Below are 72,089 nucleotides of genomic sequence, written 5' to 3'. Positions count from 1 at the left end.
ACCTATAAAACGATATCCATGACGACTTTTATGACAGAGTGCACGGCCGCCATCTTGGTTTCCAAAATGGTCATCATTTTCGAAATCTGCACTCCCTAAAACCTATAAAACGATATCCATGACGACTTTTATGACAGAATGCACGGCCGCCATCTTGGATTCCAAAATGGTCATCAATATCGAAATCTGCACTCCCTAAAACCTATAAAACGATATCCATGACGACTTTTATGACAGAGTGCACGGCCGCCATCTTGGATTCCAAAAATGGTCATCATTTTCGAAATCTGCACTCCCTAAAACCTATAAAACGATATCCATGACGACTTTTATGACAGAATGCACGGCCGCCATCTTGGATTCCAAAATGGCCGCCATCTTGGATTCCAAAATGGTCACCATTTTCGAAATCTGCACTCCCTAAAACCTATAAATTGATATCCATGACGACTTTTATGACAGAGTGCACGGCCGCCATCTTGGATTACAAAATGGTCATCAATATCGAAATCTGCACTCCCTAAAACCTATAAAACGATATCCATGACGACTTTTATGACAGAGTGCACGGCCGCCATCTTGGATTCCAAAATGGTCATCATTTTCGAAATCTGCACTCCCTAAAACCTATAAAACGATATCCATGACGACTTTTATGACAGAGTGCACGGACGCCATGTTTTATTCCAAAATGGTCACCATTTTCGAAATCTGCACTCCCTAAAACTTACAAAACGATATCCATGACGACTTTTATGACAGAGTGCACGGCCGCCATGTTTGATTCCAAAATGGTCACCATTTTCGAAATCTGCACTCCCTAAAACCTATAAAACGATATCCATGACGACTTTTATGACAGAGTGCACGGCCGCCATCTTGGATTCCAAAATGGTCATCAATATCGAAAACTGCACCCCCTAAAACCTATAAAACGATATCCATGACGACTTTTATGACAGAGTGCACGGCCGCCATCTTGGATTCCAAAATGGTCATCATTTTCGAAATCTGCACTCCCTAAAACCTATAAAACGATATCCATGACGACTTTTATGACAGAGTGCACGGCCGCCATGTTTTATTCCAAAATGGTCACCATTTCCGAAATCTGCACTCCCTAAAACTTACAAAACGATATCCATGACGACTTTTATGACAGAGTGCACGGCCGCCATCTTGGATTCCAAAATGGTCATCATTTTCGAAATCTGCACTCCCTAACACCTATAAAACGATATCCATGACGACTTTTATGACAGAATGCACGGCCGCCATCTTGGATTCCAAAATGGTCATCAATATCGAAATCTGCACTCTCTAAAACCTATAAAACGATATCCATGACGACTTTTATGACAGAGTGCACGGCCGCCATCTTGGATTCCAAAATGGTCATCATTTTCGAAATCTGCACTCCCTAAAACCTATAAAACGATATCCATGACGACTTTTATGACAGAATGCACGGCCGCCATCTTGGATTCCAAAATGGTCATCATTTTCGAAATCTGCACTCCCTAAAACCTATAAAACGATATCCATGACGACTTTTATGACAGAATGCACGGCCGCCATCTTGGATTCCAAAATGGTCATCAATATCGAAATCTGCACTCCCTAAAACCTATAAAACGATATCCAAGACGACTTTTATGACAGAGTGCACGGCCGCCATCTTGGATTCCAAAATGGTCATCAATATCGAAAACTGCACCCCCTAAAACCTATAAAACGATATCCATGACGACTTTTATGACAGAGTGCACGGCCGCCATCTTGGATTCCAAAATGGTCATCATTTTCGAAATCTGCACTCCCTAAAACCTATAAAACGATATCCATGACGACTTTTATGACAGAGTGCACGGCCGCCATGTTTTATTCCAAAATGGTCACCATTTCCGAAATCTGCACTCCCTAAAACTTACAAAACGATATCCATGACGACTTTTATGACAGAGTGCACGGCCGCCATCTTGGATTCCAAAATGGTCATCATTTTCGAAATCTGCACTCCCTAACACCTATAAAACGATATCCATGACGACTTTTATGACAGAATGCACGGCCGCCATCTTGGATTCCAAAATGGTCATCAATATCGAAATCTGCACTCCCTAAAACCTATAAAACGATATCCATGACGACTTTTATGACAGAGTGCACGGCCGCCATCTTGGATTCCAAAATGGTCATCATTTTCGAAATCTGCACTCCCTAACACCTATAAAACGATATCCATGACGACTTTTATGACAGAATGCACGGCCGCCATCTTGGATTCCAAAATGGTCATCAATATCGAAATCTGCACTCCCTAAAACCTATAAAACGATATCCATGACGACTTTTATGACAGAATGCACGGCCGCCATCTTGGATTCCAAAATGGTCATCAATATCGAAATCTGCACTCCCTAAAACCTATAAAACGATATCCATGACGACTTTTATGACAGAGTGCACGGCCGCCATCTTGGATTCCAAAATGGTCATCATTTTCGAAATCTGCACTCCCTAAAACCTATAAAACGATATCCATGACGACTTTTATGACAGAATGCACGGCCGCCATCTTGGATTCCAAAATGGTCATCAATATCGAAATCTGCACTCCCTAAAACCTATAAAACGATATCCATGACGACTTTTATGACAGAGTGCACGGCCGCCATCTTGGATTCCAAAATGGTCATCATTTTCGAAATCTGCACTCCCTAAAACCTATAAAACGATATCCATGACGACTTTTATGACGAGTGCACAGCCGCCATCTTGGATTCCAAAGTAGAAGTCTACTTGAAACGGTACCGTACGGTACCCTTTCAACTGTAGCGGTACCGTTTGAAAAATGTACCTATTACATTTTATTTATTCGGGTACCGTTATAGTTATATAGTTTTTCAATTGATACCCTTAGTTTAGGTATCGGTCTTGTGCGATTTTATTCGGGTACCGTTAGCTTTGGATACCTATTCAATGGATACCCTTTGTGTAGGTATCGGTCGTTTGCGATTTTATTCGGGTACCGTTACAGTTGTATAGCTTTTCAATTGATACCCTTAGTTTAGATATCGGTCTTGTGCGATTTTATTCGGGTACCGTTAGCTTTGGATACCTATTCAATTGATACCCTTATCTTAGGTATCGGTCTTTTGCGATTTTATTCGGGTACCCTTAGCTTTGGATACCTATTCAATTGATACCTTTATTTTAGGTTACCGGTCTTTTGCGGTTTTTCAGTCCCTGGTTCGAATAAGTACAGAAAAATCTTCGTTGTTCAAATTAACCTATATTTCCATGAAATAAAGTGCCCATGTCGGTGACTAGTGCAGCGTCGAGCACTAGTACTTCTACCTTATATCAAACATTCACAAAATCTACAGATGTTTTTTCTCCGTGGATTCCAAAATATGTAGAAAATTAACACTGCTATAATTATTTGACATAATATATTCTGTAGCTAGCATATATACAACAAGCCATTAAAGAAATCATATCTCACTAATTAAATGTATACAACTCAATAACAAAATTAATTAAACTTACTAAAAACAACTTCAATTAAAAATGTTACCAATGAAATTCCACAACCACAAAGATATATGTAATAAATTCCTGCCATGTCATTGCATGACACTGTTTTCAATGGATTACGTTTATTTTTGTAATACTTTAGTTTGTTTAAATGAATATACGTTAACATAGACCTATGCTGAAATCCAAAAGCAATGACGTGACGTTCAAGAAAGCGTATTCGCTTTAAATTAGGATTACCTTTCCTTAAATAACCTGTTTTGAAGAGACGGCAATATGGAACTACCACCTGGTGTAACATTGCTTCACCTATATCATTATAAAACTCTGCTTTAGAATATAGGTAATTCAATATAGAGACTACAGTATACCGTTTTCTTTCATAAGCAACTGCTTTTAGAGCGTCGAGGTCGGTTTTACATATTATGCTCTTCTGTACTAACCCTCCCATATCTAGCTCCGCGCTTCCCTTCATATAATTATAATTAGCTCTACTTAAGTACAATTTATAGTTATGGCTCAGTATTTCGGGCAAGGAATTAACTTGGTTATAATACATCGGTCTTGTAAATATACTTGTTAAGTCGCTTTGGTAGAAACTCATAATTAGCCAAGCAAATAAAGCCCACGATAACACAAAACATGTTATCTTCTTTTTAGGCGGATTATTAATTAAGTAACTGAACATATCTAATGTCGTTAAAACTAAGTGGTACAAGTCTCGGTTCCAACTAAATTGTAACAAATATGCTACTAGAGTCACACATACAAACACGAGTGAAATAAGTCCCCATACCAATGGCTTAAACACTTTGTAAAGTACTTCCCACTTGTCAATTTGCCTTGCTTTTGGTACTATTAGCACGAAATCATCAAAAAAATGAGGGTAAGTAAAGTCAAAAACTTGCAATCTGTAATGTGATAGAATTGGTCCTCCCAAAAGATAGTCTATAGCACCTTGTTGAAGCAATCCAAGAATACCTGAAACTGTGTGATTTTCACAAACCAAGCCATTTCTGGTCAAGTTTGTATTATATGAAATAAAAATATTAGTGAAATTCATTCTTTTTAAAATTCTTATGAATTCTTCTTCATATCCAAATGGCTGGTCATGGGTATCCAATGGCATAAATACCAGTGGAACTGAAACACTCACTATCACAGATATATTGCATTCCGAGTACGGTGTTTTATGTCGTTCTTCCAAAGAGGCTTTAATATCTGCCCAAATAGGTGAAGGTAGGTTGTCTGACGAGAGACTATCACATTTGTACTCCCTAATAGCACTTACAGTAAAATTGCAATGTTCACCAAGTCGAAAATCATAAAAATATATATAATCATGAATCACAAGTACGGTTTTGAAAACGTATAGATAATGTAATTTTCTGAAAAAATCTTCTTGGCGATAGCTGAAATGTTTGACCGTTACGAAAAATATTGAATTAGGATTCCAATATACATCCTTTACCAAATCGTCGAATCCGTATTCGCACTCTTCGAGGTTATCGCAATGAACTACATAAGCTTCGTTGTGCTGTTTAAGTCCTTTAGACAAAAATGTCCTCGTCTGGGTTTTAATATTCAACGAATAAATATAATCAAGGAATTTGTTGTTCTTAACATTTACCATAGTTACATCTTTTAACGCTGCTGTGTTTTGAATAATTTTCAAAGAACAATGGTTATTGCTATGTTCCTCAATAAACTGTGTTAACATGGCTGGTTTCATAGCGCTTGATGACGACTGTATGAAACAAATGGTAGTCATAGGCAATATAATGCCTGTAATGAAAATGAAGTAACTTAAATTAGCCATATATCTACTCTTAAAGTCACTTCTTTACCAATGTGTTATAGTGCATTGCGAGCGATGAGAGCTTACTTGAAACATGTACATTAATAAATACACGCCTACACCTAATAAATCAGGCTCTTATCTTACAAATTACAGTACATACACCTACATTTTAGGGATCCGTGACGTAATAGGTTAGATTAGGTCTATTTATTTGTTAAAGAAAAATACAGTATTTTACACAAAAGGATAAAACAAAGGCTTTCACTAAAAAGAGAAAGAATAGGGGGTGGCTTTTATAAACCTACAAGTTAGCTGTTTTCATCTCTTTGTATAGTATAAATTTTATGAAATGATTTTTTCCGCTCGGACCCTAATCTGTTAAAACCTTTTCCTACTCCTCTACTGTTATCTGTAATTTATGCATTCATTAACAAAAAGTCTATATTGTCTATTCCTCATAACAGCACTTGTGCTTTTAATCGCTATAACGTTACTGCGATTAATGCTGGCTACCAATCTAACAAAATCAAAACGAGTACAGTTTTAAACTAAGTGCATTGCTGCCAACTTACAAAATATTCATTTGGTTGCATAGTAAAAACAATTAAGTACTTCATACGTCAGAAACACGCATGTGACACCCGTAATATAGCAACACCCATAGACTACGAAGACCGCTTAGCGTTGCTTGTTAGTCTCCCTAGGCTACGGTGGCCAAAATCGAGAAAAAAATGTCAAAAAAATTAATTTAGCAAGTAGCAAGTACCAGGGCCTCATGAGTTACGAGGTGTCGCTGACCGGCCGGCCCGGCTATATAGTATACAGGGTGATTCATGAGACGTGAGCTGGACTAAGCCTACACAATCAGTAAATGTTAATGAATCGTTCACCATCATATTTAAGTAAAACAATCACGCTTTTTATCTGTTATTTAACTTTTTCTTAAGGACAAATTTGATTATCTACAATCATGGACACCCTACAACACTTAATTAACAAAGATAAAACCTCTTTAACCGTTATGACAGCACTTTGATTATGAAGAAAATAAAATGTCACACTTGAGTGAGATACGATTTTATAAAAGTAACCAGACTCCCATGACATTCAATTTGTCACTTATTATGGATAAAACAAAGAGGGTGACCATAAATATCGTAAATAAAATAAAACTCTTTTTTTTGAACAGTAAAAATTAAATTAACGTTAATCTCACAAATACTGGTACGAAACAGTTGCTGATAATTTACCGAATATGCAGGCTTGATCCTGCTCACGTCTCCTGAATCATCCTGTATACTTTTGCTTTGTTTACCTAAATTAAGATTTACTTTTGTTGACTCGTAGGAAAAGTATTGTATGCAACGTTGTATAAGTAGGTCAAAAAATGCTCGTGGCGTATTCCTTTACAATGTTCGCCTACTCCGGCTCACATTATAGCTCACACCACTGTAGGGTTGAAGCAGAAAAAAAGTTTCACCCCCACTTTACCTGTAGGGGAGGTACCCTCAAAAATTTTTAATTTTTAGGTTTTATTGTACGACTTTGTCGGCTTTATTGATTTATATAATATATCCATGCCGAATTTCAGCTTTCTAGCACTAACGACCACGGAGCAAAGCCTCGGACAGACAGACAGACAGACAGACAGACGGACATGGCGAAACTATAAGGGTTCCTAGTTGACTACGGAACCCTAAAAAGCGTAATGATATGTGGGTCGTAGCGCCAAAATAATCAAATTTTTGTTCTCCTTTAATACCCCAGGCACTGAATAACCTATCAAATTAGGGCATTAAACTATCATCATCATATCATCCTTTTTTTATTATTACTTCATTGCAAGTTTGAGGAAAGCACTATACAAATCTCGGCGAGAAACACCGCCGCGTATCCCTATCCGACCTCGCTACGCTCGGCCGTCCATATCTACTTGGCCTGCAAACCTTCGCTCCGTTTCCCAGCCTCTATAGTAATGTACCTACTATTGTTTAACAGATTAGGGCCCGAGCCGAAAATAGCATTTCATAAAATTCATACTATAAATGAATAAATAAATATTTGGGGACAATCTTACACAGATCGATCTAGCCTGGATTAGTTTGTGTTTACTGTTTATTTGCAATTATTTTTACAGACGTTTAAGATTCCGTCCGTAGATAACTTCTGCATCGCTTTTGATTCTACTCGTGTGTCACATTAAAAAAAAACTGCTAAGCCTGTTGCGCGAGGCCCCGGGCGGTTACCCCATTCGCCACCCCCAAAGGCCGCCTCTGGTACTCGGACAACGATATATACAGTCACGTCTGAAAATATCGATACAGACAAAGTGCCAAAATTATGTATACACGACCTTATTGCCCATATATTAAGGTAGCGTATACATATCTTATTTGGCACTTGGGCCGTGTCCATATTTTCAGACGTGACTGTACAATATATAAATACTGAAATACGTAGAAAACATCCATGACTCGGGAACAAAATAAATATCTATGTTCATCACACAAATAAATGCCCATACCGGGATTCGAACCCAGGACCATCGGCTTCATGGGTATGATGATAATGGTGCCACTGCCACGCCTCGCCGCGCCATACAATTAAATGCCTAATAGTTTTGAAGCTATGAAATAAATTACTGTAGTTTCTAATATAGAAATAAAATACTGCGGAATCCTTCAAACCTTTTTTATAAATACGCGTTGTTTGTTTAAAGCTTCAATTATGGCCAAAGTTAATCAATTTTACTGTGTCTACAATTTGTCCATCCGACGTATTTCACCCTAAGTATTATACTTTACTGTTAAGAAATATAAGATCGTTAGACACGCAACGCTGATAGGAAAAAAACAAATGCATATTACGAGTAATTATAATTAGTGATTATTAAGGGGTGTACCGAAAAAAAAAACTGTAAACTGCAAATGAAAAAAATCTGATGCGATTGAGAAATAACTAAAGTTTTTAGGATAACTACGATAAAAGCGACTTTTAAATTACATAATTGACAGTTTTTAAATTATATTATTTTCTGTAGGAGTGATATCAAAATATCAAAATCAAACATTTATTCAGCAAATAGGCCACAGGGGCACTTTTACATGTCCATTTTTACAAACAATAAATTAAAAAAAAAACAATTACAAATATCGAATCTATGAAATAATAAATACTTTATTAGAGATGTATACTGTCTCTAAATGTCAAATTACACAAAAAAAACTATGATAAAAAAATAAAACCATAAAATACTAAAATTCTTTAGAGATGTATAAGTCTCTACGTGTCAGAGATAAAATATAAAAATATATATTAAATTATCCTTAGAGATGTAGAGGGTCGCCAAGGCTTGAATTCTTATATAAATAATTAAAAGACAAAAAAATTAAAACAGACAAGAACCGAATGAAGTGTCTCACGTTAATGTCACTCAAAAGTAAAGTTACATACTTTAACATAACCTGTACCCCGTGTAAGCTTAAACAGACCGGTCTCCACAAACAGCACCCGTTCACGAGTATGACGTGTATCTCAGCCATCGCCTCCCTCAACCTTCATTCGGGAAAGTGGCGACCCGATCAACGACGCCACCGTAAGTAAAGACTTTTAAGCGAGCATGACATGTTCAAGCTGCCGGGTTGTATTAATATAAATATAATAAAAAAAAATGTGAGATACAACATTTGTGCTTGTAAGTTACATTAAAGACGGCATAGCGCCACATAAACGCGACTACATATTATTCATAAGGAGTGCCTACCTATAAAACTAAATTATAAATTTAAATTGACTTAGAGATGTACAGGTCTCTAAGTGTCCAAATCATTAAAATAGGTATTAAAATAAAATGAAATTTAAAATAAAATAAAATCTTAGAGGTGTATAAGGTCTCTAAGTGTCCAAAACTAAAATAATACAATCAAACGAGAACATGATGTTCTCTTGTGTCAGTTCTACTGGACGCTAGTATGGTTATTTCACAGGAAGAAAACGAAAACACTATTACTGACATTTTTATCATACTATCAAGATCAAGCTACTGGCTTAAAGGCATCCTTATCATCTATGAAATCATTCACAGCATAATACGCCTTACTTAACAAAGAGCTCTTAACGTGTGACTTAAATTTGTTAAGAGGCAAATTCACTATATCAGTGGGAACTTTGTTATAAAAACGTGTACAGTTCCCGACGAAAGACGTACTAACCTTACGGAGGCGGTGGGCGGGCACAGCAAGTTTATGCTTGTTTCTAGTGTTATAGTTATGGATATCACTGTTAAGCTTGAATTCGTTAATGTTTTTCCGAACATACATAATATTCTCAAGTATGTATTGAGATGCAACGGTAAGAATGCTTGCATCTTTAAATTTCTCTCTTAGGGATACTCGAGCGCCCAGTCCATAGATGGAACGTACAGCTCGCTTTTGCAGTACAAATATTGTCTGAATGTCTGCCGCTTTTCCCCACAACAGAATTCCATACGACATAACACTATGGAAGTAACTAAAGTATACCAGCCTGGCCGTCTCTACGTTTGTTAGCTGTCCGATTCTCCTCACTGCATAGGCTGCTGAACTAAGTTTGCCGGCTAAAGTGGCTATATGTGCATGCCATTGCAGTTTTGAGTCTAAAGTGACTCCCAGGAAAACAGTTCGATCTTCAAATTCCAGCGTATCACCTTTTATTTTAATCTTGCTGTTATTTACCTGCTTGACGTTAGGTAGCGTAAATTTGATGCATTTGGTTTTCTTTGCGTTCAAAAGCAAATTGTTTGCCGTAAACCAGTTTAATACGGTAGATAGCGTGTCATTAATGCTCTCGAATCTATTTTCCTTTCTGTTCACTTTAAATATAAGGGAAGTGTCATCTGCAAACAACACTATATCATGTCTTTCTTGCACAACTTTTGGTAGGTCATTGATGTATACCAAAAACAGGAAGGGACCAAGAATTGAACCTTGCGGCACTCCGAGGGCTACCGGGGACCCAGCCGATTGAGTTCCATTAATAACTACTCGCTGAGTTCTATTCGAAAGGTACGATGAGACAAGGTCAAGGGCACTAGCTTTTATCCCATAGTGGCTTAATTTTCTCTTTAAATTTTCGTGATCAACGCAATCAAATGCCTTCGACAGATCACAGAAAATTCCAATAGCATCTTGAGCTTTTTCCCAAGCGTCAAAGATGTGTTTTAGAAGTACCACACCGGTGTCAGTAGTTGATCGACCTCTGGTAAAACCAAATTGATTGCTATCAAGCAGTTTATTTCTGTTGAAATGTGACGATAGTTGATTTAGAATAAGTTTCTCGAACACTTTGCTTAATGCCGGTAGTATTGAAATAGGTCTAAAGTTTGTGGAGTCGGTTCTTGTTCCTGATTTAAACAACGGGATAATTTTGCTATGTTTCATAATATCTGGAAAAATTCCAGCATCAATGCATCTGTTGAAAATCTCATATAGGCAGCTTCTTCCTAGCACAATCAGTGGCAGCTTTTTACGGACCCGTTTTTCATTTTTGCTTACATCAGCCCATCCACCTGCTGGAATTGTTAATGGTTTTTGGCTGTTTTATTCTTCTCTTTTAATAAACTCTTGATTTGAGCCCAATAATAGTTTGGAGTTCTTACTCTGCTCTTCGTCAATAACCAAATGCGATTTTTGTACCAAGGAAATTGTATGATTTTCGACTTTACCTAGAATTAAATAACGCAAATTTTCGGTTTGACTGAACTGACTTTCGTCGTAGTTTGTTCCACGTAAGCCGCATATGTACCCCAGTTTTTACGATGAATATGACAGGCATATTTCGTTTTCGCAAATTCTTTTAGCAATCTTTCAGACGGGCCAAGGGTCACTTGTTAATTCCCAGAGGTCTTCCGCTTCGAGATCTCGGTTCAAGAGACAACATACTAAATTTGTTATTTATTATCAAAAGCACGAAACTTCGAGGTAATTTTCAGTGTTTCGAAATCAAGCATGTAGAATGTTACAAATTTTCTTGCTAATTGGAAAATACCAATTTTCAGTGATCTCTTCTGACTCTTCTATTTACCGGTGTAACGTCGCCCAACGTAAAACCAGAATTATTTATATTGAAATATATAAATATATCGGCGTCCGGGTCTGTGCTCCACATAGGTGCCCCTGCGGCACTGATGTCGACGCCCTCGGACACCACGAGCTCTCCTGCCAAAGGAGCGCCGGCCGCTTTAAATCTCTAGACACGCCGCGCTTAACGATATTCTCCGCCGGTCTCTTGCCAGCGTGAACGTGCCAGCTCTTCTCGAGCCTGCTGGCATTGTAAGAGACGATGGTAAAGACCGGACGGAATGTCACTAATTCCGTGGAAGATGGGACGGGTGCTGGTGTGGGACGCCACATGTGTAGACACCCTAGCCCCGTCTCATCTCCACGGCACAACTGCAAAAGCCGGCGCGGCGGCAGAAGCGGCCGAAAAATTAAAAAAGATCAAATATAGGGGTCTCGGCCCCGAATACGATTTCGTACCTATTGGCGTCGAGACCCTTAGCCCGTGGGGTCCGAATGCGTCTACACTATTCAAGGATTTAGCCAAAAATAGCAGACGCTACCGGTGATCGTAGAGCTGGCAGCTTCCTCGCACAGAGAATAAGTATTGCGATACAACGAGGAAATGCTGCCAGCATCTACGGCACCATGCCGCAGGGGGATAGTTTTTAATTATTTATTTTAAGATTAGTTTTATTTATTTTTAGATTTAGATTTTAAGTTTTATATGTATTAAGTTGTTGTGTTTGTTAGAACAAATTAAATTATTCTTCCTTAAAAATATAATATTAGTCCTTTTCATATAATAATAAGACTTATTATCACGGTAAGAAAGTCGTGGTCATCTTAGAAAAACAAAACTACATACCGTTTGAAATTTACAGCTTTTTTTTCGATACAGGCCTTAGACGTGAAAGTAGTGACTATTCTGTGACTATTTCAAGGTTTAACTGACTTTAATTTAATTTAACTGACGTTCAAGAACTTTGAACAAAAATGTGTTAAACTATAAAAATTTAAAAATTCGTGCGCTCGATTTCGTCACGCGAAATTCTGTTAAAAATGATGAAATGCTATTTTTACAACGGGGGGCTTTGGTGTTACGTGTGTATGTACCTATACCGGGTGTGGCCTGTAACATGAGCAAAAAATTAAACCGTAGGCTGTACTCCTCAAACTGACCAACATTTGTTCAGTGACTTTTGAAAATAACTTGTATTTCGATTTATACCATACTTTAAAGTTTATTCTAAGACGCAATGTATTGCGAATTTTATTAAGTTAAAAGTGTGACAAGCAACGTCAATAACACAGATGACAACGTACATTGAAGATAATATTTAATTTGTATGAAAAATAGGAAGTCTAAAATCTTCATAGTTTTTAAAAATCGCTGAACAAATGTTGGTCAGTTTGAGAAGTACAGCCTACAGTTTAATTTTTTGCTCGTGTTACAGGCCACACCCGATATACTTAGTTTACTCTTTGGTTTGTACAGTTATGTGTCAAACCGTAAACTTTGATGTCATACAATTTTCAAAGAGCGTTTTGGGCGCGAAAGCATGGGTCAAAATTTTGTTAATTTAACATATTTAAAGCCGTTTTTAGGGTAAAATTTAAATTTTAGGACAACGTTTGTTTAATATAGAAAGTATTACAAGCGTTTCAAAAAATTGGAAACAACCCTTCTGCACAATTGCCCACCACGAAAATGGCTACGGCTTGAGTATTAAATTATGTACTGAGAACAGACAACGAGTGCCTACCGCGAAAATCGAAAATCGCATATTGTGGGGATCTTTCTCTTTTACTAAGACGTAATTAGAGTGACAGAGAAAAATGGTGAGAGTCAGAATGGCGGGTGTACCTAAATAAAATCAAATGAAAAGCATACCATATTTTTGTACCTAATTTGTACCTACTATTTAGTACCTCCTTTAAAAAAAATTGTACCTCACGGTACATAAAGTTATCATCAAAAAACAGGTCACCCGCCATCCTGACAGTCAGAATGGCGGGTGTACTTTATTACGCTATGTTCCCGTGGTTATTGATAAAATCTATAAATGCCAAATTTTTGTACCTTTTTTGTACCTTCACATTCAATTATAATGTGAGCCATTTTATTTGCGGTTTCCAAGTTATACTCATTTTATATTTTGCTTGCTATTACAATTTTGCAGGCGTTATAATTTTTCACGTTATTGATCTCATTTTTAAGAAAAAACGCTAAGGTACAATTATTTTAATTACGCCAGGATTTAGTACCTTTAATATTAATATGTTAAGTTCAAATAACTCAGAAAATCATGTCTTAGAAAAGAGCAGGCGCAATTTCAAAGAAATCTTCCTAAGAAAAATCATGCACTTAAATGTTCGTTTTTCACTCTCTAAGGAATAAGGGCTCTTAATCAAATAAAAGCCGCAAATTATGCGTGTTTGTCGGAATATTATTGTGATGAGTTTTATACTTCTTTGGGGGATATCGATGATGTCCTTACTTTGCATTGTTCAAATGCTAAGTGCCATATATATTTCTTCTATGACTACGACTAGTGGCTCTGTGAGATGTATTCCTCGCGATAAGATTGATATGCTTAAGCATGTAAAAACAAAAAGATACTTCGTTGAGTCATTTTCACAGCGTACTCACAATGGTCTTAAGAGCCATAAACTGTAGTGGCACTTAAGTCCGTTACGCTAATTTCCACCATATCGAACATTTTTCAAAAACCAAAATAAAATGGCTCATATTATAATTGAATGTGAAGGTACAAAAAAGGTACAAAAATTTGGCATTTATCAATAACCACGGGAACATAGCGTAATAAAGTACACCCGCCATTCTGACTGTCAGGATGGCGGGTGACCTGTTTTTGATAATAACTTTATGTACCGTGAGGTACAATTTTTTTTAAAGGAGGTACTAAATAGTACTAATTAGGTACAAAAATATGGTATGCTTTTCATTTGATTTTATTTAGGTACACCCGCCATTCTGACTCTCACGAAAAATGCCCGCAATTGACGAACTTCGATTTTCGCGGTTATACCCCAGTGTCAAACCGAGAGTCGTGACGTCATCAGAATCTTCAAAGCCGTTTCGACTTGGGTCACGTGACGTGTGTTAATAGTACATTACGATACAAGTGCGAAAAATAGGAAATTCAAAAGGAGTGGCGATAAATTAAAACACGACCGAAGGGAGTGTTTTAAATCGACACGAGTTGAGATATTACCTATTCGCACATGTATCGTACAACGTTTTACAGTACATATGGCCTTTTAAATGTACGACACAGTAACGTAATAAGCTAATTTTCGCACTAGTGCTATAAAGTAGCACCATATGTACTGTAAAAGATATTTTAATATCAATATTTACAAAAATATGCTCATTAGAGGTCCACTAAAGGTAGTTTAACATAATTCTTATAATCCATAAGAATTTATTGGGATACAATTCTGCTCTAAGATTTGTAGGTGGAAACAACCCTATTAGAGTGACAGAGAAAAATGCCCGTAAAATTGATGAACTTCGATTTTCGCGGTTATAGCCCAAGGACGCAGTTATGCGTTAGAGGGAGCAAGCGATAATGGTATCTCATTTCACTGCGTAGCTGCGTCTCTCAGGCTTTACCGGTGTAACCGCCATTTGTTCGATCGATTGAACTCGATTCAAGCTCTCATGCTTATGGGGCCTTATTTTAGTATAGCAACATTATAGGATTGTGTCATTTCATTTTTCGTGACAAATAAATCTTATTTGGAAATCTGAATTTCTGTTTTCTTATAAATTTACGCATTAATTGATTTGCTGTATTGTTTTTAAAGTGTTTGGGAAAAACTTAATCTATTTGTTAATGGTACGTATTGTAAAATAATGTAAATTTACAATTATAGCTTACCCTACAATCTTCTCATTACTTGTTCTCCTTGACGGTTCTTTAATCAGGAGGATAAATGCTTTTAGTCCCAAGTTCATCAGTTAAACACTACAAACCTGAACTACTAAGCAAACATCCTACTTATATCGAGTGTGTCATGAACAGAGTACAGGTGCTTGAGGAGCTGTTCTGTTGTAAAAGTAGATTTTCTTAATCTTATTTCTTAATAGGTGACTCATGGGTCATTAAGTATACTAGCTCATCAGTATTGTGGAGAGGAATTGGTAGTGTTTTGCTTATGTTTATTATTTTTAAAGAACAAATTGCCGATTATTATTACCCCAGGGTCTACTATTACTGTTACTACCCATACCTTGAACACAATTAGCTTAATTTGTTATTGCATTAATACAATTTTATATGTTATAGACTTTATTGATGTCTATAAAACAGAATTTGGAACCTTTTATTTATTCTATAGCACCATCATGATATTGCCCAATATAAAGATGATTTATTTATTATTATTATTTATTATTATTTTATTTGATATACTAGCAGCTCTTGGAGCTGATGCGTGTATATCGCAGCACTTGTGTTTATTTAGCACTTTTTAATGTTCTAAAATGTGTATCTAGTCTATTTTTGAAAGAGTTCGCTGACGGTGCACTAACAACAGTTTCTGGTAGAGAGTTCCACACATTTACTACACAATTTGGCAAGAAGTGTTTCCTAGGGTTGCTAGCACATGGAGGTTTGACAAGTTTTTTAGAGTGTCCTCTTAACCTTACCTTCTGGCTTGATATGTATAGGTCTTTAATATTTGGAACATTGTAGTGTCCAGACAAGACTTTGTATGTCTCAATAAGATCGCCTCGCTTCCTTCTGTCCTCCAATGTTGCAAGACCTAATTCCTGAAGCCGTTCTTCATATGGCTTGTCTTTCAGTGAAGCGACCATTTTAGTTGCTCTTCGCTGTACTTTTTCCAGCAATTACTAGCAAATATGGGCAAATTTTTGTATTGACCTCTGTTAAAGTTGCAACCCCGCCTATGTATGTTGCCTATGTCACCCACATAAAAATACACCAATTGACATCTCTTAGGCTGAAATATGTTGTTACAGTGAAACACAACGCAAACATACTAACATCTATACTTCATAATGTTCTTCTTCTTTCTCATTCCATCATTGTTGAGGGTTGCGACCACATATGATTTGTCTCAGTCAGTTTCAGGGGCCCATCTAATGGGCGGTAAGTCACCGCTTGTCTCGATAACTAGTGAAAACATTGTTATGGCAGGTGCCCGTACGTCTTTTGCAATAACCCAGTCCCTTTGTCCACCCAAACTTAATCCACAATACACTTACACACACAACACACGCAATACACTTTTTCTACAATAGTCGCAATGCCTGTTGTGACCGTTCACTTTTTCTACAATAGTCCCAATGCCTGTTGCGACCGGTTCATGGGTGTCTAATTGTCTATTGTTGCGCCTGTGAACGGATTCCAGCAGGCGTTCTACATGACATTAAAGCTCTCCAATGGGACTCTACGTGTTGAATCTATCCCCACGCAAGCCTATCAAAAGACCGGGATTTATAGGCCCGTGAAATCCAAGGAGATGATAATAATAATAAAATACTTGCTCAAAAAGTGCAATATTTTAATACAGTTGCTTAAAAAGTGCTACTTTACGTAGCTGTTTAGTGTTCGAAAAGTTGGTTTTTGCGGACTAGTGCTATTTACTTTTCCAACATTTTTAAATTTATTTCCGACCGTAATCTATACGTCCACACCAAAGAGTTTGGATGTCCAAAAACTTTATAGTCATAGTCATAGTTTTTTATTTGCTAGAATTATGGTACATTGTAGATGGTGGGCATAATAAAATAAAATAAAAATAAAAAGCCCATTTATTCCAAAACCAACTTACGCTATAGCCGCTATAGGTAAACGAAAAATAAATACAGTAATTTTTTATTTTATTTTATTAACTAACACAAAATAATTCATTTACTCTATTTATAACTAAGTAGGTTTGGACCCCTCTCGGGTGAAGTCCTCCTCCAAATCATGCCATAGCGCTTTCTTGAGCTACTTCCTGCCAGTTCCTTACTTTTCGTTGTAAGTCGTCTGCCCAACGAGCGTTTGGTTTGCCCTGCCTTCTCGTTCCTTTTGGATTAGTCTACAGCGTTGACGATCTTAGTCCATTTCTCTTCGTGCATTCTTGCCACGTGACCGGCCCACTTCCATTTTGATCTTAATGCGTATTCTAGAGCATCAATGCATTTTGTTTTTGTCTTATATGGTCATGTCTAATTTTCTCAATTAATTTTATATTTCATATATTTCTTTCTATGGCTCTCTGACATTTAACATTTTTTTCTTTAGCCTTGTATGTAAAATTCCACGTGCGACTGCCGTATGTAAGTGTAGGGAGTAAACACGAATCTATTACTCTTTTTTTTAGCTTCAGTGGTATATCGTTTTTTAAGATTTCTTTCATACTCCAGAACTTGGTCCAAGTCTTTTTAACTTTCCGCTCTATTTCGTCAAAATTATTTGTTTGATTGAATGAAAGCTGTTTGCCGAGATAAACGAATGATGGGACTATTTCGATTGTTTCATTGTCCAAATAGATAGTTCATTTTTAACATTTGTTATGATTTTTGTTTTTCGCAAGTTAATGGCTAAACCAATTTTTTTACTAGCGCTACTTAAAGAGTTCAACATAAATTGTAAGTTTGTAGAGTCGTCTGAAATAAGGACTAGTCAGCGAAGTAGATATGTGTCAAATTTTTGTTCTTTATGTTTATTCCACTTCCTGACCAGTTAAGATTTTTCAGTACGTATTGTAAGACAGTTATAAATAAAGTTGGAGAGAGTGGGTCTCCTTGTCTCACCCCTCGTTTTATGTTAATTTCTCTACCGGTACTCTCGAGCTTCACTCTGCTCCTACAGTTTCTATAGATGTTCTTAATGTGGGCATAATACCTTTATTTATTTCGCCATTACACGTTTATTACGTCCAATAAATATTATTACACTGTATAAACTAAATATTTAGTCGTTGTTATCTAAATAAAATCTTATATAATACGATATTTCATTAAAACATTTTTTTATTATTGGCTGAATGAAACTATCATACCCACATTGGCTGTCGTTAACAGAAAAAATTAAAAATTAAAAAGTTAAACCGGCGCCCGGTATTTGCAGAATTTTCACTTAAAATTTAGTTATATCAAAATAATTCAACTTAAATTGCAACTGTTACAGTGTTTTTGTATGAAATGAGTTCTTGTGATTAATTTTTGCAATGTATATCATCGCTGAACGTAGTGTACCTTTAGTACTGAATTAACAATAACATTCAAGTTTAGGGGAAAATTCGTAACTGTAAGGTTTGTATTAAAAAAATTTAACCGCCAAAATGATAAAATATATGCACACAGTTCCCAAGAAGCTTCTGAAAAAGTTCCAAGGGTAGAAATAGGCCACCATCCTGCATATGTCATGGTTTGGTGGGGAGTATCCTATGAAGGCGTCACAGAGCTTCATTTTTGTGAACAAGGGGTAAAAATACGTGCTACGAACTATCAGAACGACATTTTGAAGAGACATTTTTAAGCCGCTAAATGATACTTTATTTGCCGGTAAGCACTGGATATTTCAACAAGACTGCTCCTGCACATAAAAATATTTTGAAGGACAAAGCCTGCTCTAAACCTCATCGTAATGTAGAGTCTCTTAAGTTAGATTTAGTGCGGGCAGCGGCTTCCATACCCATCGATACCGTCCGTGCCGTCATAGACGAGTGGCCGGGCCGTTTAAAGAAGTGCGTTAAAGTAAAATGAGGACATTTTTAATAAATATATTATTTTATAGAATCTGCATGATATATATTAATAAAAATAACCCTGATTTATTTATAAGCCTTCTTTTATTTTCAAAATAAATGTAGGACAGAATTTATGGCAAGACTACGTATTAAAAAACGTCGTTCAAAGTACGTGTGCAAGTGTAATTATTTACCTGTCTCGTGCCTTTTATTCGTCTACGGCTCACAAATGACATCTCGGGACTACGAGTCAGGATAATGACATACTTTGTACAATTGCATTGAAATGTACTAAGTATTATTATGAACTTTTGACGGCCACCAACTTAAACATTACAGTGACTAGTTAAAATTCACTTTTATCCATTGCAATAAGGGTTTTACAAAAATTTTTCATTTGCATGTTTAATAAAATTTTCATAAGACTTTGGTGGGTCAGAAGATTGTTACATTATTTATGTTACAGAAGAGAACTGCTCTTCAAAAACTGCTGTTATTAGGGTAGGGTAGGGCATGTCTGCACACTGTAGATAGTATGACTGTAATGAGGCCTGAATGGTTTCTAGTAACTCGTTTATTTGTATGAATTGTTGGTTATTTACATACTTAACTTACATATTTAACTTCTGGTTTTGAATAATCATCTTATAGACTAGAATTCAATATTATTATACCTTTTGCATAGCACACTGCGTCCGATTCGCACGTCGGAGCAAGCGGGACGTCGCTATGATACGCGCATAAGAGTCAAACCACGATAAGTTGGCAGCGATTTTGATAGCCCAGACGATGCACGGGTTATTTTAAACGTCAAACTTTTATCAAATTATGACGTTTACTCGATACTTGCAGCGTCTGGGCTATCAAAATCGCTGCCAACTTATCTTGATCTTACTCTAGCGTTGTCTCGCTAACTTTAGAGCGACGTGCGAATCTCCCCCAAGTCTTGCCCCATAGAGACCATCATTTTGACGCAAGAGGTACATAACAAGCCTAGAACCAAGACCACACAGCATCAATCATGATCTTGTTAAAAAACGGTAAAAAATCATTAAAATTATGCCTATATCACCATATATCACCCAGAGAACCTAAATTAATATACCTCTGTAATGAATAAGAATGAAAAATCGAATTTAATTTGTTTGTTTCCAGGTGAAACCTTATAATGGCTTCCTCTAACACTCTACAAAAAGCAATCGACCTTGTCACTAAAGCCACAGAAGAAGATAAAAACAAAAACTATGAGGAGGCCTTACGTCTCTACGAACATGGAGTTGAATACTTCTTGCATGCTGTTAAATATGAGGCCCAAGGTGAACGGGCTAAGGAAAGTATTAGAGCCAAATGTCTTCAGTATTTGGATAGAGCTGAAAAACTAAAAGAGTACCTAAAGAAGGACAAAAAGAAAAAGCCTGTGAAGGATGGTGAATCCAAGAGTGAAGACAAAAAGAGTGACAGTGACAGTGATTCAGATGATCCTGAGAAAAAGAAATTACAGGGGAAGCTTGAGGGTGCTATAGTTGTTGAGAAACCACATGTTAAATGGAGTGATGTTGCTGGCCTTGAAGCAGCTAAGGAAGCTCTGAAGGAAGCTGTTATCCTGCCCATTAAGTTCCCTCACTTGTTTACAGGCAAAAGAATACCTTGGAAAGGCATTCTTCTTTTTGGGCCTCCTGGTACAGGTAAATCTTATCTAGCTAAGGCAGTTGCTACAGAAGCGAATAATTCTACATTCTTTTCAGTTTCTTCATCAGATCTTGTCTCTAAATGGCTTGGTGAATCAGAGAAGTTGGTAAAGAACCTATTTGAGCTTGCTCGTCAACACAAGCCGAGTATCATTTTCATCGATGAAATAGATTCTCTATGTTCATCACGTTCTGACAACGAATCTGAGTCTGCCAGGAGGATTAAAACTGAATTCCTTGTACAAATGCAGGGTGTAGGAAATGATATGGACGGTATCTTAGTACTCGGCGCCACAAATATACCCTGGGTTCTCGATGCTGCCATCAGACGACGTTTTGAGAAGCGTATTTATATTGCTCTGCCAGAGGAACATGCTCGATTGGACATGTTCAAGCTTCACCTAGGAAACACCAAACACATGTTGTCTGAGCAAGACATGAAAGTCCTGGCTGCGAAAACTGATGGCTATTCCGGAGCCGATATTAGCATTGTAGTGAGAGATGCTTTAATGCAGCCAGTCCGTAAAGTGCAATCTGCAACGCATTTCAAGAAAACTTCTGGGCCTAGTCCTAAAGATCCTAATGTCATTGTGCATGACCTGTTAACGCCGTGCTCACCTGGTGATCCCGGGGCTATGGAGATGACTTGGATGGAGGTACCTGGGGAAAAACTGGGAGAACCTCCGGTTACAATGTCAGACATGCTTCGATCGCTAGCAACGTCTAAGCCTACCGTCAATGATGATGACATGGTTAAGTTGAAGAAGTTCATGGATGACTTTGGTCAGGAAGGTTAAAAAATGTTTAAAGTTATCGAGCACTTAAATAATTTGTATCACATGTTGAAATAATTACTGTTAAGCTCCTGAATGTAACTCGCAGAATGTATGAATTTTATTTAATGCTTCACATGATGAATTGGGGTTTGACAGAATTACTTTTTCACTTACCACTAGCTATACTTGACAAAGCATAATCTCAATTGGTTTACAATCGCGAGCAAATCTTGACGTTCATTGCGACCTCATATGTAAAAAGTGGTTAAAATAAAATAGAAATAGGATTTGCTTACTTGTCACATCTTACCTTAAGGTTATTTACAGGGCCTTTATTTTTGAGAATATCTATAATCTATTTATTTACATAAGCAGGTGACCTAGATTAAATTGAACAATGTGCCTGTTTAACACATTCACTGTAGCGACCTGCTAGGCGGATTCTCTGTTCGTATGCACTTTTCGATACTTTTCCCGTGCTATCGGCTACGAACCTTACGCGTAGCTCGCGCTTTTAGTGAATGCGTTAATACTAGTTTAAGATTCAACTGTTATGAAAACCTTTGCATTTGATTTTCATACTATTGTTACTTTCATTACGTGGGCATAAAAAACGGTAAGATTTAAATCACTTGTTTGTTGTAATTTATTAATTGCTACTGTTTATTAGTTTTGGCTCGTTGGTAACCTGTTAAGCTGCAAGAAGTAGCTACACGACCTAAATGTTCATTAATCATATTTGCTGCTTTTGATTTGCAATAAGGCATGGTAGATAAGGAGTTGATATATTAACATTTCAGCTCATGGTATTTCATAATAGCACCTTGGCCCTTTTTATTGTCTTCTGCCGAAGTTTGAGATATGCTATTTTGTCTTATGCATTGCTTGTATCGGCGATAATCCCATATTCTATTTGTCTCGTGCTAAGACTATTAAACTATTTTAACAGTTGCAAGATATTTTTTAGAATTGTTCCGTTTATATAAATATAGGTAGGTATTCCACAGGATTTAAGTAAATCTGAGGGCCTACCGCGAACACCGTTCGCAAATTGTAGGCATCTTTCTCTGTCACTGTGATTCCACCCTTAATTGGAGTAAAATAACTCGCGGTAGGCCCTCTGTTCATAACAGCTGTGTTCTGTATTACAAAAATATTTACTTATAGCAAATATTTCAGGTACGCCGCGCATTGAAAAGGGATTTGGTCATTTATGTCCCTTTTCGTGTTTAAGGTTTCGTAATCATAATGAATGACATTGAGGCATTGTTTTTAAAGCCTGACCAAACCTGACTGTCATTTTCTTTTGAATGACAGTTCAGTATAGTATGAAAAAAATCGTTCCAATGAAATTCCGCAATAAAGCGCGTGATCATTTAGGCTTTATTTCATTTGTATTATCTGATGAGTAAAGTACATTTATTTGTCAATCGTAATATTCGTAATGCTTAGAAAGTCAATGGCTTCACATTTTTCTCATTATAACACGTTAATTAGGTAGGTAGGTCTCTTATTATTATATTTATGTTAAATGTACTTTCCTCTTTTATTTTTGTAATAATATTGTTAAGAGAGTATAAATAAATATTATTGATTAAAACATCTGATGTTTATTATTGTTGTATCCCTCGTGTTTTTTAAATAAAACTATAGGGAAATTAAGTAATTAAATTTTATTTACATTAAGCATTATTTTAAACGTAGTTATTCAAATATTAATAGCATCATGATATTATTGGGGAAATAATGCTCAGTACAGCGAGTGTTGTGATGACCACAAAACCGTAGTGTTGGAGACGGGTGGAAGAGTTGGTTTCTGTAAATAAAAAGCATATTAGGTATGCAAAGATTATTACCAGTGTATCTAAATAGCATTGAATGCTTTTTAGAACTGGGTCATTATCCCTGCTTGCAAAACATACCTACTGCACAGAACGTAAATTTCTTATAATTTTGAAGTGATACTTTAGGTTTTGGAATAAATGGATTAAGTAACCCTTTTCCAGGCCGCACTAATCTACAAGGATTTCCCAAAATAAAACAATACATTCCAATTATTCCATCTTTGATGATTCATTTGAAGGCAAGTCTCATTTTCCAAAAGTGCAATCTAATTTGAACCTTAAATCGGAATACTAAAGTTGAAATCTATTGGCTCGTATGTGGTCGATAAATCGTACTATGCCTAGAAAAGGGTTAAGTAGACTTATTTTTTATGAGTACTCAAAATCACTGCAATTCAGAAGAACAGCGAAGGCACTAAAACAATGATAGAATCCACTTTTTTGATTGAAAAGGCAAAATATTAGGTAGGTACATATTTCAAAAATGAATTTCTCATCCACAATTTATACTGTACTTATTTGGTTCATAAGTTCTGTCATAAAGGGGTTGACGTGTTGACTGATAAAATGTAATACAAAGCTTTTAATAAAAAAAGTTTGCCATGAATTGAAAGTTTGTTTTATAATGATTAAGGTGGTTCGATTTCCATACAAAAAACGATTGCGTTTTATGAAGTCATAACACACTATTACTATATAAATATGTGCGCATCTATCTACTTTCGAATATTAGTTTGCGCTAAATTGACAGAAAAACTATGTTTCATACAGAAACCACGCAAAAAACGTTATTTTGGTGTTACTTTGATACAGAAATATAACGTTTTTTTGCGTGATTTCTGTATAAAACATAGTTTTTCTATCAATTTAGCGCTAACTAATAGTCGAAAGTAGGTAGATAGATGCGCACATATTTATGTAGTAATAGTGTGTAATGACTTCATAAAACGCAATTGTTTTTTGTATGGGAATCGAACCACCTTAAAACGTAATATAATTAGTTTAAAATTTAGATCGCGTCTTAATTTACTTCTTGTTTACTTTGGGATTGACGTTAGATGCAAATACGCGGCTGGATTGTGAAAAACTTTTCTTTACCAAAGGGAGTAAAAATTAGTGTCACATTAATAAAATAGGTACAATCGTTTATTTGTATCACTTGCAATTAGTTTTCCGACAAGTCTGTACTCCAGCTAATACCCTTCAAAATTAGGGTATTTTTCAGTGGTATTTTTTTTTGACTGCCATCCTACGAGTAGGTACGTTTGGTACCCTCTGGGACAGTAGTACTACCAGCTAGTTCAACTGGTAGTACAAATGATACACCTTAGGGTCACTAGTACTACTTCTAAAACCAGTAACAGGCTGACAGATTAAAATGAACAGATTAACTAGTACTACTTAATTAATTAGTTAATTAAAATATAATATACTAGTTAATTAATAGTAATAATTAATTAATTAACAGATTATTAATAATGATTAGTTATTAATCATTATTAATATTATTAATAATCAATAATGTAATAATAATAATTATTAATTATTAATAATAATAATTAATTAAAACTCGTACAGCAATACCAATACACATGAATTATATGTTTTAAGAAAGATAAAAGATGCAGCTTTAATTTTATGTAAGATTCGACCATGTAAACAAGAAAATTAAATAACTAGGGATCAAAATCACCTCGAACAGGTAGCGTATTTTTTGCATGTTTAAAATTTTTCTGAATATTACATAGAATTATGCAAAACTGAGACAGTAAATTAAGTTTAATTATAATGTAAGTAATTCAGCATTAAATATCAACCCATATATATGAATAATAAGGGATCTTAACCCATTCAGGGCCATGCTCAAACAGTTCCGCAGGGCCAGTGACTCACATGTGAGTAATTTGACGTAAACCAAACATAAACCAAACGTAATTTGACGTAATAAAGTCCACTAAGTTAACAGCCATTTCTATAAGGTATAATACGATAAAAAATTATAAATGCGTTTCTTAAATGAAAATAGAGCCTAGAATATTCATTTTTGGTTTACTATGAGTGTAATATAGTAAATATATACTGAAATTCTAGATACATACGCGTTGCAAGCAAACAGAAAATCCATATTTCAAAGATAGGTACTAAAAATATGTATATTTTAGAAGTTATTGAAATGGCTCAGGTTATGGGTCACCTTGGCCTGGCGCTACTTGTAAAAACTAGAAATGTTTCCGTAGCAGGCTAAAATAAACTTTATTGGCTGGTTTTAAAGGTTATTTCGTGTTGAAGCTGTTTGATATTGTACCATTTTACAACCGATTACTGTTTGGATGATGGCACGCAAAATTTACCAACCCGTAGTATAATAATATTTTGTTTTGTGTGAGGAGTAAGTCAACGAGGATTTTCTCCCACTACTTTTATGTCATAATATTTGGTGATTGTAGTATTATAACTTAGACAATTATCTACTAACAATGATGTTAATATTCATTTTTTTTAGTATCAATATTAACAAGGCAGTTGAAACAGTCACCACTAACTAAAATTGTATTATCAATTACACAATTATTTACAAGTGTTTTAAAAAATATTTTGTTTTGTGTGAGGGGTAAAGCAAGGGAAATAGGTCAAATTGAACTTCCGAGATTTGACCCATAAAACAACAACAAACCCAGCAAATTAAATGTGTAAAAAATAAAACTGTTCATTCCTACATCTTTTTTTGATAGGTTACAGAATAAAGTTGTTTATCAAAAATGTTGCATAATGTTGTTCAACTGGCTAAGCGGCGATTTATTTACCGTGCGCGCCAGGCCAGAGACCCATAAGCTGAGTCATACGTTTTAGCTAAAAACGGTTTGTATGGTGGCCCGGCGTATTGTGTACGCTCGACGGGTTTTGGCCATGAATGGGTTAACCTATAGCTTTTTTATCAGTCAAAACCTTTTTGACAGAACTTATGACCCAACTAAGTAGCTAACGGTAGGTAGAAATTGGGCGCAGACTGGACTAAACGTGTTAAGGGGGAAGTATACCACGTGGTCTTCCATACAAAAAGAGAACGTTTTTCCACGACTAAATATTTTCCAGTTTCCATGATTTTTTAGCATGTTGTTGACACAATGAAAAACTAGGTTTATAGGTTAAGTACCCTTTTTTTCCAAATTTGCAAAACAAAAAATAAATAAAAAAAGCGAAACCTATAAACCTAGAACATGTTATTCCGAAGCGAACGACATCAAAATCAAAGAGATTTGTTAAGATTTAGTTAGTATAAACCGTTTTCTCCCGAAATGGAATTTCATAGAAAAATTACCGTTATTGCGTTAGATTAAAAACGCTATTCTTCCCTCTTAATGAGAAATTTAAATAGGTATTGTGTATTAACAGTTTTGTTGTAACTTCAACCGTTTTTAAAATATGGGTTTTGATTTTCACTATTACAAATGTACTTATTAAAAACTTTTAATCTACCTATTTTCATTTCCAACTGATTAGGTATGTAGTTAAGTACTGTTGAGAACGAATGCCACAATATAATACACAGATTATCAACAAACAACTGACGGTTAGTTTTGTTAAAGGCGCCACCAACCTATGATAATGCTTCTCTCCCTTCTATGCGTGCCTATGACGGCGATACATCGGAGCTTCATATTCGATTTCGCCGGCGCTGTCAACCCCAGAGTGGACACCAGCAACCCTTGCGGGGCCGGCTTGGCCCCATAAGCGATTAACCAGGAACGCTCCGTTACCTTCGAAAAAAGAGATACTGAAGTGACTAAGCGGATACATTAAATAGTCAATAGTCCTCGTGATCCTGAGCAGAAATATCCCAAAAGTTGATAGTTTTTGTAAAAAAGGTAAATACACTTTTTCTGAAAATACGTATGTAACGAAAATGATTAATGATTAAACGTACGCAGAGTGGTGACACCTACCGGCGTAACTACATGTATATATATATATCTTCAGTTACTAATCTCGAGGACGAGGCGCGAAGTATAATTCGTGGTGTATCGACAGAGTGTCGTGATTAGCGCCTGGGTTGAATTCAAAGAGGCCGTTGCAGACAAATGCTGCGACACCATGTGGTCTTTCATCGATCGCTCGGCGATGCTAAGAAATAAGAGAACCTGCTAAAGATGGAAGGTTATCGGTTTGCAGTGGATAGGTTCTGAGTGGTCTTGTTTTATGCTGAAAAAGACAAAAGTACTTACAGGTTATCTATACCTTCGCTCATGCTCACATGTAAGAATATTTAAGACGTAGGTATACTTATTATTTAGACAGTTATGTACCACACGCGACTTAGTGAGATAAGAAAACGTGGCCAGAAATAAACTAGATACCTACTTAATCGCGCAGACTATGAATGTAAGGTAAACACATTTGTTAATTGTGTCGATTAAGTATTCGCTATGTGCACAACGGTCACGCAACCTAGCAGCCGGAAATCTAGGGGAAAACGTCAATTCACTACATCTTAAAAACTACTCCAAAACTAAAAACTACTGAATCGATTTTCATACGACTTTCATCTATCAATAGAGTGATTCTTGGGGAAGGTGTAATTATATAACTTGTTAAGGTTTTCTGTAAAAATCACACTGGCTAGGAGCTTTAATCGAAAACGCTGCCTAGTCCGTTTGAGCTATAACAATACAATGTATGGTCGGGTTGTCTCTTTTTCATGGGTGTACATAAAAGTCCGCGATGTAAAATGTCTATCTTTTAAGGATAACCCATCCTTAACTTATAGAAAAAAAACATATAAGTAATATGTGACATTTACAAAGCTATTTACACGGATACAGTGTTAAAAATTATCAAATTAAATATGTTAGTTATATTAAGCATTTCACACAGATTACAATGGTCCCTTATACCATACAATTTAAATGAATATTTCAGGAGTAAGCATAAATTAAACTTTCATTTCGAGCCATATAACTTGTACGAAATGTCAAAGACGCTATCCGCAGTTAGTTCAAATTTTTACCACCTTATGCGCTGGGATCGCTTTACTTACCCCCACCATGCACTTCGCACGGTCCCATCGCGTCGAATAATGGTCCCTGGGACAGTTCCTTCAAGTCTGTTTTGGTTAGGCTTTATTAAAAAAATAATTGAAGAAGTATATTTTTATTACCTAAAAGTTAAATTTCTAAACAATAAAAATCTCCATATACCATATACTCCATATAAAAAATGAACTATCATAAGGACCATGATTCGATGCTAGAGGTACATACCTCATACAAGGCGCCCGCGAGGAAACGGGAAAAATTTAACCACGTATTCCTAAGGTCATAAGAAGGAAATAATCGTATACAACATTAAGTCAATTCCGTCAAAAAATGTGTGTGTGTTTTTTTACGTGTTGTATGTTTTTAAACATAATAAGTACATGTACTTGGAAAATGTATGGATTAATATGAATTGGTACATTTTTTTTGTAAAAACTAGTCTACTCAAAGGGTTCCTAGTCACTTTGATATCTGTCAATAAGGCAGTCTAGCTAGACTAGGTCCCATAGTGGCGACATCGCCATCAAAAAGGCGTTTTGCACTGAAATACAAAAAAAAAACTATAAAAAAAACTATTTTTTTTTAGTGTGTTTCAGTGCAAAACGCCTTTTTAAGTCTGAAACAAAAAGAATTTAAAAAAAGTTTAAGTATATGACATTTTTGTCTCTAAATATGATCCGGAATATACTGTTAATATCTTTCCGTGTCCTGGCGGGCACCGTGTATAATTCGTATATTCTGAATACAAAATAAACAAACCATAAAATAAACCTTAAAATTTATCAGTTATTATTGTTATTGTTATTTTTATTTGCATACCAGTATGATACATATGTACATAAAGGACCCTGGAAAGGGTGTAGCAGAACATGTTGTTCACAATACAATACTTATCTTACTTAGATGATAATTTATTCAAATTTTCTAAATTTCACTTCCTTACCTGGTTGGAATAATATAATATATAATAATATTTTAAGTTATAACAAATAACATTAATTATAACTATTACCTGTGAATCATTCAAAACTGTAATTATAACTATACTTATTACCTATATGGACTAGAGTATACTATACCTATTAAAGTATCATATTTAAAGTACAAGTTACAAATTATCATCCTCCATAAATTCAGCTATTGAGTAGTAACATTTATCCACCAGCTTATATTTTAGACGGTTTATGAAGTTTGAATCTGTTTGTTCGGTTTTTAGATATGTGGGGATTTAATTATAAATTTTGATGGCTCTGTAATATGGTCCATTCTTATATATTTCCAATTTAGGCTCCGGGAGTTCTATATATTGAAGGCGTCGAGGGTTTTGGCAAAATTTAAATAAATGTAGATTTTTACGGACAAATGTAGCTATTTCCAAGATGTATAGAGAGGGGAGGGTCAGTAGGTTAAAATTTTTGAAGTGGGATCTGTAGCTGTGGGGTTGGTGTATGTTTGCTAGGATCCTAATACATTTTTTTTTTGCATGACGAAAAGGTTTTGGATGTCAGTGCTGTGGCCCCACAAGAGGAGTCTGTAGCGCAGCCACGCGATTGCTTGCGAGTGGCATGCTGCCAACGCGCACTCTAAGGTACTACTACTACTTTTTAGTACGCTAAGTGCGTACACAAATTGAGAAAGTTTGTTTTTTATTCGGTCTAAATGTGTTTTCCAGGTCAGATGACTGTGTGTGTGTGTAAGCCCTAACAAGATATAGTCGGGTACTTCTTTAATATTTAGGTTTTTTGTTATGGTGTTTAGGTTAAGGGGTTGCTTTTGTCTGGGTTTGAACTGAATTAATTTGGATTTTTCGTTATTTATTATGAGATTGTGATCGCGTAGCCAATGAGCTATTTAATTAAAAGTTTGTTCTATGTAAGAGCTGCTGCTATTGTTATCTGGGCATTGGAATAAGATGGATATGTCATCGGCAAACATAACGACTTTGTGGTTGGTGGATTTGGGAAGGTCGTTTATATAAATAAGAAACAGGACGCATCCTATGACACTTCCTTGTGGGATTGAGTTCTCGATATATATTATATTTGATTTTATGTTGTGCAATTTTTTTTTTTTTAATTTATTTGAATCAAAAGAAGATTACAAAAAGCCTTAAACTACTTATCTGCCTAACTGCAGTACAGTTTGTTGGCAGAAAATGTTATGGTCTGGTGTTCAAAGTGTTCTATTTCAACATATTGTTGTCGTGACGTGAGGTATGATTTCATCCAATTTAATGCTTTACCACGTATGCCTATTGCGTTTAATTTTTGTAGCAGTATGGGGTGTGAGACTGTCATATGCTTTGGTCATATTTAATAATAATCCTACTGCGTGATGTTTATTTCTCAAATATTCAACTATTGTTTGTACGTAATTAAAAGCTGCAAGGGTGGTAGAACGTTTCTTACGGAATGCGAACTGGTTATCGTTAAACAAATTATATTTTTCTAAGAAACTGTAGATGCGGTTTGTCATACACTTTTCGAAAATTTTAGATATAACGGGGAGGAGCGCGATCGGTCTATAGTGAGTTGGATTGTCTGTTTTACCACCTTTCTTTAGGATGAGTTTTATCATGGCTATCTTTAATTTATCCGGAAAGCTACATTCATTGAAAGATTGGTTGACTAGTTTGGTGATAGGTGAAGTTAGTTCATTTACACATGCTTTATTGTTATTATTGTCATTTACAGCGTGTATTTGTAATACAACCTCAAATTGAAATGAGGCGTAGATTTCAGTGTCATGAAACGATTTTAAAATAGTTATTTGTTTTACAATGGGGCAAAGTTGTAATATTAATACCCGAGCAAGCGAAAGATTTCAAAATTGCACTCCGAGCCTATAGCGAGTTTTTCGAGAAGTGGAATCTTGAGCGTTGCGAAATCAAACTATATCCAAATTAACTTATTAAAAAATGTATCATTCAAAATCATAATTTAAAAGTCAATTCCACCAGCTAGCTATATATGCTAGCTTGCTACCTTTTTTGAGTTGTTTCCTTATATATATAAGGAAACAACTCAAAATTTGCATCTGATTACTTTGTCCTACATGTCGATAAAATGCAACTTTCTCATTAGTTTTTGAACAATCAAGAGAGCCTTTACCATTTGGTGTGGTGAAAAATAAATTTTCATTTTAGTGTTAATTAACGGAGTGCAATTAATTTTTGTATTTTTTTTATTACATCTAACAGTTGTGACGTCGCGTCAGTAAGTGCGATGTTTCGAATAAAAACAAGTTAACTACCTGGTGGCTCTCTGAGCATAATTTAAAACTGAATAAAGTTATGGCTTCGCCAGTAAGAAAAAAAAAACCCAAGAACTGAATCAACAAAAAAAAAAAATCATCGCAACTGCTTACAAATTTTCACGAGAACCAATAGAGAAAATTTGGACATACGAAAGCATTTTTTCCCTAGCTGAAACGGAGGCCTTCGCTGACCATCGGTCAATGAATGATACATTGCGTGCTGAAATAATCTATAAAAAAGTCGCATTTTTTTGTCAAACATGTGAAAATTAATACATTTGGGTATGCCCATCCTATGCTAGCCTTACTCACTCATATATACATACCCTTACTTATATACCCTTAGGATATGTGGTCATATAAAAAATATACGCTGTAAAATCAACATTATTTAAGGAATTTCATATTACGTTAGTTCAGACAGGCTGGCTAAACTAAAATGCAGGCTGTAACTTCCATGCGCCGGTAAATAATCACTTACCTTCTGACCATCGATGAGCCATTGCAAGTCGGGTGCCGGGAACGCTTTGGCTGAGGAGCAGTTCACGTCCAGAGGCTCGTTGAGATGGTAGGGACGCTCGTGGCCTGTTATATATGGACTTTCGCGGGGAAAGTCTGAAATAGTAAAGCATTGATTTGGTTAAGCATATAAATAAAATTTAGATTGTAACTGTAGCAGCGTGGCAGCTGGGGCATTGCAAATGCGGTAAACAGGCACCATAATATATTATACTCGTAATACTAAGACTTTACGTTGGAGCATGTCTCCTGAAGGATGCATTGCAGCGTTACAGTTCAGAGTATAGACGCCTGTACAAAATCGATTACCAATGTTTAACTAAGCATTACTAACAAGTCAAGTGTTATCAAGTTGTATTGAGAGCAACGCAATCTATTAGCTATTTGCTGAACTAAGACTACAGTTAGAAGGCATTGGAATGCATTGGAACGTCAAGAGGTTTAACTTGGGCGTAGTTCGTCAAGCAGGTTAGCCAACATTGACTTTGAGGCGCGAACAGTTTAAGAGGCAAGAATAGCTTTGCAATCGTAGCAGAATAATGGTATTTTTTCTATGAAATTCCATTTCGGGAGAAAAGTTTTCCACTAACTAAATCTTAACAAATCACTTTGATTTTAATGTCGATCGCTTCAGCATAATACGAGTATATTCTAAGTTTAATAGGTTTCTTAAAAAAAAAAGGAAAACCTATAAACCAAGTTTTTCATTGTGTCAATAACATAATAAAAAACAGAGTCTTAAAAGAGGGCTCTGCTGCTGGCATTTTTGATTGACCGTGCTAGAGAACGGATTTTATTATTGTTAGCCACCTTCGTGCCGAATTTGCCACGTTCCTGAAGGCTTTATACCTGAAGGATTATTCTCAAAGTTGATAGAATCCAACATTCTTTAACTGTTTAGCTTAATGTTCTATTCCAAGTGTTGTTTTGATTTCTTATGCGAATCTGCAAGCTGATGAGATAATTGTATTTTATCCACAAGAGTTGTAAAGTAATTAGGTGCAAATTTTTAATTGTTTCCTTATTTTTGCTGGTGTAATTGACTTTTAAGTGATGATTTTGAATGATAAATATTTAGTAGCGATCATTTGGATTTGATTTGTAATATTTACAGTTAGTATTTTCCTTGCGTTGGTGTGGTGGCAAATTTTGTGTTTCACTCCGTGGCAAAGTTTGTTTATTATTTTATTTTTTATGTAATCAGCATACATACCACATATGTCGGGGGGTTAAACCAAGGCTGGGAAACGGTTTATAAAATACCGGTTAAACCGTTTTACAATTAACAACACACCACTAACAGAACTAACAGGCCAATTCGAATGTACACGGACATCAGAATGATGTAATTTAGTTATCGTGCATCTCGCTAGTCAAGATTACATAATAAAATCATGAGCGTAGCGACTTATGTATGTGCCAAATTTATACACATATCATGGTAATGGAAAGGAACCAGTGATGGGTCCCCTATAATGGGACATGAGTACATGACCCTAGCGATCTGAAATATTAGAATGAGAATAGGGAAAATCGATATTAATTTAAAATAAATATATTTAATTCAATATATTAGGGCTCATTTAGACGATGAGAGAGAGAGAGAGAGGAGTCGATTCATTAAATTGCGGTATTTGATCGGTCGGCAGTATTCAATGTGTACTGCCATAACCTGCATAACCTCAATAGTCCGTAATGTAGCTAAAATCCTATGCGGGTTTGCGCGCCGTGTAAACAAGACCTTAAGGTACCGTTCGTATTCAGACTGCATCAGCATTACTGCAGCAGCATTGCAGCAAGACATGACTGCCGACTGCATTGCTGCCGCAGAAATGCGGCCAGAAGTAATGTCGCGTTGCAATACTGCTGCAGTAATGCTACTGACTATCATACCATACTGCCACAAACGTCAAATTTTAAAAAAGCTGACATGTTTGTTACTACATTTTACTTATATGTTCTTTAAACATGAAATTACGACATGGAAATCATCATTGTATAAGATTGGCCCATCATACGAGGTATGCAGTTTTAAAGCTCCTATAATGGGATTGGGCAATATATATATATATATTTTTACATCTCTGGAGTAACAACATAATGTGTTGTATACCTAATCTCATGGTAAATGCAATTAACAAAACACATTCTAATTTATACATATATAATCTTAGCGGAGTTATTAAGAATTACTTACTGATTATTTTCTCAGTTCCACGACAACTTTTGGCTTGGCCCCAATTTCTTAAAAAAAAAGCAAATTTAATGAGACGTCAACCTTAAGAAGCTCTATGACTTTTGTGTATGGTAAAATATTGGCAGTGTTTACAAACTAGTTTTAGATACTTACATTACAAAATTTGTGGTTTATGTCCCATTACCGGTTCCAGTTCCATTATAGGGTGATTAATGCAATGATATATTATTTAATAATAACAACGTAAGTAATTATCTCTTATAGCGAAATCTAATTCATCTATCTTCATCAATTAATTCAAGCTGAGACACTCAAAACTAGCTTACCGCGCGTTTGATATAACTTATGAATTTTAAAGTGTCTGGGAGAGAGCGGTAAAATCTTAAGTCTAGATAAGTTACCTACCTAGATACTAGTATGAGATGACACTGCACAGCTGTCACGTTAAGAGGGGAAAATAGATTTGCGATCCTAACGAACTAACGATACATTTTCTATGAAATTTCTATTTCGGGAGAAAAGTGTTTACACTAACCTAATCATAACAAATCATTTTGATTTTGATGTCGATCCCTTCAGCATAATATATTCTAGGTTTATAGGATTCGCTTTAAAAAAAATTGCAAATTATGAAAAAATAGGAGAATTTATAAACCTACTTTTTCACTGTGTCAATAAAACACTCAAAAGTCATGGGGAATGGAAAATATTTAGAAGTGGAAAAACATTTTCTCTTTTTGTATGGACGAGTACGTGGTATACTTTCTTCTTTAGAGAACTGTACCTTAAGTCAGGCGCGGATCCAGCCCTCAAAAAAGGTTGTGGTCACAGCCACCCGAAAATCGGCCAAGTGCGAGTCGGAGTACGAACTCACTCATGAACAATCATCATCGTTCATGAACGATCATCAGCCTATCGATCTCAATAGACCGTGAAAGTGTTACGTCACAAGTATAGGGGGTACCTAATGATTCCCAGACCTATTTTTAGGGTTCCGTGGCCAAATGGCAAAAAACGGAACCCTTATAGATTCGTCATGTCCGTCTGTCTGTCCGATTATGTCACAGCCACTTTTTTCCTAAACTATAAAAGCTATACTGTTCAAACTTGGTAAGTAGATGTATTCTATGAACCGCATTAAGATGTTTACACAAAAATAGAGAAAAAAAAAATTTGGGGGTTCCCCATACTTAGAACTGAAACTCTAAAAATCTTTTTTCATCAAACCCATACGTGTGGGGTATCTATGGATAGGTCTTTAAAAATGATATTGAGGTATCAAATATCATTTTTTTCTAAACTGAATAGTTTGCGCGAGAGACACTCCCAAAGTGGTAAAAAGTGTGCCCCCCCCGTAACTTCTAAAATAACAGAATGAAAAATCTAAAAAAAATATATCATATACATAACCATGCAAACTTCCACCGAAAATTGGTTTGAACCAGATCTAGTAAGTAGTTTTTTTAATACGTCATAAATGGTACGGAACCCTTCATGGGCTAGTCCGACTTGCACTTGGCCGCTTTTTTTGTAGATTATCGATTCGCAGACAACGTTTCGCCGAACATCGTTTGGCAAAGGGATTTATTCGTACCTAGATGTAACTTTTAGTCGACTAACGTTTGGTAGAGTCTAGGTTCACATACCGTTCAATTACAATTATTGGAAGGATTGCGGAATATTGCTATTTTACAATAAAAAATAATAGTTATTATAAAAAAACAAAAAAAACCCGACTGCACACTAAAAAAGAGGAAAACAAGCCCCACAAGAATAATGTTGTAGATGGTAAGTATCGCAGGCGGGGACCAACAGGGTTATTTATAGTCATTTTGGTTCTTGGTCCCCGCCTGCGATACTTACCATCAACAACAATATTCTTGTGGGGCTTGTTTTCCTCTTTTTTAGTGTGCAGTCGGGTTTGTTGTTTTTTTATAATACTTAATTATTTTTTTTATTTATAATTTTTTAGTTAACCCCAAAAAAACATCCCATATGACACTCCCGTGATCAAGACGAATCTAACGATACCTCATACATCAAAATCCATCAAGGCGTTTAGGCTACAGGAGGCCACAAAGAAACAGACATACATACGAAATACATCCTCCCTTTGGCAGTCGGGTAAAAAAAAATTAACCAAATTTCATTTCCCAAGTTTTTTTTTTCCAACTATACATTTTTCAATCAAATTTTCCCTATATACTTATTTGACAGATTTCAATTTAACAAATTACCATTTCCCTAACAATAATTAAACAACATTCATTACACCAAAATGTTTCACTTGGTTTAAAAATGTTTAACAATTTTTAGTTTATCAAACATGTTTAGTCTATTTTTATTTATTTTTTTAAATAAAAATAAAACATTATTTAAAGGATAGTAGAGTATATACATAGAGATTACCGTACCAAAAGTTTAAGTAGATCGCATTAGCCAGTGCGGTTTTTTTTTTTAATTATTTATAAAAAGTTTTATAAATTTATTTCTGAGAACATAACAGAGATAGGAAGCTGAAACATGAGGCTTATTAAAAAAAAAATACTGTAAACATTTAATGGAAAGGCCGGTTTTCTATGAAAACACGGCAACTAAATAATTCGAGGAATAAAAATGGGGACAAAAATTTTTGAAATACGGAAATGTATAAACATTGTTTTTCGAAAAATCTCATGCAATACATTTTTATGCTATGTATTGAGTGGAAAAATGATTATTTGGCGTTTATGTTTTTGCGATAGATTCTTTGGAAAATGAGAATCAAGCAAAAAACTTTTGGTAATCTTTTGGGTCTTTGAATTGGTGTCTTTTTTTCTTTATTTCTTACTTTCTTATTTAGCAAAAAACTTAGTAATCCATTAGTAACCTAAACATTTCATTTGGCAGAGTAATCTGTCCGATTAAACAAATTTTACTCGAGTAACGTTTTTTTACATTTAATTTCGAATATAGTGACAGTTAAATTATAACAGTTTAGTTAGTTTAGCAATTGCGGTACTACATACGTATTATCGGGATATAAAGTAATGTATCGGAAATCGCAAGCAATTTATTGCAGTCCATGGAGCCGTTTTTTTATACTACGTCAGTGGAAAACAAGCATACGGCCTGCCTGATGGTAAGCAGTCTCCGTAGCCTATGTACACCTGCAACTCCAGAGGAGTTACATGCGCGTTGCCGACCCTAACCCCACCTTTTTTTTTTTTTTTTTTTTTTTTTTTTTTTTTTTTTTTTTTTTTTTTTTTTTTTTTCACGCAGGGGTAAATCATTTACGCATCTCACCCCCTGGCTGGGGAGGCCAACTTGGGGGGTGGTATGTGGGACTCGCTCCTCCCGGTACTCCCTCTGTTAAACAGAGGGAGGGGAAGAGAATACCCACTAACATCCCCTGCGGCGTTGCCCGCTCTACCGTTATTGGGGGACGCCACGGGGTCGCGAGACCATTCTACCGTGCCGTCCCCCCAACCCTAACCCCACCCCCCTCATCAGCCGTTTAAACAGATAACTACGCTAAAAAACTCCTACGCCTGAAAATTAAAAGCTGGTATTATTTTTAGAAATTTGTACTAATATTTGTAAATGTTTCAGGTTTCTAAGACTCCTTAAGCTAAAAACAATGGCCCCTGTAATGTTAGTAAATTATTATTATTCTTGTAAATAAGTATCAGCTGGTATTAACATGCTCGAATTTCTAATTAATACTAAAAATCACTCTAACTATCGTGTTTCGACCAAGGGTTTCTCGGGTAATTGTGACGGTTACTAAACGATTATTTTACCAAAAGTAAATCTGCTTATCAATGTTATGCCAAGTTGCCAACTGACTACTCTGCGTAATGAAATTCTGCCAAACCGTCCTCTGCCAAAGCGTCTGCGAAACGAAAATCAGCGTAATTTTACCAAGCGAATCAATAGGGCACCCTATTAGGGTTGTGGGCATGCCCATCGTGCCCACAACGGTGGATCCGCCCTTGCCTTAAGTATTCGTTCTTCAAAGCGTCTCCATAAGCAGGGCAGCAAAAACCCGACTAGAAATATCAGTGATATAATTTTGCTTGTGATAGCACATAATCCTGACCGATCTGTAGCACCTTAATTCAATTAGCACACATATTTATATAGTTATTTCAAGAGTCAAACTCATTTTATCTTTTCCTTGCTTTTGGTTACTACAAAAATTCAGGCTTTGGTAAGTTATTTAAAGAGGATTAAGTGTTATTAAAGGATAATTAGATAGAATAGAATATAACATAAATAGCGGACCCTGTCAAAGCGGGATAACGCTAGGTAGAAGAAGAGAATACAATATAAATAATTAATTCGTAAGCTCAAAGCAGAAAAGAAAATTATAAGTTCATAACAGATAACATAGGGAGGAGAAAGTAGCGACTTTCAGCGCTGATCTTCCGATGAGATTATAACAAAATAAAAAAGATACAATAGACAGAAATAAAATAAAATAATGGTGGTCCAAAGATTAACCAATTCAGGGCCAGCTACTCAGCATATGGGTCATGCTCAACAGTTCCGCAGGGCCAGTGACTCACATGTGAGTCATGAATAAATTCTGATTTAAACATAAAAAAAAGGAAATTGACGTAATAAAGTACGTATCCACTAAGTTAACAACCATTTCTAAGGTATAAGGTATATTACGGTAAAAAATAATAAATGCGTGTTTTTAATGAAAATAGAGCTTAGAATATTCAATTTTGGTTTACTATGAGTGCAATATAGTGAATATACATACGCGTCGCAAGTAAACAGAAACATCCATATTTCAAAGATGCCAAAAATATGTATATTTTATAGGTTATTGACATGTCTCAGGGTATGGGTCATCGTGGCCTGGCGCTACTTGTAAAAACTAGAAACGTTTCCGTAGCAAGCTAAAATAAACTTTATTGGCTGGTTTTAAAGCTTATTTCGTGTTAAAGCTGTTTGATATTATACCATTTTAAAACCGATTACTGTTTGGATGATGGCTTGCAGCATTTACCAACCCGTAGTATAATAATATTTTGTTTTGTGTAAGGGGTAAGACAACGAGGATTTTCTTACCCTGTACTTTTATGTCATAATATTTGGTGATCGTTGTATTATGTTTTGGGCGTTAATTATCTACTAACAATGATGTTAATATTCATTCTTTTTTTTTCGTTTCAATAATAACAAGGCAGTTTTAACTAAAAACGGTTTGTATGGTGGCCCGGTGGCTCGACGGGTCTTGGCCATGAATGGGTTAATATATTGTGGAAAATAATTTCCGTCAGTAGAAACAGGCATATGGTACTAAAAACTTATGAATCCTATTTACCGAACGGATCTAGCACTCATCGAACGGTCTTATTGAAAGGGGTTCGTCACTTACAATAGACTTCCATGTAGCCCTCAGCCTGAGCGGAGTAGAAGGAGGGCGCTTCCTCGGACACCTCGCAGCGGTACAGGCCTCGGGAGCGCAGAGTGAGGTCTCGGAGGTGCACACGCCGCGCGCTGGATTTGTCCAACTGAGAAACGAATAATCCAAATTGTTACAAGACACTGCCTCCGAGTGAAACACGAAATTTTTCACTACATCAACGCCGGGAAAATACTCGCATAGTTAGTATATCAAAAAAATCGAACCAAATCAAATCCAAATTAAGGTAATAAACAATATATAGGGTAAAGGCACCAGTAGTCAGCCTTATAACGCATTTTTAAAGTTTGTACTCTCGACGTTTCTACAGGATTAGTCGGATAAATAAATGCATAACATGGTTAGATCAATTGTTTATTATAGTTTTAAAACAAAGTATGTCAAAAAATAACAATCCTCTTTATAATATCTATAATTAAGATTAAACAAAAAATGGCACTTTTCTCCAGTAGTCAGCCTCTAAAATCCAGTAAGCAGCCTTTGTGTACCCAGTACTCAGCCTTTATAAACTATTAATAACAATGAAATAAAAAACACTATTCTTTGTATTAAAGTTAACGATATTATAATATTTATCATTCCTAGGTAGGAAGCTAGAGTATAGGTAGGTACATATACTCTTATAAGTACAATTCTCATGCCACGAAATTTGTAGGCCATAGGTGCTTAAAATATTTCTTGCAAACTAATAAACACTGTATTTATTTTCTTATTTTTTATTAATGAATCTGTTTATTTAATAGAATTCATTATTTTTAAAATCGGTTTAAATGCTGGTGAAACCCGTGCAGGGGCCCGTTAGATATTGGAATATTTCTCAACAAAAGTATGTATACACTTTTGAACCTTATTTAAATGAGTTAAAGTTCATAATATTTGGCAGGGACGTACCAAGGAAGATAATGGCTGAGTACTGGATCCGTGAAACCCAGTGGTCAGCCGCATTAAAACGTTATTTCAAATGCGGCTGACTACTGGGTTTTACTTTAAATTGACTGAGACTTGCCTAACTAAATTTGAAAATGTAAATGTAACGGTCCTAACGGTCGTATTGGATAGAAAATAAAAAAAATAACTAATAACCCAAAGGTCAGCCGCGGGAGGCTGGGCACTGGATTTTTTGTAAAAAAGTGGTATCCAGTGGTCAACCTCCTCAATTTATATGTTAAATATTGATATTTCTATTTAAATATAACGCAATTTAATAGATAAACTAACCAATAAACCCATCATTAACAAAAAACAGTAACTTTTTATATTAAAACATATTTTTTCTCACGCGTTAAAAGAACACCACGTGCAGTAAAAAATATGGCGGACATGACATTCTAGCTCTCGTCAACAAACATCACCTTTATGAACGAGTATATTTCCTCTCCCCGATACCTCACCGCACCTGCCGCGTTACGTATTAACGAATAAGGAATCAGAGCTCCTATTTGACTACTCGCGATTTGTTTAATCGAATATACCAGATATTTATGACCAATAAACGACTTAAAAGGCTGACTACTGGTCCCTGGCTGGCCACTGGTGCTGTTACCCTAATTCAAAATCATTATTTACAAAGTCAATTTCTTTCAGTAGGTAGTAGGGTGACCAGATCTGATTTCCGGTTTTACGGGAAAACTGCATTAAAAATACGGGCTTCGAGGTTAAAATACGTTACAGATCGTTTTATTTATTAAAAAACAACATTCATTTTTTTATTGTAAAAATTTGGCAATATCAATCAACCCATACAAATGCTAAATTTTTTAATGAAAAACTTTAGAAAACAATGTTTAATAATTAAAAACACAACAATTTTTATATCATATAGAAAGTAAAATGTGAAATAATCAACTAAATAACCTATAAAATAATTGTTGCTAATTGTTATTGTTTAAGCTGTATCTTTTACTGAGGTGTGCCAATAAAGAGTATTCTATCTATCTATCTCTATCACCAACCACATCAACCTGTACAAAATTTGATTTTCTTTATGAATTATCCTTAAAATAATCAAATCAACAATTTGTTATTACATATTTGGATAAGAAAATGTGAATTTATCTACTAAATAATGTTATTTTGTTTGTGTGTAATGTATCTATACAAACAAATATATTTATACATACAAACAAATGCTGATTTTCCCAATGAAATGCTCTTAAAACAATAATAAATACATACAGTTTACCGCCGTTTGCGTGAAAATAAATATTGTTCGAATAAGTATTTTTATCATTAAATGCCATTGAATCATAAAATTACGGAACAATGTACTGTCCCATATTGGTTTCGCCAAATTACGGGGAAATGATAAATTCGTGCCTGAAATACGGGACAACCCGTAAAATACTGGACATCTGGTCACCCTAGCTGGTAGTAACATAAGAAAACGACTCAAAATTTGCATCTGATTATTTTACCCCACATGTGATTAAAATGCAACTTTGTTATTCGTTTTGGAACAATTAAGAGGGTCTTTACCAGTTGGTGTGGTAAAGAGTATTTTACAGTACATATGGTGCTACTTTCCCGCACGCGAGCGGGAATGAGCACTTTCCGTGCATATGTCGAAACTTTAAAGAGCCATATGTACTGTAAAACGCTGTACAATACACGTGCAAATAGATAATTCACAACTCGTGTCGATTCAAAACACTCCCTTCGGTTGTGTTTTAATTTATTAACACTCGTTTGGAATTTCTTATTTTCTGCACTTGTACCGTAAATAAATATTATGATGTCCACAAATCTACTGCAGTACAGGATAATAAAAAGTTTATCTACTATGATGCCTTCAAAATCCGTAAATAATGGCCAACATTACGATAAACTGTTTTGTTACAACATATTTCTTATCTGTGATAATGTAGTTATATTATAGCTTTATAACTACATCAAAATCGATTTGGTTATGCATTCAAATTTGGAACATCTCTAAAAAAAAAAAAAAACAATTCGATTTGACCTCTATTCTAATATCAGTCGAGATGCCTTTTTGTTCGAAATGAATTGTCAATTGCATACAATTTTGACATATCTCGCATGTTAGTTTGTATCGAATGATACGGAAATAGCCCCCGACTCCCTCCCGGCCAAACTTATTGTCTCTGAATTAGAAAATAAAACTACATGCGTGAAAAAAGTTTTCATTTACCGCCATTTGACGTACAGTTTATCTTTTAATTAGTTTTAAGTATAAAATGAATATGTTTTGTTGTTTTTTAAGGTAACTATAGCAAAAATTTGGTGTAAAATAAGCGATAAAAATATTTCGGTGACGCCACCACATATCCGCGAGTTCCGATTCGATTTGGCAACGATGCCCTAACGGAGGCTGTAATTTGGGTTAGTGAATATTTCATAGAAAGTTTATAATGTATGTATGTAGATAAAATAGTGTATGTAGCTGTACATAGTTAGGCATTAAAACACTCGTGTGATCTTTTTAAGAAACTCACTTCGTTCGTTTCTTAAACCCACACTCGTGTATTTTAATGCCTTTTATTATGTAGTAGTCACATAAACTACTATTATGACGCAAATAGCAAAGTAAATAATCTACTAATAGTCACTTACGTCAACTTTCACTCCATCTAGCCTGTGAGCGTGCTGCGGCGGGCGGAGCCGCGGCATATACCGGTAGAACTCCTCTGTGTCCCGGTACCACTTCACGGAGTAGAGTTTGCCGCCCTCCAAATCGTAATCACATGTTAATGAGGCAGACTCGCCGCGCTGTTTTAGAGGCGGGACGGTTATACCTAGCACTCGGAGACATAACAGTCCTGTAGGTAGAAAATATCTCCTTAGGCATAGCATTTCAAGTAAAATATCTAAATACAACATTTCAAACACAACGCAATATGTACATTTTCAAGTTTTTATTACAATGCACTATGTGTTTATGTAATTAGTGCTGAATTAAATAATCCTGGAAATTTCCAACCAACAAGTTAAGTTCTGTTATTGTGACAAACATCGCAGTCAGATTTTTCATTTGCACTAGTAAATTGACGGGTGGCAATGTTAATTTTGCGTAGGGGCGCCACTAGCACAAACTGTAAACAAACCGCCTTTATGCACCAATTTCATAAGTATTTATTCGTAAAAAATAATCTGTGAAAACTATGAACATAATGTAGTATTATACACTTAGGTGCAAAACTGACCCAATAATAGCATCTTAGTAGAATGTGGAGAAGTTTATGTTAATCAAGGGGAGGGGCACATGTTTAATACAAAAAGTACTCCTTGAAGTTTTCTACGAATCGGCCTAACATATGATGTACAATACTTGGCATTTACGGTTATTTTGTAATTTAGAATAGAAAAGTAGAAAAAAAACACATTTTTATTTTTTCCAATAAATATGTCCATGATTCAAACAGTTGATACTCGTACCTCATTTTATATAGGCTGAATTTCTTAGTTATGTATGGTTCCCTATTTGTGATTTCCATACGAGGAAATAAGAATATTGGCATAATTTGAATATCAACTTTTCCACATTCTACTAAGATGCTACTATTGGGCCAGTTTCATTCATTTCAGTAACATGAGGAAACCGAAAGATTTTAACAGTGTATTCCTGATCACATTTAGAGACTAAAATGTCATATAAGCTTTTCTGGATTTCGCCTAGTTTCAGTTAATAGCAATAAAAAAAAACATATTTTTATTGTAACTTAGTGCAAAACGCCTTTTTGATGGCGATGGTGGCATTACGGGCCGTAGTTTAAATATCCTTATTGATAGATGTCAAAAAGTGACAAATAACCTGTGCAAAAACTAGGTTTTACAAAAAGAAATCGTAAAAATTCATTTTCAGTGTCAGTTTACCATTAACTTTTTATGTACATGTACTTTTTTTAGCGAAATTTACTTAAACTCGAATAACATTTTTTTCCTTCTTTTGGCCTCAGAAGCGCGTGTTTAAAATCTTTCGGTTTCCTCGTGGTACACCGTGTATGAAGTGCTACTTCTGCCGACAGAATATTGTAGTATTATTTGAATATTACAGGTACGTTAATGACATTGTACGTAAATTGACACTATCTTTTGAGCATTTTGGGGTCAACTGTAAGCCCGCAAGAGTTTGTTACAAATAAAATAAAATAAAAATGCAGATGCCGGGAAAGGGCAATTCGTGAATGAGATTCATAAGAAAAATAAGACGAATCTACGAATTGCCATTCCTGCCGAGTCGAGGCATTGTAACTATAAAGCACTATATTCTCTAAAGGTGCGAGGAAATAAAGTAAAATAAAATAATCAATTATTTAACCATCAAGCACTCCAATCGAACCTTCACACCAAAAACGTAAAAAAAACCCTGCTGCGTTATTTATTAAAATTTTAAGGAACAACGCATACTCATGTTCATTAAAAAAATTACGCAATATAAGTTATAGTTTGGCCCAGGACTGTCTCATTTCAAACATATAGAGATTCATACTATTTTTGTTTTACGCTAGTAACAACACCGAAAAGAAATGTATGACTTTTCGTGGTTCTTACTGACTGACAAGTTGTATTTGCTAGACTATATTATGTGCACGCTGTTTTAGACACCTGAGATCCTTGAAAAAATGTAATGGTAGCCATCCTATGATTTTTAAGAATATATGTAACATCACATCATATACAACGGTCTTGTTGAAAATGTTAGCAGTACCGATTGTGTAAACAGGGCTTGACTGTTTGCATTGATTTTTGCTAGTAGATCATTATCATCATCATCATCATTTTAGCGTCCAGTCGCCCACTGCTGAGCATAGGCCTCTCTTCGTGTACGCCGCTTATCCCGGTCCTGGGCTAAGCGCATCCAGAAGTGTCCCGCGATTTTCGAATATCATCCACCCAACGAGCCAACGGACGCCAGGCGCTTCTTTCATCCGAAAGCGGCCACTAATCCGTCAACATTTTGGTTCACCTGCCATCACTCTGCCTGGGAACATGGCCCGCCCATTTTCATTTCAGCTTGGTAATGACCTCACCCATGTCTCAGTAGATACATGTATTTAATAGTTAAAAATACAGGAATAGATTTTAGTACAACTTCCCGTTCGGTAAAACAGTACGCTACAACAACGTGAACATTTTCAAGGATAAATATTGGAGAAAATTTATAGGAAAGCCGAGACGAACTATTGTAAGTGAGTAAAAAAATATTGTTTGAAGCATAAATACATGTACATTTTATTTTGTAGTTCAAGAAATAAGAAAATGAGCACGCAATGTTCTTATCAGTAAATCCTACGCTCCGCGCTCCTGAGACACTTCTTACTTATTCACAAGCAACGTTAGAACCCATAAAAACATACATAGGTAATGTGTCCCTAATAAGGACGTAACACGTCTGTGTACCATAATGTGTGTCTACACATTATGGTAAAACAGTTTTCCTGTCGTATCACTATCCGAATGGGCCTCGTTAAAATAGTTTCAGTATTCACTAGTTAAAAAAACAGTACCTACGAGTATTTCATTCTATTCGTACTTATGTAAAGAGCCAGTTGCCAAAAAATCCAAAAAGTTATCTGAAACTTTCTATTTATTTCTATACTAAGTGTTAACTACATGTCCATTTATCTTGTTATATATAAGGCTGGAGAAACCTTAAGGTCAACTTAAGGGGCTCTGAACGAAGATAATGGATTATTGACAAATTATGAGTGGGTGTCTCTTGGGTGTGTCTCAATTCCATAGAAACAATTTAATTGAATTAATTAATTTTAATAAGTTTTTTTTTTGTTGGTATTTATGATTTGTATTTATTTGTTTATTAAAACTTGCATGGTATGCATACAAGTTATGCTTGAAAACCTTATTTTGACAATAACTGTGTATCTAAAAATAACGTCCAGTTCTGAAGGAAACTTGGAATAATATGTTGAAATTAGGATAAACCATAAAAACACGAGAAGACGGAGAGTTACAGATCGAAGATCACCGGTACCAGGGTGCCTTTTAAAAATATAAATGCCGGTTAAAGAGAAAATTCTAATTTATTTCAATGTTTAAAGTGTATTTTGTTTTATTTAAACGTACTTGTAAAACGGAGAAACTAATTTATTTGTCTATATTACTTTAATAAAATAAACAAATTACCTTCAATGTTTGCTAGAAGAAGATAACACACGGTTATAATTTTCTTCATGTTCTTGATTAACTTTAATTGTCCTTGATTTTTTTAATTAATATAATTTTATCAGATGTAGAATCGTTGCTTATATTTATTTTGTGATTCGTTTACTTCACGATTATATATTTTAAAACAATTGTTTTTTAGTATGCTAAGAAAAAACGCTAATCTTATTTTGTAACTTCGCAAAGTAGGTGGCGATAAAGATCGGAAATGACGTAGCAAACGAGCGTAGCGTAAAGCGAGCCGTTTGCAACTGTTGCTACGAAGCTACGACGAGCGCAGTGCACGTAGACGCTACTACGTAAATAGTATTCACGGCCCGATTCCAACTTTAGGATACGTTAAATATTAGGTCTAGATACGATATGGATTGGATATGTCAGTGTAGAAAGTGACGTTTCTTCAAACAAAAACGTCACTTTTGTATCTTAAAGTTCGAATCGGGCCGTCAATTGCTGGTAGAAAATACTTTAGACTTTGAGAAAAACATTTTTGACGTAGTAAATAACTATTTAATTAATAATATAATTAGTAAGCATAACTTGTGGAATTGTATTTCAATTATACTTCACACCTAGTCCGGTAAACATTATTCAAAAAATTTGCAATGTAGAGTCGCTGAAAAGCTTGCAGCGCATAAATTACTAAGGATTGAATAAGTATTCAATAATGCTGTATGTAAATCTCGCTAAAAATAAAATGCTTTTTTAATTACCAAATGTTTTAACTAGTCAATGAGAGCAGAACAAAACGTCTACTGAACAAGTACCTATATGAAAGCCGAATTTGACTGACAGGCCATTTCGAGCGGGCACCATCCGATATTTAAATGATTTTGGAATCAAAATATTTTAGTTTACTGTCATTCGCGTGGGCGCCTTGCTTGCATTAATAAATGTACCGATAAGTCAGAGCGATAGGCAAGAATTTAATAAACTTTCTGCTTATTTGTCTCACTGAGGACTATTACGAGGTCCAGTAATAAAAAGGAAACATTTAATCCATCTGGTAGGCGGGAGTTTTCAGAAAATAGTGTACCAATTAGCGTGAATCGCTGTCAGTTTTGTGACGACAATGAAGCATGAAATCTTTATGGGAATCAACTTTTTGCCTATTTTTTACATTGTAATATAGTTACAGTTTATGAAATGAACACCAAATTTATACTTAATTGTCGTCACAAAACTGTCATTGATTAACTTTCCTTAATAACTCACGATAATATGTACACTATTTTTTTAGTAGTATAGGATAACCAAATCCTATAAATGTAAAATAATTATTTTGCCATTGTTAAAATATGGCCACGGCCGCTTTTTAATTATATTTAACCTCGCTTTATTACAACGAGATGGATATTATTATTTAATTAATATCGAAAAAGCAATTTAAATTTTGCATTACATTTAACGACTCGTTTTGTGAAATGTAATAAAATACTGTTTGTATAAATCTCTGAGCTTACGAAAAGAAGACTTTAGCGAGGAAAATATTTACAGAAAGTTGATCGGTATGCGACGTTGCTTTGTGCTCTTGGCATTGCTAACATGTGATTTTTAGGGTTCCGTAGTTAACTAGGAACTCTTATAGTTTCGCCATGCCCGTCTGTATGTCCATTCGCTTTGCTCCGATCATTAGTGCCAGAAAGCTGCAATATGGCATGGATACATAAGTAAGCATTGCAATAGAATCGACCGACATGCTCTTGGCTGATTTTATTTTTAAATAAAACCATTTTGTAAGTAAGTATCTAAGTAAGTTTTTTTAACAGCTATAAAATGTGAGGGATTGTTCAGACGGATGTGTTTTTTGTTTTGAGAATTTTAATTTCCAATAAATAATTGAAGACTTTTTAATTTTTTTCGATATTTCGAATGGTTTATTTTGAATTCTCGTCTTAGTTTTTATTCCAAAAAATACGCCACAATTAAGTTGTTTTGTGACCTACAAATTAAACTAGCTGAGTATATCTAAGAATGGAAAAATACCCTGAAGGTCTATTCAGATAGTCATTTCTTGTAGTTGAAGACGTGTCACTTTTGAAACCTGATGGATCATATCCCTTACATATGATAATAACAATACTGAATATGAGTAGACTTCTCGTATTTTTACAAATTTTATATATCTTTTTGCTATCAAATAAGGTAGCAGAATTGTGACTTTATCTTTGATATTGACGGATGTTAGTGAATGGGAGATAGTTAGATTTATCTGGCCTGTAGCTATATAGGATGACCCACGTAACTTTTTATTCATTTAAATATCTGGTACTTTTATATTTATTTTTACTTTAGTAGTTTTCAATTGCGACCCAGCATAGTTCGCCTCCAGCGTGGAATTGAAATCAATCAACCAAAGGATTTGCGTATATTTATCGCCTTGATTACATTACGCATTCATTGCCAGATTTCTGCGGACAGCTCATTATGCGTAGCCGGTGAAATTGCATACCCTGTCAAATATGGAGGCTGCCATGATACAGACAATGCGGTTACTGTGATATTCACGTTTTAATTTAAGCCGAAAGTCAAGTAAGACTGTATTTTTTATGAGCGTTTACGTGGAACGGTTTTAATTAATTTTGTTATTAAAAATGTAAGCGGCGCCACTAGGATTGTGCCAGGTGCTTGCTTGGATCACTAATTTGGACACTCGTTTTTGTTTGCATAGGTTTAAGGTAACGTTAATCACTTTAGGTAGGTCCTGTTTTTTTTTAAAGATAAAACGTTAAGGTATCTTTAAAATATGTCTTCGATAAACAATTAAAAAAAATACCTTTAGGTGTAGGTATAGGTATAGGTGGTATTTAGGTTAGGTATAGGTGGTTTAGGTTTAGGTATAGCTTTTCGGTGAAGGAAAACATCGTGAGGAAACCTGCATAATATACATCTGCGAAGAAATTCAAAGGTGTATGTGAAGTCCCCAATCCGCATTGGGCTAGCGTGGGGACTATAGCCCGAGCCCTCTCGCGCATGAGAGGAGGCCTGTGCCCAGCAGTGGGACGTATATAGGCTGAATTTTTTTTTTTTTTTTATTAGGTGTAGGTATCACTCAACTTTTACCCAAGTAACATACCAGTTCTGCAGTTTTTTTAGTATGCAAGATACCAAGCGTTATATTCAAGTTATTCTACCGCATTAACCAATTAATGTCAACATTAGGCGGTACTTAAATATAACTTTATATGTACTAAAGTGTTTCTTTTGTTGTTAAATTGACATTTGGTAGATCTTAAAATGTATTTTAATAACATTTTAAGATAGAGAGAAGATAGAGAAAAAATAATAGTGTTTAGTTAACCCTTTTCTTGTTACGAGTATAAATCGAATCATGTTATGCAAGAAACATGCACGAAAAGTTGGTTTATCAACTTTAACCGTGACGTTAACTTTAATTAAACTTGCATTATTCCAACAAACGCACTAGGGGCCATCTCCGACCAATGCGTTAAATTCACCGTTAGACATTAATTGTTAACAAATGAGATTCATTTTCAATTACTTTTTTACTACTATTACTGACTTAATGTTGTAAGAATGGGTAAGTAATCTGGTACATTATGCAACATTGTGCGCAAGTACTCTGTGGGTGCTGTTATTGGTAACTTGACGGATTTAACAACTGGAGATGCCTTGTCTGTAATCTTCTGTATAAACCAGTCTGTCGATTTTTGCGGGGGACGGACACATCAAATGTATGGCTATTTGTACGTTACGTAAAAATTTACGTCACGTCAATTTATACGATACAAGTCACAATCAAGTCAAGTTAATGGGTTACAGAGCTACTAGTTAACAAAGGCACCTTGCAGAAGCATAGTATATTAATGAATAACAAACACCTTTCGGCCTAGTATTATTTGCAAATAAAAGACCGACTATAAACTACCGCTTTAACAGATTGTAAAACGCGTTATATTTTCACATGAATTTTTATAAAATATTGCCCGTAAAGTTTAAAACATAAAACGCCGAGGTTTTATTGCGTCTCAACGGCTAGTGTTGCTATAAGCTCGATATCGCTTCATAAATTTATGTGAAATTGATACTTTCTTCTTTATTGTCTTGGGAATGGTCACGCTTGCGGCTGTTATATTTTAAGGGCCCTTTATTGCTAGTCAGGAAGTACAATAACGAATATATATTTAATATTGTCTAGTCTACTTAAAATTAAAATCGGAAAGTTACATATTGTCATATAAACATGCCATTTGCCCTTCGGCTTTTGGCTAGATTTTTGAACTGAACAAACTTTAAACATAGCTAAGACACAAATTAGTTAAAATAAAGGTACCCGCTTGAGTTGAGAACCATGGAAACGCAAGACTTATTTAATTAGTTTATCACGTTAAATGCAAATAAAAACTTTCAGAGAGTTAATGGCACCAAAGTCAAACTCATCATTGTGTTTTGTAAACTGAATCCCAGTGAAATTGCAATAAACAGTAAAAATTTTTGTGTGAAGAGTTAAGTAAAAATACGGCGTCTAATCAATCAGGGGTTGTTGTACAGCCGGCGATTCATCAACACAGCACAACAGAGCGCGAACCAAAGGTACCTACTAGCTACGGGAACTACGGTTAAACTAACAGTTGGCAATTCGGGACCACATTAAATAGAATAAATCGGACACTCAAACCCAAATCAGGCAAATTTGGTCTCACTTGTAATACCAAAACGTTTTATATTGCGTCAGGGTTCAAGGTGACCGTTGTAACGTTTTTGTTACCAGCGCTTATACTTGAACAATTTGCGAGCGCTGTAGATTAGACTTTACACAGATTCAGTTAAGATAAGGATTCGTATGCTTACATTTGGGATATACCATAAAGCTACCGCTTGTACAATGGGCTACAGAGTTAATGGAGCAAGTGTTATTGAAGCCAGATATTGCGCGGCCGAAATTTAGAATTGTCTACATTTGTTAGCTGGTTACTGTACAAATGTTGTGGTCAGGTCATTTTGTGTTTAGCCGAGTAGTGGCAGGGATATAAATTAACTGAGCAATCCTCACTGTGGCTCGGTAAAGCTTTTGTATGGGCTCATTAGAAGTTGGTTACGTTATTTTGACCGGATAAATAAACATATATTTTTGAGGAGACGATAATTTAACACAATTTTGGACTTACCACGATAAACAAGTTTTAATGTTATACAACAATTTCTAAGTTATTGATAAATATAAATTTATCCAGAACCCGGTTTTCGATTTAAAGAACCTTAATTTTGCATTGCAACTATTTAAAACTATAGGACTTACGAAAAAAGGAGCTATGTACAATATATTTTGAACTATTAAAAACATGTACAGTTTGAAGACGTAGCATTTTAAATACGATTTTTTTAAAGCATTGTTGTAAATATAACAATTCTTCGTTCCTTACATTTTTAAGTTGCCTGGAGTACAGAAACAGAAGGTAAAAGGCAGTTGTTGAAGATAAGAGTCTCGCCAGATCTACAAGGACTTAATAGCCACTCTGGCACCCATTTGCACAGAACAAAAGCTAAGTTAGTTATATAAATATAATCTAGGCTACGAATTAAAAAACTGATTCTAAGTCATATTTATAATTCAGTACACCCTAATTATTACTGCTTTATTTTTTGAATTAGTTTAGACGTAAGTAGTTAATATTTATTATTTTTAGAAGGTAGTAGCTCTTTGGCTCTTGTTTATGGTAAAATGTTGCCAGCTATAAAAACTGTTGGAAAATACTTGTTTTACAGGATTTTTCTATACCATCACATTACTGGCGCTTGTTCCATTATATGAGTGTTTACTATATTATGAATTTGAGTAGTTATGAGAATTATTTAAAGCGACTTGAAAAATGATCACGTATTCAAAATGTGTGTGGAATGAATGGAGTTGAGCCAAGTTTTTAATTACATTGTAACTTACCTCATAAATATGCAAATAACAAAATCTTGAGTGCTTTGAAAGTTTGTAAATCGCCCTTTTCATATGAATATCATATATTCAAAAGTTTGCTCACAATTGACGATTTTGTTTCAATGGCTGTGATAATTTTATCAAATTATGAATGTTTTAAAACTAATAAACGTATTATTAAATAAATGAAAAAGAAATAGTATATACCTGTAACAAAATATTATACATAAAATTGTACATAAAGTAGGTATACATATGCATATGTGAAATATATTATGCTTATATAGTAATAAGACGAATATTCTACTGATTATCAGGGTTAATTCTTCAAACTATATTTCGCTATAAATCTAAGAACTGTTAAAGTAAGGTATGCATTTTTAGGTATGCATATTTCGTGCCAACTTCTCTTTGTGAAAAGAATGTCAGGCCAATATGTTCACGTCCGCTGGGTTTTTATATTGCCCGCAAATATTGTACAGTTGCGTTTAATTTAAGATCCTGCCTGGAATAATGCTTTGTGAGGTGCTAACAAATTGGCGGCGGTGCCTGCGTGCTCTGACGGTTTCCCTGTTTCATGAGAAAATGGAAATACTGGCCAAGAAACTGTTATAACAAAGGCAACTTAAGGTTTATTATTCTCTTTTATATTTATAAATTATAGCATAACAACTACCTATATATCTTCCTGAAACTCAACAATCCCGATGTGAACTCGTGTTTTTTTAACCTTGATCCACGTATAAGTATGCTGCTATGTCAGAACAGTATGGGATTCCTAGAAAATTCCCATAAAGGCTACTGCAAATTATGAAATGTCGAGTCGAGTACTTAGAAAGAAGATCTCATTAACCGCGTACTCGCTTTTCTCTCGCTGCGGCTGCGTCATTTGCAAATAGTCATGTGAAAGGACGAGTCGAATTCACAGAATAATTAAAACGTCGGCCATGCTACGAGTATGAACATTTTACTATTTTCGTTACTATAGTAAAATAACAAAAATATTTCTAGCTAAATATTAATCTTGGTAAAGTTAGTTTTCCTCAGTTTTTTGGGTCTTGGTAAATCGTATTAAGGTAAGGTGGGGTAAGACCATCATCGGCGCAAGACAAACACTTGTATGGAATTCTCATACTGCTTGTCTTGCCCCGACAAAGATAAACTATGTTTGTCTTAAATAAATAAATAAATATTATAGGACATTATTACACAAATTGACTAAGTCCCACAGTAAGCTCAATAAGGCTTGTGTTGAGGGTACTTAGACAACGATATATATAATATATAAATATTTATAAATACTTAAATACATAGAAAACACCCATGACTCAGGAACAAATATCCATGCTCATCACAAGAATAAATGCCCTTACCAGGATTTGAACCCGGGACCATCAGCTTCGTAGGCAGGGTCACTACCCACTAGGCCAAACCGGTCGCCAACCCCACCTTACCTTAATAAAATATACTTAAATGCCAAACGTGCAGAATAAAAGGAAATGTGATAACTTTAAGGTTTTATGTTTTGTTATTAGGTATTTAACGTGGCTCGATATAGAAGGGCAGAGGCACTGTAGACTACAGATGAAGCAGAAACGCAGAGTAGAGCGCTCAAAGAAGCTATTACACAGGCTCCGGTAATTATATTTCAAACAGTTCTTATTTCATTCAGACGCATCAAGCGTTGGCATCGGGTTTTGATAAATAGTTCTCTAACCAGCGAGCGTAGCGAAGTGACGTTCTTACATTCAACTTGGAACACACTGCTGGCTAGGGACACGGTCCGGCATTTCGATGTTTTTAAGCTAAATTAGAGAAGAGAATAGTTTGATGGATAATAACTTAAGTAAATTGGTTCTAATTTAAACGAAATTAGGTAAACGTGTAGTTGAAGGCATTCTATTTAAGTAATTACGTTATGAACAGGCTCGATTAAGGGGTTATAGAACTATTCTGTTCTGCTAATCTTATTTGCAAGAAAGTGTGGTCAAGTTTGGTATCAAATTAAAATGCTCGGTTTACACATTTATAATATTATTTGTAAATTTAAGATTTTAGCAAAACAAAAAAGAAATAAAATAAACATAATATCGAGGTATTTGACATGTTACAAGAAAGATATTACATACAGTTTATTTTAATCTCTATGGTGACTTTTAGGGCTCCACAGACCTTGTAATAAAACGCAAGTGGTTTTCGATGCTTTGCTGACTAAGTATCTTTTTGGAGAACCTCGAGTTCTCTGTTCGGGGTGAACTACTCCACTCAGGAGCAAAAAAATCGACTCAAGTCACATTTATTCGTTTTCATAAATTATTCCGAAAACAATAAATATTTCAGTAAAAATGAAATTGCAGTATTATTGTTTATTTAATAAGTTATCAAATACCGTAATAATCGATGAAATCGGTTAGGTAAATTTCAGGTTACCTATAGTTATTTTTGTAGATAATAACATTTTACCTGCTTTGATTACGCACGAGTTGAGCAGCTTTAAAGGCCATAAAGACCGGTGTGACCGGTTATTTCTTATCACTTGCCCCGAGCCCTCTTACATCAGTAGCAGAGCATCAGCAAGCACAACACACACTCGTACATAGCCTCACCAGCACGCCGCACACGCCAGCTAAGCTACCGGTCGCCTTCACCGCGGCCCCGAAACCTGGCCCCGTTCAAACGGTTCACCAGGCTAGGGGTCGTAGGGTTGGGTAACGATTGGTAGCGAAGAGCTGGCCTACACCAGCAGCACACACCGTCCTCCAAACGACAGCCAATGGACCTCGACCGGCGGGGAGGTTCATTCCTTTGAATTACGTGCATAAATATGGACACGACAGAATAGTTTCTGTCGTAAGTTATCGTCTTACTCAATCAAGGCCTTACGCAGCGTGCAGTTGATGAACAGCTGAATTTAATCAGTCTGCTGTTTCCAGAGTCAACCAAAAGTTCACTCGGACTGGAAACCTTTTTCGCAAATCTGGATCTGGCTGTCCCAGGTGCACATCGAGAAGAGAGGACCACTTCATCGTTACGGCCAGTCTTTGTGATTGACAGCATACCACCTCTGAGTCCGGATTTGAACGGATCATCTAAAAAGGAGAGTTCGAGCCCGGCATCCCGCTCCTGACATGATTTCAGCCCTGAAAGAGGCTTTGGTCGAGGATTGGGAAGCTTATCCGTAGGATACCACCAAGAAGCTGATAAGATCCATCAAGAACCGGATTAAATGCGTCAAGAAGGCCCGTAATGGTAATACAAAATATTAAACAGAAAAAAATTCTCTCAAAAAAATTGCTTTTATTCCCATTTTCAGGAAGTTAATTGAAGGTGAGTTTACCCCATCTTGCTAAAATCGCTAGTTTTTCAGTACCTATCTGAAATAATATTTCAGGAATTATGTATTTTTTTAAAGCAGAATTTAGCAGTTTTTTAATGGTACTAAGTAGAATACGCGAATTAGTTTCGGAGATATTTCATTTTTAAATCCAACATAAATTTGAGTAATGTTTTTTGCTCCTTAGTGTAGTTACAGGTATTTATTGAATATTTCATATTTCATGTTAAACTAATAGTTGCAGTGCAGTACACGTATCAACAAAATCATTTTATATTACTATTCGTTAACCATATAAGATATCTAACTTCTTAAATCTACTTCGGGTTTGAAAAAAAAAGCAACCACTAATTTAATCGTTTTATTATTTATTTGTTTTGATTTGATTCACCGCCATGATAACACCGTGGGTTGTAATAACGTCCTTATCCCTACTCCACAGTAATTACGTAAACTATAAAAGACTAAGGATCTTGAGAGTCAGGTTAATCATAACAGAGCGTTTATCTCTAGACGTTTCTTGACCTATGATTAAAGCAACAATTGTATCAATATCGCGTACATTTAAGGTGTTGCTAGCCGTGACGGCGCGTCAACAATACCCGTAGTCCGTAGGTAATCCAGACGTAACATGGATTTCCTTTTTCCAGGAACTCTTTTCTAAACTACCTATCTGAAAATTAGGCAACCCAAAGAGTATCGAGTTCTATAAGCGCTACACCACTGATAGATAGGTACAGTCTACGTCAAAGATAATTGTTTACATTTTTCGCCTTCGCCTAGCAGACAAAAAGGCAAGGTGCTAAAGTGTAAACATATCATTGACGTCGACTGTACAGCCCATGAGTTCGCGAATGTGATACTGCTATTCTATTTTCTTAATGAATCACTTTTTAACTTACCGTAAAAAGTTATAGGTATATATTATTATTTAGGTATAGTTTTTAATTAATCATATAAGTTAACTGTATGATGTCGTCTATACGTAATGCTATTGCAATATTCATTGTTCAACGACTCAGCAAGCCTTATTACTAAACACAGTCCATAACACAATTTCAATATACGAACCTTTAATTACATAGGTAGTATATGCGAGCTTTATCTGTATAGGCAATATGGTATGAATCCTAATTTAATGGATTAGCTCCGCTATTGAACGTCAATGCACCGTTGCCTTTGACTTGCCCTTGCATAATTCAGGTTATTCAACACTGCCCTTTGGGGAATATGGTCTAGCATTATCAGTATCTATACTTCACTGTTAATAGTTTGATCTGAATTTACAATGGTAGGTAGGTTTCTCTTGAGAAGGGAATTGTTAAAAAAATCTTTACTCAATATTAGCTTTTGCATATCACTTAGTCCAATAACCAAAGATCGTTAATATTCTCAATAAAACTCAAATAAGCAGTTATTATTAAATAAAGGTTTAGGTAAGGCGTTTCTCATGTCAGGTTGTGGTTCGTTTCGTAGGTATTACAAAAGAAAAATATACTGTAACTCATAATGTAAGTACAGGTTGATTCACGAAAGTTGGCACGAACGGAATGAACGAAACTTTCATTGTATGAGTAAAACCTGTATCGGATTCGGAATACAGTCAGAGCCACCATTTTATTGGTTAATATGATACACACATGGATATTTTCATTCACTCATTGATTCCAATCGTGCCAGCTCTTGTGAATCGACCTGTAAATATTAAAATTGCTAATTAATTAAAGTCCTTATTGTTTTTGAACTAAATACAATAAAACAAATCCTACACTTTCAAGTAATAAAACTATGGTCCATACGATAAAGTATGGCAGTGACCTGGGACTCCTGGGAGCCTAGCCAAGATACCAATCGTACACAGACAAACGCCAAAAATAAATAAAAAAATAAAAATGTATGGAGTGATAAGTATGGTAAAAGTTATGTGACTATTTCCATACACCATTTAAGTTTCGTAGTTTCGATTGGCGTTTTCTATCAAAGATCGACGTCGACTTAGCCCGCAGAACAGAATGATTGATGTAACTCAATGTTGTAATTACACTCGCGTGAAGTTTTTTCTACGTTTTTAATGATGCTTACCATTTTTCATCGGCTTTGCGTCGCTTGTTGATTGATGTTGACTCTTATTAAACATTTTTATAAATATTTTATTGCTTATTCAAGTCGGTTTCATGCAAATCCGGAATAAATCCTGTTTCATTTTTCTCTGCTTGCTTTTATTACTTAAGCAAGTCTGATGGATGAGAGCACATTTTGCAAGCTGCTTCAAAGTGTTAGTTAAACAAATGTACTTGACTCTCGGAACCTAAACAGTTCGGTCAGAAACTTTCGTTGTAACAAAGTTAAATATCACAACAAAACGGCCCCAATGTAACCATTGTGCTTTTTGGTTTGTCTGAAACTTTTGCAATTTCGTGCTATGAGAGGTATAAGAAACGACGAATTCGAGTACAACATATAGATTGGTATGGTTTATTTTGTGGTATTTATTTTAATGTTCCAATATTTATAATTTTATACCTACGTACTGAGAAAGGTTTTGAAGTGCCTATCGTTTATCTACATAGTCACAAAATAAACGAACATTTCGGATCGCCTACTATCATGCGTCAGGATTTATTACAGTGTATTTTTAATTTTCCTCTTAGGTATCCGTTATAGACTATAGGCGAACGCTGTCTATCTTTTAATGAGCACATTAATGACTAGCGCTGGCAAAACCGAATTAAATTTTAGCAATCCGGCTGCTATGGTTGCAGTATAGTTGCCCGGATTATTGAAAGTTTGAATAAATTATTCTATCTGTATGACCACTAATCCAGGCGTTCAGTTAAACTTATCACATGAAAGTACTAAAGTAAGTGCTTGCTATATTTTAACTGCAGCTTATTAATATTTTACGATGCAGAAAAATATACAACTTCAATTTTAATCTCTACTACAGGAAATTAAACTCGAAGGCAAAAGCGATTCGTGTTTACAGCGTTAACATTATATACATAAAACATCAGGTAGCTCGAAACCTACCTTATTCCCCGTGTAAACTACGTTTTCACTATGAATGCTTGTACTAAATGGTTCCTGTGACGTTCGTGCTGCGGTTGCGTTCCAAAGCGTCGAATTCACGCAAAAGAATGAAAGAGGAATGAAAGAGTGGATTGAAAATGCTGAATCATCGCAGCGTTGAGTGGCGGGGCGGCGCTAGCGATGATGTGCTGTAACGACTGAGTTGTGGTGGGCCGAGTCGATAACCACAGGTTATCGATAATAAAAAAGTACATTAATATAAAGTCTCGGATATAGGGACTTGCCGGCCGAATGTAATGTAAAGGAGGAGAAGGTGCAGTGAGGTATTTTTATCATAGGTACATAAGGCTGTTAAATACTATCTCGGCCGGATTCGTACGAAAACGCAACACGACGTTTCGCAGCTTACGATTACTAAACTTTATTTCCACGCATGTTTGAGAAAACCAATATATATAAAAAAAAGCTACGACGTCAAAATTGTCAGCCTCCGGTTACCGCTAATCAAGACGTATTGATGAGCATGCGTTTACTAAGGATTTTTCTGTTCAATAATAACAAAGGCTGAATAGATTTAGATTTAATTTGGCGTACTTACAAACAACTTATATGCTGTAACTTCTTTCAGTAGGTATTATATTATTTTAATATACGACGGGTCCAAGAAAGACGGCAACATATAATTTATTAACTTATATACAAGACTTAATTTATTAATTACAATATCAAAATTCAAAGGCCTTATACATACATATAACACCTGTAGGACAAAGCAAGGTACCAAATTAGCTCCATATAGGCAAGCCAGAAGGTAAAGAGTGGTTTGTTAATGATTTGGAATGTAATAATACTAATAATTAACCTAAAGCAAAACGTTGGTCCCCCTCACTAGGGTCACACCATAAAAACCCGGTGCCTAATCTTGCACGGGATCTCAAAAGGTGAGTTTGAAAGCACGTCACTGGTGTCTCATGGGCTGATGAAAAAACGCTCGAGTGTCGCCGGTCCTTTACTATTCACCCTCGGCTTTGTCTCAAAGATTGACGAAAATCGTCCCGTAGGCGAGAAGAGGCCGTCAACATTCGGCAACTATTTTCTCGACTGCAATTTGCATTTGGCGTATCGAAACCGAAAATTGTTAAAATTGTTACTTAGTTTATCTTCCTTGACATATTTAGGTAGACATATTCTTTGTTATTTGAGCTTAAAATCATCTGTTATATTTACTTTTCGAGAAAAGTTACAAAACAGCCGTTAGATTTAAGTACCATCATTATTCAGAAATTAATTATAATAATCAAAAAGCAGCTTAAATATTCAATCAGAATTTAAATGTTCTTAGCATTATGTAATGTAATATGGCATAAAAAGTTAAACTAATAAAAAAATACGACTACTTAAGATATTTACAATAAGTACATATTAATTTTTCGAAGCACCCCCCGTTTATACATGCGATACAAAAAACAGAGCCAGGCTATCTCTACGCAGCGTCAAGGAGTCAAGCCGATTTCGAGCTCTCCGTCGGATGCGGTCTAAAGGGAAAAGCTGGTCCTGGGGTGCCCCTGCCCACAGATAAGAACAGTATTCCATATATGAGCGAACCTGCACCTTGAAACTGCATCTGTTGTGCACACCGAGTTTCTTCGAGGCTAATTTGGCCCTACCTTCTAAATGGCCGCGGAACTGGACTTCACTCAAGATGTCGACGACTTCACTCAAGATGACTTTAATATATGTACCTGTACGGCTACCACTAGTTTAATACTGACATATTCGCTAGCGTATGCGTAACTTACTTTCTATGCATCACGCTCGTACTCGATTATTGATGCGAGCAAGATGTACATATAGAAATTAAGTCACGCAGACGTTAGTGAATATGTCAGTTTGACACTGCAATGTCAGTCGTGGTAAGGCTGCTACTAATGTATCGTATGTATGTATATTTTGATGTATCGAATTCGCAATGGGTTTGGCATTTGCATGGATAATTACGACCGGTTTGGCCTAGTGGGTTAGTGACCCTGCCTACGAAGCTGATGGTCCCGGGTTCAAATCCTGGTAAGGGCATGTATTTGTGTGATAAGTATGGATATTTGTTCCTGAGTGTTGTGTTGTGTGTGGTGTTTTCTATGTATTTAAGTATTTATATATTATATATATCGTTGTCTAAGTACCCTCAACACAAGCCTTATTGAGCTTACTGTGCGACTAAGTCAAATTTGTGTAATAATGTCCTATAATATTTATTTATTTATTTAATTATAATTACTTTGAGAAAAATTCAATGGTTATGAAACTATTAATAGTACATTATGATACAAGTGTGCTAAATTGGTCATTACACACGAGGCGATACGCAATAAGAAAGCCGATGTGTGTAATGACCATAGCACACGCGTTTCATACGACGTTTTTCAACACACTTGCGAGGAAAAAACAAAACTTATAAATTAGTTTTTTTTTGTTAAGGCAGTAAAAGTACAATTTTCAAAATGGTGGTTTACCTACAGTTTTAACATCGAATAATTGCACCAAAGCGTGCTGGGCTTGTAGGCACTTATTCGCTAGTTCATTGAAGTAGGTTACCAACACGTTTTCCAAGAAAAACTGAACGTTTTTGCTGATTTTCCAATAAATAAAAGTTTCATATGCCGCCAATTATTTTTCACCCGATTTTGATGGTTATAGGCTATCGTTCTCTCTCAGCTCAGCTCTAGGCTCTTGCCTCTATTAGTATTACTGGCAGCGTCAATTTTATGTGTTCTTCATTTTCAATGTTTGAAAATGACATTTTCGTCAATATATAAACTAAAAACATGGAAAACAATTCAAATTTTATGAAAATTACGGAAAATGGCTGGCGCGTTATTTTTTTTTACGCTCGATTCCAATGTGCGCGCACGGCAAAGGCGCGAACGAGTTCGACAAACAGCCAATGAAAAAAATGCTAATATTTTCGTATTTCTACTCGACGGATGGAGATCAAATCAATAAAATGTTATGTTTGTTCATTAATGTAATTTACGCGATAATTTAATCTATAAATTATGTTTGGTGTGATAAAACCTCTTTCAACTAACATTTGAAACCTTATAGTTGGTTAAAAAAAATGTATTACTCGACCAAATTAAGAAGGCTCCGTTTCCATGCATATTATTAGCAATCTTTTTAACACAGTCGGATAATATAATAAGCTAGCTATAGATTTTTAGCGATAAGACCGCCTGTTGTTACCTGGTTCTATTTTCCTTTAAAATTCATTTGTAGTTTTACATGTATGTAAAATGTATAATTGTTGGTGCAATAAAGAATATTTACTTACTTACTTACTTATAATGAAAAAGCACGAGTATTATAATATACTGAAAAAGCACGCGTGTTTAATATCTAGGATTATGAGCCAAAAATCGGTGGAATAAAAACGTCGTTTTGAGCAAGTGTGTTGAAATAGTACATTACGATACAAGTGCGGAAAATAGGAAATTCGAAACGAGTGGCGATAAATTAAAATACGACTAAAGGGAGTATTTTAAATCGATACGCGTTAAGAATTACCTATTCGCACATGTATCGTACGACGTTTTACAGTGCATATGACCCTTTAATTGTTCGACTCAGTAACGTAATATGCTAATTTTTGCACTAGTGCTATAAAGTAGCACCATATGTACTGTAAAATGTTTAAATAAACAACTTTATATTAGTTGTTTGTTTAACATAGAATTTTAACACAACACAACACAACTATTTTTATATAGTAGAATAAAGTAGGTATTTCGTTAAAGGTCTTTCAAATAAATGCACGTGACGGACGGTCTTAATATTTAAAATTCACCTTCAATTCATGCTTTATCGGAGTTGCACCGCAATTCATATTGCAAATAGTTGCAAACTCATTTTCAGAGTGACGTTAATAACTAAAGGGGTGTGATCAGCACGGCTATCAGTTTTGACTTCGCCAAAACTGGTTGTAGCCATACAGGAATTCTTTTTAGTTCGAGAATATTGTTTACTTAAACATCATGCTATATAATTATACCTATTATGCGATTCTCTAGCTAAAATCTTTTATACCTACAAATTTGAATAAGTTACCCTTATACCAAATCATCAACACGGCATCTCATATCTTCATTGGTTATCACAACTGTCTCCTGTTTATACTCGTATGAATACCGTATTTAGTTTGTGCAGGTTTCCATTAAACTTAAACTATGTAGTTTAAAAACCGGTGCCGCTGCCGCCGGCGGAATCCGTATTATTCCCGCAATATATTTAAAAAAATACGGATTCCTGCCTCTTTACGAGTATAAGTAGGTAATATAATTTCCTATTTAATTATTATGTGTCCGTGTAACGAAATATTTAGAGGCGTAATCTAATCCTATAAATTATAATTAAATAGGTACCTCGTCTTAACTTAGCTACGTATAATAACGTCTACGTCCGATACCACAAAAGGAATTGATTTAGCAAAGAGCCAGTAATCTCATCCCAGCCCATCAGCGATCCGATTGCAGCGCCTGGGGCATGCCGATGCAAACATAATGCCTTCGAACTCGATTAGAGTTCGCTAATACAACTAGCTGCACAATACACTTCGGAATATAGAGCATTGTGGAGCAAGAACTGACACCAGACCGTATTACGAATAGTAAAACTTTCACTTAAGACGGAAGAATAGCTTTCCGCATCTAAGGAAATAACGGTAATATTTCTATGAATTTCCATTTTTTTTAATACCACGACAGTGGCAAACAAGCATACATAGCCTATGGACGCCTGCAACATCAGAGGCATTACATGCGCGTTGCCGACCCTTTAAAAACCTGTACACTCCTTTTTTGAAGAACCCCATACTGTAGCCCCTCGGGAAAACCTCGGCAGGAAGCTTATTCCACAGCCGAAGCGTTCGCGGGAGGAAATTCCTCTTAAACCGCACAGTACGCGACCATTTAGGTTCTAGGGTGTGAGGATGAACACCCTGATAGAAAGCGGCCGTTGGCATCATGTCAAACAATTCTTCAGAGCACAGCCCATTGTACAAGCGGAAATTATTTGAAAAAAGGAAATAAAAATTTATTAGCGAATTTTGAAAAAAAAAGGGAAACCCTCTTTTTTCATTGTGTCAATAATATACTAAAAAAGCGGCCAAGTGTGAGTCGGACTCGTCCATAAAGGGTTCCGTAGCATTTATGACGTATTAAAAAACAACTACTCATTCAAACCAATTTTCGGTGGAAGTTTGCATGTATATCATATATTTTTTTAGTTTTATCATTCTGTTATTTTAGAAGTTTCGGGGGGGGGGGGGGGGGGGGGGGGGCGACGACGACGACAACACATTTTACTACTTTGGAAGCGTCTCTCGCGCAAACATTCAGTTTAGAAAAAATTATATTAGAAACCTAAATCAGGGGGGGACGGACGGACACACATTTTACCAATTTGGAAGTGTCTCTCGCGCAAACTATTCAGTTTAGAAAAAAATGATATTAGAAACCTCAATATCATTTTAGAAGACCTATCCATAGATACCCCACACGTATGGGTTTGATAAAAAAAGATTTTTCTGAGTTTAATTTCTATTTTTGTGTGAAAATTTTAATGCGGTTCATAGAAACAGTCACCAACTTTTCACAACAGTCACAAGCTTTTATGAATCCTATGTTGGGGGTGGCTGTCATATGCACAAAAGTAGGTATAATTAAAGCACAATATTTTATACATATTCTTTTTTCATGGCGCCATCTAGTTTTATGATTATCAAATCTTTTCTAAGGGCTCAAAATGCTTTATATATGTTTTAAATCTACCATTGCAATGCATTGTGACTATAACTGCGGTCAGTCAAATCCAGTTTTAAGTCTTGAAATTACTAATAGCAGTAGGGTCATAGGGTTGCAGTTTTTAAACGCAAATAACCAAAATGTAAAAATAATATTTAATGTCATTTACAACATTGACAATTCTGTCTGTTCTGGTGTTGTATGGGGGCTGCCAGTCTTCTTTATTTACTAGAACTGCCAGTAGCAGTATGTAGAAATACGTTTGATAAATACATATTTATATTAATCTAATAAAAAACAATATTTAATTACTGTAATTAGGTACATAAGAGATAGGTTTCTCGGTCTGGTACAAAACATAATCTCGAAAAATTAAAAGGGTTTCAATACTATGCTTAAAACTTTATTGTCTTTCCGTATCACTAGCGCCATCTAGTAAATTTCTAAGATGTTAGCATAAAGTATAAAGCTCTTCAAGTCAAACCTATGTAAGTGTAACGTAGCCCCACCTCGCGGCCAGTGATGAAAAGATCTCGTCGAGTTTCAAAGCTCTAGGTAATTTGTGTGTTCTGTAAGGTTCATGAGGTTTGAATAATATCCTAGGTGTCGCTAACTCACCGCAGGCCAATTTTAACGGCATTATATGTAATGACCACCACAAAATACATTGATACCCTAAGCTCTCTTACCAAAAAAATATACTAAACACCAAAACAATAAATAACTACTGCACTAGTTCTAGCTGTTAGTCACTTCCACCAAACTGTATTCAATCAAACACCAAATATAATTAAAGATCACCAAATCTTTGCGAGCAACTAATGCGCTATTTTTACCTAAATAAATCAATATGATTGCCATAAAATGTACGCATATAAATGTGCCAATTAGAACTGCGACCCTTAGAAACCGAAATGAGGAACGTGGGTTAGTTTAGGTTCGGACTGGGGGCTGATTTTTAAATTTCGGTCGCTCGATTTCATGATCATCCTTTAACCCATTTATGGCCAAGGCCCGTTGAGCGTATACAATACGCCGGGCCACCATACAAACCGTTTTTAGCAAAATAAAACGTATGACTCAGCTTATGGGTCTCTGGCCTGGCGCGTACGGTAAATAAATCGCCGCTTATGAAGCCGGCCAGTTGAAAAACATTATGCAAAATTTGTACTAACCACCTTTTTTCTGTGCCTATCAAAAAAAAAAAACGATTGCAGTTTGTGGGAAAAACATTTTTACTTTTTACATATTTAACTATCTGTGTTTGTTGTTGTTGTTTTTGGGTCACATCTTGGAAGTTCAATTTGACCCATTTGCCGATTTCCGATTAAGATGAAATTTTGCAAATGTAAATCGGATGATAATGCAACATTATGATCAAAGCCCGGATGACGGAAGAAATTGTGTGTTGACGTCTCAATAGTGCGAGGACACTCATTTGATAAGTCGATGTCGATTAAAAAAGCACGATGTACTGGACCACCGTTATGAAATTCAGAAATATTATAGTTGTAAACAAAATTAAAATAAACTGTTTGTATCTTTTTAATATTATATGTAATTTTCATAATATAAAATTACATTTTATTCTAAATTTTCCGATTTTAAACTTCTTCGCCGTGGTGATAAAATCCATTGCAGCCAACACGTACTTCTTAGTAGTTTGTGCAGCCAACTAAAGGACCGTTTTAAATATACTGTAGTAATCGAGGCAAATTTACATAATTCATAGTGTTTATGAATTACTTTTGTAGTACGCAGTTCCACTTCTTTTCCAGATATCAAATTATTTAAGATTTTATAATTTGAAACGCCAACGTTTTTTTTCAACACATTCTGATATTTATTGTGAATAACTTTACCTTGAGAATGTAAACGTAATCTTGACAAGTGCACTTTTGGACGATATTTAAACTGATTGAGTTGAGTCAATGTGAGATAGCGGTTGTTTATAATTGCGATAAGCAAATATGATATGAAAGAAGTTTGTAAGTTATGAGCAAAGTATCTATTTAGAACTGTCACTCATTTTACTATTACGATCATTCCCGTGGTATGATAATATCGTATGTAATTAGTTAACTGAAATAATACATAATGTAATATTGCCTGTAGTAATATTGTGTAACAACTTGGCATGTAAGATAATGAGTTTGATCAATAAGTTTCTAATTCAAAAATAGTTCGTATAGATGTCGATATATAATTAAGCACTAGGAAAAGTGCAGTGTGTAATTCATAGGCAAGGGCACAGAATACGAAATCACTAAACAGCACAGGAGCAGTGTAAAGTTGCCGACGAATAAATCGTGACTAAATAATATTTCCCGTATTACTCCAAAATACATCTCTAATAGGGGGGATGGGATGAAACACTTCTTGAACTCCTGTGAAAATATCATATGAAAGATAATACCGCCGCTCGGATGCATTCATTGTTTATTGTCCAAGTGTGTCCGATAAGCTTATACTTGGTCGGTCGTTATCTTTGTTTTGGTAAAAGTCATTATAATATAGTAACAATAGATAATTTAAAATGTATTATAGTACTTTCTTTCTAATCTACCGTAGAAACCACGAAGGCGTTTTAAAAAACTTGTAAATATTTGTCACACACTATTATACAATATTAGTTAGTGGTGAGGTGGTGACTGTTTCAACTGCCTTGTTTTATATTGTAACGAATTTTTTTTAATTAATATTAACATCATTGTAACTCGTAATTGACGATCACTGATGACATAAAAGTACAGTGGGAGAAAATCCTCGTTGCCTTACCCCTCACACAAAACAAAATTTTATTATACTACGGCTTGGTAAATGTTGCTTGACATCGTCTAAACAGTAATCGGTTGTAAAATGATACAACATCTAACAGCTTCAACATGTAATAAGCTTTAAAACCAGCCAATAAAGTTTATTTTGGTCTGCTACGGAAACATTTGTAGTTTTTACAAGTAGCGCCAGGCCACGTTGACCCATACCCTAAGTCATGTCAAGAACTTCTAAAATATACATATTTTTGGTATCTTTGAAATATGGATTTTTCTGTTTGCTTGCAACGCGTATGTATCTAGGATTTCAGTATATTTACTATATTGTATTGATAGTAAACCAAAATTGAATATTCTAGGCTCTATTTTCATTTTAAAAAACTTGTATATAATTTTTAATCGTAATATACCTTATAGAAATGGTTGTTAACTTAGTGGATACATACGTTATTACGTCAAATTATGTTTCGTTTATGTTTAAATCAGAATTTCTTCATGACTCACATGTGAGTCACCGGCCCCGCGGAACTGTTTGAGCATGACCCATACACTGAGTCGCTGGCCCTGAATGGGTTAATAATATTTCCACTACTAGGCATTTAAATTCTACTATTTAATAGAATTGAAAACGAGTGGCCAATACGCCAATCCGGAGCGTATTAAAAAAATAGCATTTCGCCGTTTTCCACCTATTTTTGAGTGATGAAATCGAGCGCTCAAAATTAAAAAATCGCCGCCCTGCAATACGGGAATACAGAATCGAAATGCTACTAGAAAAGTGGGTTATGTTATGTTAGAAGTTAACGATTCATCGTTTCACTTTTTTCCGATTATTTACGAAAATATTCACTTTATCAAAAAATAAACGACCCATTTACAGCGGGTTACAGCGAAAAAAAAAAATCATCCCCAGTTACGTGTAACTGAGGTACCCTAACCTTTTTTGTTTAATTTTTTATTTTACCACTTTGTCGGCATGTGTGATATATATATAGAAATATAAATAAATTGCAAATTGCAGCTTTCTAGCACTAACGATCACGGAGCAAAGCCTCGGTCGGACAGGCAGACGGACATGGTAAACTATAAGGGTTCCTAGTTGACTATGGAATGATGATGATTGATAAAAACTATCCTATATCCTTCGGCCTCAAACTATCTGCATACCAATTTCTATCTAAATCTGTTTAACGGTTTAAGCGTGAAACAGTAACACACAAACAAAGTTACTTTCGCATTTATAATAGGGATCAATGCTATTAAAAAAGGAAATTATAAAAGGGCCATTATTACTCAAGAAAAGATAGAACACTGTTAAATATGTAAGGGCCAAAAATTACTGAACCAATTATTTTACGGGTCAGATATTTTATTTAACAGACGGTGTCGATCGCTGGTTTGTGGAGCATCCAACACAAAGAAAAGAAAAAAAAAAAAAAAAACATTTGAAAAATGTAGTATAAAAGGAACTCTCTTCCTTTCGGCCGCCATCGCAACTGTGTTTCACAACCAGTTGTCTATTAGGATTTTTTAATCTTTCATGGCAACCAGTTGTGATAGAAGAAGATTTATTCCTCTTACACATCCAGTTGTGAATAAGGAAAATCTCAAAAAGGCTAGTTGTTACTGAAGATTCAATTTTCCTTGTTCACAACCATAGAAGAAATTTTTTATGCTTTGTAATTTTTTCGGCTTCGGCCTTCGCCCAAACTTTAACTTTAACTTGCTAATATAATATACTCATAATATAAAAAAAATATCTGCTTATTACAGAACACCAACCGCTTTTGTGCCTCTGGAGTTAGAGTTGCCTTTGTCTATGGCTTCTATGGAAATCAACCGTGTCAGATTAATTAAGATTAAGATTATTATTATTATTAAGATTCAAAAGAAGACTGTTTATTCTGTATCGGAAACCAGTTGAGGAAACAGAATTATTTTTCTTGATTCGAAACTAGGTTTCCAAAGAAGAAGTATAATTCCATTTTCTAAACTGGTTACGAAACTTTGGTTTCAAAAGTGGCCGAAGGGGTGTTAATAACCATGCGAATAATAAGCATGCTTACATAAGAGCATGTACTTTAATGTACAATATACACTGTGATTTAGTGATATTTATCAAATATCGTGATATATTTTGGTCGGTTAACTAGTGTATATGTCCCTCATAACAATATTTATCACAGCCGGAATCCTGGTTGAGTAACAGGAATAAATGTTCTTCTGTCACAACTGGTTGCCATGAAATATTTTAAAATCCTCATAGACAACTGGTTGTGAAACACAGTTGCGATGGCGGCGATTTTTTTCTTCTTTGACAACTGGTTGTGTAACAGGAATAAATCTTCTTCTATCACAACTGGTTGCCATGAAAGATTAAAAAATCCTAATAGACAACTGGTTGTGAAACACAGTTGCGATGGCGGCCGAAGGGACTCTCTTACCGCCTTTTAACGCAAGAACGATGAGGAAAATACGGCCTACTTAGCAAAGACTACTGCTTTGCAACGAATTTATCGCCATATATTTTTGTTGGGGTATGGGATGTTAACGATTTAAAGGTGGATGTCATGTCGAGTAGCGATCAATAGATAGCGTGATTTTGCATCACTTGCGGATTTACATCATTCATCCCAAATAACTTCATAAGATGTATCAATACATCTTATGAAGTTTGTCGCAAAAAATAAAAAAAATACGTTTAATATATATTATTTACACTCAAAATCACAAAGTCTCATTTTTCAAATATGTGTCAGAACTGCAAATATTGCAATTATTTGCATTCACGCACCTATTTAAATTAAAGTAAGTAGAGTCAGTAAAGTAACCTAGAGGGCGCAGCGCATGGAATGGTTTTCGTCGGAATATAAATTAGAAATATTCTTATGACATTGACAAGTCACTTAGAACCTACCAATATTTTCAGACAATTATGACTGTGCTCGTTTCATCTGTAACATATGTTTGAATAAAATTCAGCTATTGAAAATTCAAATCCCGAGGATGTTTCAAATATTTATTTTCCATTTTTATTTAAGGAAACGTATTGTTTGTACTGCTTTATCTCTTAAGTTATTTATTATGAAAATGTCGTTGTTTTTCTTATAGCTACGAAACTTATAATACTTAGTAATAATTATGTTGGCGAGTGAGTTGTTTGAGGGGCTATGACAGGATTTGAACTTGAACTCGTATATATAATATTCGTGGATCTAATTATGTTTTTTACTCCAGTTTCTACAGCTGTCGGGCCTCACAAATATCTATTTGGAAATCACTGATGATTTGGTAATTCATTTCATCAAATCTATATATATTTAAATTATATTAGAATATATATAATATTCAAATGTATTTGAAATTATATACAGGTTGGCCCATTTAGATCGGTTCGTATGGAAAAGTCTGAAACTATAAGATATACGAAGATTAGATTAGGAACCATGTCATTGATTTTAATAAGAACAAAAACTGCATCCATACATTAAAAAAAACCTGTACTCAGCTCGGGAATCGAAAAAAAACAAATACCTATACCTACTTATGAAAAAACCTAAATATTATTAAAATAAATTTAACGCTTATGCAAGATATGTCCATTTGTCATGCAGTTTAAAGTTGATGTTTATTGCGAGAGAAAAATAGTGAACAATAGAATGAGTTTTCGGAAGTCACTTAATTGTAGTGGTTATGCATGAAGGGGCGATATAATAATATATTATGGTATGCTAAGTAGGTATATCTGTCAAATCGCTATATTATAAGTAGGACTAGTAATCATAGTATATCATTTATATACATTGCGTGAAAACTTCAATTGGTTACAAAATGGTATCATGTCAGGTATACAACACAAACTACAAAGAGATGTACAACGCTATACTGTCAATTGCAATAACTTGATTTTAGGTCAGTGTAAAAAAGTGGACTACAACGCGTTTAGGTTGATAGATTATTTCGCCAGGTGTTGTCTGGCCTGGAGGCACGGTAGTGCCCCCGCCAAGAAGAGCCAAGCGAAGCGCAAGGGCCCAACCTACCTTTTCGTATTTTTTTGAACCCTAGCTTGGGTTTAGATGATATCATTTAAAAAAAATCAGGATATGATGTTAATAGTGGACTTATTAAATATAGAAAGTTTAAATTACATAGCTTATATAATATTATTTCATCATCATTATCATTTCAGCTCTGTATCGCCCACTGCTGAGCATAGGCCTATCTTCCAGTACGCCACTTGTCCCGGTCCTGAGCTAATCTCATCCTGAAGTGACCATAA

The 72,089-nt window shown here is 35.3% G+C and overlaps 3 protein-coding genes across 3 annotated transcripts; 1 reads left to right on the top strand and 2 right to left on the bottom strand.

Moving 5' to 3' along the window:
* Positions 1-3,845: 3,845 nt before the first annotated feature.
* LOC133516636 (uncharacterized) lies at positions 3,846-5,486 on the bottom strand. The gene is made up of 2 exons (XM_061849652.1): positions 3,984-5,486; positions 3,846-3,849 (listed from the first exon to the last, which is right to left on the bottom strand). Exons 1-2 carry the CDS (start codon positions 5,357-5,359, stop codon positions 3,846-3,848), a joined length of 1,380 nt encoding a protein of 459 aa, XP_061705636.1. The 5' UTR covers positions 5,360-5,486.
* A 9,580-nt stretch (positions 5,487-15,066) lies between these two features.
* On the top strand, positions 15,067-23,176 carry LOC133516138 (vacuolar protein sorting-associated protein 4). Its single transcript, XM_061848911.1, has 2 exons — positions 15,067-15,242; positions 20,266-23,176. The coding sequence occupies exon 2, from the start codon at positions 20,279-20,281 to the stop codon at positions 21,593-21,595; it is 1,317 nt and encodes a 438-aa protein (XP_061704895.1). The 5' UTR covers positions 15,067-15,242; positions 20,266-20,278; the 3' UTR covers positions 21,596-23,176.
* A 56-nt stretch (positions 23,177-23,232) lies between these two features.
* LOC133516139 (uncharacterized) lies at positions 23,233-48,409 on the bottom strand. Its single transcript, XM_061848913.1, has 6 exons — positions 46,946-48,409; positions 43,415-43,620; positions 39,797-39,932; positions 32,188-32,321; positions 27,017-27,176; positions 23,233-23,390 (listed from the first exon to the last, which is right to left on the bottom strand). The coding sequence occupies exons 1-6, from the start codon at positions 46,992-46,994 to the stop codon at positions 23,299-23,301; spliced, it is 777 nt and encodes a 258-aa protein (XP_061704897.1). The 5' UTR covers positions 46,995-48,409; the 3' UTR covers positions 23,233-23,298.
* Positions 48,410-72,089: the final 23,680 nt, after the last annotated feature.

Source organism: Cydia pomonella, chromosome 3, assembly GCF_033807575.1.
Source record: "Cydia pomonella isolate Wapato2018A chromosome 3, ilCydPomo1, whole genome shotgun sequence".
In the NCBI taxonomy this organism is placed as follows: Eukaryota; Metazoa; Arthropoda; class Insecta; order Lepidoptera; family Tortricidae; genus Cydia; species Cydia pomonella.
Note: the sequence above shows the minus strand (reverse complement) of the source record. Positions and strands in the feature narration are given on the sequence as shown.

What these genes read in the sequence shown, in the direction of transcription:
- LOC133516139 (XM_061848913.1), bottom strand. Translation starts at nt 46,994, where the DNA reads ATGAAGAAAATTATAACCGTGTGTTATCTTCTTCTAGCAAACATTGAA. An exon ending in TCTTCTAGCAAACATTGAAG is followed by an intron (nt 43,621 to 46,945) that starts GTAATTTGTTTA and finishes TTCTACCTACAG; the next exon opens with GACTGTTATGTCTCCGAGTG. An exon ending in TAGATGGAGTGAAAGTTGAC is followed by an intron (nt 39,933 to 43,414) that starts GTAAGTGACTAT and finishes TTCGTTTCTCAG; the next exon opens with TTGGACAAATCCAGCGCGCG.
- LOC133516138 (XM_061848911.1), top strand. Translation starts at nt 20,279, where the DNA reads ATGGCTTCCTCTAACACTCTACAAAAAGCAATCGACCTTGTCACTAAA.
- LOC133516636 (XM_061849652.1), bottom strand. Translation starts at nt 5,359, where the DNA reads ATGGCTAATTTAAGTTACTTCATTTTCATTACAGGCATTATATTGCCT.